Below are 50,994 nucleotides of genomic sequence, written 5' to 3'. Positions count from 1 at the left end.
AACAGCGTCACCTGTAGGCTCAACTAATAAGGACATGAATTGTTACTATCAAATTTATTCATTTTAGAAGACGAAACAAAATTACTCATTTAAATACTTTTATTTCAACACAAATGATTACTAAATATGGATTTCAATACTGCATTATTCCTATATGTATACTTTAATTAATGAGTTTGTTTGTTTGTTTGTTTGTTTGTTTGTTTGTTTGTTTGTTTGTTTGTTTGTTTGTTTGTTTGTTTAGAATTAAGAAAAATACTTAATGCAGATTGGCTGGAGCAAGTCACGTGATACTGGCGCATAAAACATTTTAAATTAAGCTATTAATTGACCAATATGGACATTATATGAAATACTGTATTAAGGACATTCTTTACAAGAATATAATGTTTTATTTATTTTGGGTAGAGAAACAGGTGCTTTTGGTTTAGCAATTATTGAACAGTAGTGGGCAATTTATGTCCTATTCTTAATTCTTAAGTTTCAAATGTCCAGTCGCTCAGAGACAATATGCTATTTTATTTGATGCTATGCCCGCAGGAGTGATCATGCTTTTAAAAGAAAAAAATTGCTTCATAAACGATATTATTTGAAAAAGAAGATGGTCAAATCCAAATAGGTACTTGATTGCAAACAAGGTGAAAGAAGTGTCTTTTAAAATATTGCATAAATTCTACCCGGCATGTCATTATATGTCCCGGTCTAAAAAGGACATTGATATAAAATGTTCTTTTTGTGCAATCCACTCCGAGACTGCTCAACACTTACTGGAAAGAGTTCAGCAACTTTGTCACCAGTAAGATCAAAGAGGACTTAGATGAGATTTCTTTTTTTCTCCGAACGCAGATTTAGGTAAAAAGTTTTTTGTAATCAATTTGTTCATTTTAATGGCTAATTTCTTTCTTCACAAATGGAAACACAGCACACTGAAACTTTCTTTCAAACATTTTACAATGACACCATTTCCTATTTGGAGTTTATCACGTACTGGAAAAATAAAAAGGCTCATAAATCTTTTAATGTTTGTGAAAACATTGGTTTAATTAATAGCGACGGCTCCCCCTGGCATCTATGTTTTGTTTAATGTATGTTGTATTATTTGTTGTTTGTTAAATTTAAAAAAGAAAAAAAAAGACCAAATATGGTCTCCCTGAAAGAAAATTAAATGACAGGTAAATTGCAAATCACCACGTTTGTTCTTCCTCTCGTGGTATATAGGTATATTATCGCAGATTTGATTATACAGTAATCCCTCGCTACTTCAAGCTTAAAACGTTGCGCCTTCTGTCCACCGCAGGATTAAAAAAGAAAAAATGAAAAAAGTATTTTATATAAAAATGTTAATATATATACATGTATAAATGTACAAATCATTGTATGTGTAAATGTACAAATCATTGTTTTCTTATATATATTAGGGCTGTCAAAATTATCATGTTAACGGGCGGTAATTAATTTTTTAAATTAATCACGTTAAAATATTTTACGCAATTAACGCACATTCCCCGCTCAAACAGATTAAAATGACAGCACAGTTTCATGTCCACTTGTTACTTGTGTTTTTTTGGTGTTTTGTCGCCCTCTGCTGGCACTTGGGTGAGACTGATTTCATGGGTTTCAGCACCATTAGCATTGTGTAATTACTGACATCAACAATGGCGAGCTACTAATTTATTTTTGATCAAAAATTTTACTAATTTTATTAAAACGAAAACATTAAGAGGGAGTTTAATATAAAATTTCTATAACTTGTACTAACATTTATCTTTTAAGAACTACAAGTCTTTGTATCCATGGATCGCTTGAACAGAATGTTAATGTTAATGCCATCTTGTTGATTTATTGTTATAATAAACAAATACAGTCCTTACAGTATGTACAGTATATTGAAAGTATATATCAGTCTTGTGTCTTATTCCATTCCGTTCCAACAATAATTTACAGAAAAATATGGCGTATTTTACAGATGGTTTGAATTGCGATTAATTCCGATTAATTAATTTTTAAGGTGTGATTAACGCAATTAAAAAATTTAATCGTTTGACAGCCCTAATATAGTATCATTTATATATCATAATTATTACATTTGCAGTGCTTAAAAAACATTTATATAACATACACAGCACATATTTTTCAATTATACTTTGGGACAAAAAAGGGGAAAAACTTGTCTTATCGCTATCTCTTTCCAATGCTGTTAAATCTGAATAAATACATTGAAGACACACACACACACGCACACACCCCAAAAAATATTTTATTTAAGTAATTATTTAGAACCGTAATCTTTATAATGTGCAGCAAAATATTTCGCTGATTGGCTGAAACAAGTCACGTGGTAAATATTTTGCATATATTTGTGTGTGGTGGGGGGGGGGGTCGTTTTTTAATTGAAATGAGAGGAAGATAACAAATAAAATGGCAATATAACCGCTATTTCGCTACATTAAAGTGCTTGAGCGATTAATGATGATGAGTAATAATAAAGTAGATGAAAATAAAAGCCTAAATACAAGCACTGTAACTCAGTTTCAGTAGGCGTGTCCATTCCGCCTCACCTGTGTTTCGGGTTTTATCCGCTGCGACATAAAGAAGCAGGAAGTAAAAGCAGACGTTCGTGACGTGAACGTCGCTTCATATAGTCTTTCGGGGATTTCTTTGTTTGAAATTTAAAGACTTAAACACAAAACAAGACGATAAATATGACTCGCTCGACACTCAGGTGTGCTTTGTTTCTCCTCTATGTCAGCTACGTTGTGTCCGACAGTCAAGCTTCTCAAAATGGGAGCAGCAACGCCAACGGTAAGAACCGCGTCAACCTTTTTAAATTAAGAAAAACTTCGAAGTATTAAAATTTAGTTACTAGTCTAAATGAGCTTATAATTTGTTCATGATAGACGGAAGTTTTTCTGCGACCAAAACGTGTGTTGACAGTAAACATTCATGTTTTATTTAGAACATTTACAGAGTGTACTTTCTAAAAACTTTACTTAAAAAAAGATTTGAAACAGTATATCTACTTATTAATTGTAGAATAAAGGTACTTTACCACCTCAGAGTTTGTTTCATGGCTTCGAAATACCTGAAATCCTATATTTTGACCCAGAATGCTTTTAAACAAGTCATGTGTAATTATTGGGATAATTTGGAGTTTTAGTGTTTGGTATTTTGCAGTAAATGTAATTTTTATGTTGTTCAACATCAAGTTCTAACACAAAATGATATTTAATTGATTGCCGCTAAGGCTCAACAATGTTAGTTTTGGATAACATAAAGTGAATTTTTTTTATTCGTTTTCCACAGAAAAACATTTTTATAAAATGTTTGCTGTGTTGTTGTCATAAGGTGTCTTGTTCTTCCTGAAATGTAATACCTTTAATAAATAAACTAGCCTGACAACTTAAAATTCCTGGGTGGGGATAGGCTAAGTTTCGAAAGGATTGTGAAACCCAGGAATAAAAAAAACAAACTAGATAGCTTCCGTCATGGAGGTTCAACAGGTGTGTTTACACTAGCGCACACCTTTTGGCAGTTAGATCAAGAAGTCAAAATGTTAATTTAATCAGTCCTAAAGCTATAAAACTTAAAACATGGACAGACAGCGAGAACCAAAAGTGGTATTTGCCATGTGGCTTTTTTTTTTTTTTTTTTTTGCGATGTGGCAAAATGGATTTTGTCTTGTGGCAAAATTGATTTTGCCATGTGGCATTTTTGTGCTAAGTGGCAAAATTGATTTTGACATGTGGCTTTATTTTTTTTTGGTATGTGGCAAAATGGACTTTGGTTTGTGGCATTTTGGGGGGGGTATATGGCATTTTTTCGGGGTGTATATGGCCGTTTTGCTGGCCATGCACGTCTATGCCTTTGACGGCCATGCACGTCCAAATTTTCCATTCATTTTAAATGGCAGAAAAACGTGTGGCTGTGAGTTTGGCCATCCACTTACCATTACAGTGCACTGACGTTCAACAGTCACCCAAATCAGGCTTTGCCATTGACGGCTATGCACATCCAAATTTTCCATTCATTTTAAATGGCAGAAAAACATGTTTGGCTGTGATCTTTGACTATACACTTTACATTGGAGCGCATTGACATTCAACTGGCAACCAAGTCAGGCTATGCCATAGACGGCTATGCACACACCAAAAAAAAAAAACATGCCACATGGCAAAAAAAATGCCCCGTGGCAAAATCCATTTTGCCACATGGCAAAAAAATGCTCTGTGGCAAAATGCATTTTGGCACATGGCCAAAAAATGACACATGGCAAAATCCATTTTGCCACATGGCAAAAAAAAAAAAAAAGGCACGTAGCACAATCAATTTTGCCACATGGCAAATATCACTTTTGGTTCTCGGCCCTGCTGGAAATGTGTATGTCAAATACAGTGCAATGGTACCTTAACTTGGTCAGGTTTTTCCAAAGAATTTTTCATTAACTTTTTGTTGCATTTAAAATTCCAAGCTTCAGGCAAGTTTATCATATTCGTCATTCAACACACACAATGCTATGCTAAGGTGCGTCTCACCGGTCGGTCTGGATCTCTAGCTGGCACGGTGACAGCTGTAAACAGAAATGATGCCATTTTAACAAAGACGTCAGCCTCATGCAGGGTTATGTGATTTGGCCACAAAACAATTTTTTCCCTTTGATTCCTTTCATAACTTGTTTTTTGAACATCTATTTTTTTCATAAGAAACTTGAAAGTAGTTAAACAATTCAGTGACGTATAAAGTAAATATTTGAAAACATTTGCGGCACTGAATTCTCTTCCTCTTGCAAACAACACTTTTCAGTCAATATTTGTGAAGTACTCAAAATTCAAAATATACTGTTTAAATAAAAGACAGCCTAGAGATTTTTTTCATTTCAATAGTGACATTACTGATTCTTTGAAATGTGCATTGTTTTCAATAACTAGTGAATTAAGAGTGACATTATATTAGGGCTAGGCGATCTGGCCAAGAAAAGGATTATGATTTCCCCACCCAGTATCGTTTTATATCGATTCTCGGTTCAATCAATTTGAGTGAGCATGTTTCACCGCTTTTGACGGCAATTTCACTGAGGGGCTGACAGTGATCGTTCGGTAAAATGGATTGGACGTCTATCGCCATCAATGGCAGCCAATAAGTTACAGTGCTGGCTAAAAGTATTAGCACCCCTGCAGTTCTGTCAGATAATGCTCAATTTCTACCAGGAAAATGATTGCAATTACAAATGGTTTGGTAATAATATCTTCATTTATTTGGCTTGCAATGAAAAACACAAAAGAGAATGGGTAAAAAAAATGAAATCATTATCATTTTACACAAAACTCTAAAAATGGGCCGGACAAAAGTATTGGCACCCTCATCCTAATACTTGGTAGGGCAATCTTTAGACAAAATAACTGTGAACAACCGCTTCCGGTATCCATCAATGAGTTTTCTTACAATGCTCTGCTGGAATTTTAGACCATTCTTTGGCCAACTGCTCCAGGTGTTTGAGATTTGAAAGGTGCTTTCTCCAAACTGCCATTTTCAGATCTCTTCACAGATGTTCTATGCTATGGAATACAGGTCTAGACTCCTTGCTGGCCACTTTAGAAGTCTCCAGTGCTTTCTCTCAAACCATTTTCTAGGGCTTTTTAAAATGTGTTTTGGGTCACTGTCCTGCTGGAAGACCCATGACCTCTGAGAGAGAGCCAGCTTTCTCACACTGGGCCCTACATTATGCTGCAAAATGTGTTGGTAGTCTTCATACTTCATAATGCCATGCACACGGTCAAGCAGTCCAGTGCCAGAAGTAGCAAAGCAACCCCAAAACATCAGGGAACCTCCGCAATGTTTGACTGTGGGGACCATGTTCTTTTCTTTGAAGGCCTCGTTTTTTTCCCCTGTAAACTCAGTGTTGATGCCTTTTTGAAAAAAGCTCTACTTTTGTCTCGTCTGACCAGAGAACATTATTCCAAAATGTTTTTGGCTTCCTCAAGTAAGTTTCAGCAAACTCCAGCCTGGCTTTTTTTATGTCTCTAGGTCAGAGGCAGGGTCCTCTTGAGTATACTGTCATAGTCCCTTTTCATTCAGACGCAGACGGGTAGTATGGGTTGAAACTGTTGTACCCTCGGACTGCAGGACAGCTTGAACTTGTTTGGATGTTAGTCGAGTTTCTTTATCCACCAGCCGCACAATCTTTCATTGAAATCTCTCGTCAGTTTTTCTTTTCCGTTAACGTATAGGGAGGTTAGCCACAGTGCCATAAGCATTATTGATGACACTGCGCACAGTAGACACAGGAACATTCAAGTCTTTGGAGATGGGCTTGTAGTCTTGAGATTGCCAATGTTTCCTCACAATTTTGCTTCTCAAGTCCTCAGGCAGTTCTTTGGTCTTCTTTCTTTTCTCCATCCTCAATGTGGTACACAAGAGGACAGAGGTTGAGTCAATTGTAAACCATTTTAACTGGCTGCATGTGTGATTTTGTCATTGCCACCACCTGTTATGTGCCACAGGTAAGTAACAGGTTCTGTTAATGGCCATGTCCACACGTAGCAGGGTATTTGGCAAAAAGAAGATATTTTTCTACGGTTTGACCTGTCATCCACATGCGCACGCAGATTTAAACCAGGGTTCTTAAAAACGACGGGTCATGTAGACACTGATCACCGAAAATTTACGTCACTGGCTGCGACAAATTTTGTCCTCACGTCACACATAAGACCAATTTTTACACTTGGAGTATATTAAATAGGCACTTTTTTGCTTCCATTTTTTCTTCAAACTCTTGCTGTGCTTCTTATTGAATAATGGGTATTTTGGACAATTATTTTATTGTTTTGAATGTACTTAAAAATGAATGAAAGCGGTTGGCTGTGGAAGTTTTTTTGTTTGTTTTGTTTTTCTACACAAACGTGCAGGTGTGGACGCAATTATTTTCCCCTGACGTATTAGGGCAGAACCCTCGTTTTTAAAAAACCCTGCTACGTGTGGACATGGCCAATGACTCAAATTAGAGAAGCATCACATGATTTTTCAAAGGGTGCCAATACTTTTGTCCGGCCCATTTTTGGAGTTTTGTGATGATTAAAAATAATGTCAGTCTGTTTTGTGCTTTTTCATTGCAAGCAAAATAAAAGAAGACATTACTATTAAAGCATTTGTAATTGCAATCATTTTCTGGGAGAAATTGAGGATTATCTGACACAATTGCAGGGGTGCCAATACTTTTGGCCAGCACTGTAACTGGTAGCTTTTATACAATTGCGTCTACTATTGTATGTTAGCATTAAGCTATTCGGCACTTCAAAAATGTGATGGTTTTAAAGCAGTTTATTACACTCCAAGTGAAAATTGTTATGCTCAGCTCAAAAAACTACGAGAATTATACACATTGTGCACTAAAATAAAAAATACATTTCTTTATTTGGGGTGCCTGCGAGCGTAATGCTAATATGGTGTACAGTGGTAGACGCTATTTTATAAAAACAAGCAGTTCAAGAGCAAAACACATAAAAAGAAATCTTGAAATGAATGAAGCTCGGTCATTATGGAAATAAAAATTTAAATTTTGATCGTCAATTTTACCAGCTGTGGATGTTTGTTTTAATTAGCATGCATATGTCTTCCAATATGACATTATGATAAAGGGGTATAGAAAAAATTAAATGTATTGCAAAATATTCTCCATTATGTGTGTTTAGCTTTTCAATTTACATCTACTGGACTACTGGAGTATAACAAACTGCTTGAAAACCATCAGTATTGTATTGTGAGAGACTGCTAGCTATCTGCCAAGCTTTCATCTTTTGCCACCCCACCATGTTTGATTGATAAAATATTTTACAGCTGAAATCTGATATTGACATAAATATTTATCACGTGATCCTCTAGTAAAAGACCGGCTCCCGTTTTGTGATGTTTCACCTATTTACATGTTTGATGTGGACTCTTTTTTTCAGATACTTGTAGCCTGCCCAAGGAGGTTGGGCCGTGCCGTGCTTCATTCCCTAGATTCTACTACAACTCAAGCAACCAGGCATGCCTTGAGTTTGTATATGGTGGCTGCCAAGGCAATGGAAACAACTTTGTGAGCCTAGCAAAATGCGAGTCCACCTGTGGCCAAGTCTCAGGTGAGCCATGACTTTTTTTTCCTCTGATACATTTATATCTTGTTTCCTTAAAAAAAAATCCAAAAATTGGTTCATAACATGTTAAAAATACTTGTAACATATATATATTTTTTCCCCCAAACTGCTTAATATAAACATAAAATGATTGCCGCCAACCTCTCTCAGTCAAAATGGATTGGATTAAGGCTGTCCCAAACGACAAATTTTCTCCCGATTAGTCAGCCGACTATTTTTACGATTAGTCGACTAATCTAATAATAATAAAAAAAATAATAATAAATTAAAAAAAAATTTTTTTTTAATGTTTTTGTTTACTCATTTAGCAATGGAATTTTTGTTGACACTTATCAATTCACAAAAAAACATATTGGAAGACTTAAATTATTTATTAAAGTACAATAAACACATAAAAAATAATAAATCACAAATAAACAATGAGTTCAAATGCTGATAGAATTAACTAGTGTAGCATCCCGATTGAAAAGGTGGTCTCTTAAACTGATGGTTTACAACTTTTATTCCATCCTTGATGTAATCACACCGTAAGAGCTATGGTGCACACAAATAAAACATCACAATTGGAAATAAACAAAAACTTTTCACCTTTTTCCTTTTAACCTTATTTATATATCAATGAATTGCCTTTACCTTAATTTATAACCTTATCATTGACAATCTCTCCCTTGAGTGCAATCACTGTATATACTGTATATATTTATGACCTTTTAACCTTATATAATTTTCTATACCAGAAAATAAACCATAACATGAAATAAACCTTTCAGTTAGCATTAAGGACAATACTAATAGCACTTATAGGCCCATTGTCAATGAAACATTATTATTCAGTAAGGCGACAGCACCCTCTGGTGTACAAAAAAAAAAAAAAAATTACAAACGGTGACGGCGCTTGAGTTGTTTATTCACAGCCAACGTGCAGCCAAGCTTGGCATTAAAGAGACAGGACAGTAGAGTGTACCCTCCGTTGTTTCTTTGAAATAAGTCAATGTTTTGGACACTCTGGTGCGTTTTTTTTTTGGCTTTGTGCCGCTTTCCCCGCTCGCATACAGAGCATCCGACATTCTGAGCTTTCCACGCATATATATTTTTTTTATCCCTTCATTAACCGTCAACGGGATGTTGTGCTTGTCGACGGATTTACGTCATCGATGACGTCGACTATGTCGACTAGTCGGGACAGCTCTAGATTGGATGTCTATCGCCGTGAATGGCAGCCACGTGTGGTTTTCATTGAAAATAAGGACTTTTCATGTTGCCAAAATGGAATGGATGTCTATCACCGCCAATGACAGCCAATGAGTTAATGTGTTGAAAATAAAATAAAAGATGTGGTCACAAAGCAGCAGTTTCATATATATATTTTAATCATTTCACATTTGCAGTGAATAAATATAGTTATTCTGCAAATTTATCATTAATACAATACAAATAAATGATATGTAAAATAAAACCATGAAATGCTATCAACATTGTATAGTGAAGGAATCTGACCTTCTAGCTAGATTGCTGGAATCAAGCTGGCCGCACCCACGATGGTGCAGATCCAACGACTCGGGCCGGCAAGACTCCGGCCAAAAGGCCAAACTCCGCACGTTCATCTTAGTCTTAACACCTTGTACTGACTCCATTTTGAAAGCTGGAAGCACAAGTTGACAATTTATTCAGGTCGACAGCAATCATACAGCACAGAGGGACCCAGGCGAGGATCCAAGGTCACCAACTCACAAGTCAACAAGTCAGTTCCTGAGAAAAAAATGACAATGCTTATTAAACATTCAGTCTTTTGAAGGCTCTCGCGGGGCGGGCCGTGGGCAGGAAAAATGGTGTGTTTAGGATAATTTATCGCAGTTTGAGCTGTATAGTTCGTGCGTCACAGTTGCTGAGTCAGCCTTACTGGGGCAACCGCAGTGGGAGATTTTGCCCATCTCAGCGTTAAAGGAACTCTTGGAGTCTTATCCGTCGTGTTATCAGTTGGATATCGAGCATTCTTCAGTCCCACCATTTATTCTGGACTGTCCGGAAGAACTGACGTGGAGACGTGGGCTTGTAGATGTCTTGCCTATCACCTGGTAGTCGGCCTCAATCTTGCTCAGTCAGCTGCATGACGCACACGTTGGGCTTCCGTGATAAGAAGGCGTCATTAAGGGTGTAACGGTACATGTATTTGTATTGAACCGTTTCGGTTCTGGGTGCTCGGTTCGGAACGGAGGCATACTGAACGAGTTTCGGACGTAATGTAAAGTGCTGTCAAATTTAGCGCGTTAACGGCCGGTAATTAATTTTTTGAATTAATCACGCTAAAATATTTGACGCATTTAACGCAAGCGCGGAATGCCCGCTCATACATCCCATAAGCCCACCGTTAATTACGCCCCACGGACAGCTCGCTAAGGACGTAACATAAAACGGCAGTTTACCTCTACTGCTGCGGTGCTCTTATTTACAGTGGTCAGTGTTTCCCACAGGATTTTAGGAGACTGTGGTGGCAGGGTCTCTGACCCTTGGGGTAGTGTGTGTGTGTGTGTGTGTGTGTATACATTTTCAAGCCTGGTGTATCTCTTTAGGCCATTTTGAGACCACTGTATGTAATATAAATTGCTGTATGCGGTGTCGCCGGATCGCGCCAAATGCAGCAGAATGCAGCAGACAGTAGTCCCGTAGCCTGGTACACCAGACTCAGCGGCAATATGTTCCAATCCGCGGTAAATTCGGTTTTCCATGACCAAAAACACATCGAGTCGCTAAAACCAACAGTCTGTCTCGCGCGAGCCATGTTGAATATGTTGAAATGTCTCTCGCTAGTTTCTTGTCGCTTTACCGACGTCGCGTCAGCCCGTCGCTGATTGGTCCGCTCCGCTGTCTATTTGCTGTGGCTGGCTCCGCCCTGGAATTTTTTTTCTGCTGAATGGTGGCCAGACTCATACTCTCGTAGCCAGGCATGAAAATGGGTCAGGGGTTAAAAAGGTGAGAAGGGTGTGGAGGAAATATGTTCCAGTACACTGTACACCCCAACAAAATATTGAGCTCTGTCGACCCACACTGTGTTTCAGTAGGGCCGTGCAGAGACGGGTGGAGGGGCGGGTGCTCGTAGATCAAAAGGGGCCCATGAACAAGTATTTAATACACCCTAAAACAACATAACTTCAATTTTAACCAGCTTTAGATAATAATTGGCTGCGACTGTGACATACTTTAATTGGGAGGGGGCAACAGTGAATAGAAATCAAAACTGTCATCAACACTTTCTGGCTGTGACTCAGTCAGTCTGCCTCTTTTCTTCCTTCAACCTCTGCATCAAAACTTCCTTCCTCAACTTGTTCATCTGAGAACAAACCACATCAGATGGTCACTGAGCCACCAACAGCACAGTTTTCTCAAAACTATTATTTCATTATTATCCATACTTAACAACTCTAGCACCTAATGATTAATAAAGCAATGACATAAAATCTTATAGAAAAATAACATTGTAATTGTGTTTATAATTGTATTTAATACCCGACTATCCTTGCAAACTTGTTCTTACCAGGTCTGCATCACCCAGCTGATGAGGTATCCACTGCCTTTAGCAGCGTCACCCAACTCCTTTTTTTTATCCCCAATCTCCTTTCCCTACGAGGCATGTCTATGTAATGAAATATAAATATTAAAAAATAAAAAAGACTCCCCGGTGGCTTTTAGTTTTAAAGCTTTCTTAATTTCTTTCTCTCTCAATAACGATGGAGGTAGATTTGTGTTTTTATTATTCAATCAAAAAACAAAGTTACTTCTATCAAAAACAAAGTTGCTTCAATCAAAATACAGTATATACTTTTAATCCCAAAAAAGTCACTTCAATAAAAAAAAATTGTTTTTGATTGCAAAAATAAATTTGAGACAAAAAAAGCATTTGAAAACTATTTTTCTTGATTGAAACAAATTTTTCCATTGAAGTAATGTTGTTTTGCGTTTGGGCCACATTTTGGCTAGGACATTTGTGTCTTTATTATTCAATCAAATAAGTTGCTTCAAACAAGAAAATATATATAAAAAGAAAAACTTTGCACATGTGTCAATCACCGTTTAACAAAGCCTGAGAGGGTTTGAGTAGACTCACTATGAAGCATTTAATAAAGCCAAGCATTTTCTTACTACTTTATTCTTGTTTAAAAAAAATAATTCGGTGGGGTAGTAACATGTTTAAAACTTATCATAATTCTTACATTTTGAAGTTCTTGAAAACCATTTATAAATGATACTTTGGTGAAAAAAGTGAAAAAACATGTCTTATATATATGTATCTTTTTTCCAATGTAAAATCTGAATAAATACATTGAACACGCACAAAAAAAATGGGGGGGGGGGGGGGGCACTACTTCGCGGTTTTCACTTATTGCGGCGGGTTCTGGTCCCCATTAACCGCGAAAAACGAGGGATCCCTGTATTTCTGAAAAGCTTTAAGAAGCAAGAGTCATTCCCACCACTCGTCGGGCCGGTGTTGTGCCGAAAATAACTCAGGTGGACGACGGGAGCGATACGAGGCGCCCCCCTCCATCCGAGAGCATGCCGCTTAATTTGACTCAACAGTGTGTTTCTTCGTTTACATTACCGCTAAATACACAAGCTTGACGCCAATTTAACGGGAGCTATCTTTTTTTCATGGGAGATTTGGCTAGCTCTGGCAGTGTTCAACGCAAGCTGCAACAAATGGCAGTAACTTTTTTATATCGCAAAATGTGAAAACGATTGAAACCATTACTCACCAAATTCAATCTGCTGGCAAATACAGGCAAGTGTGTATGCTGCGCTCTGGTCTGCACCGGTGTGGATAAGGCCTGCTTTTTGTTTTCGCAGCTTTGCAATGCAACCAAAGGCTCTCCGAGCACTCCATGTTAACGTAAGGAGTGCGCGCGTTTGGAATAATGGAACTCAGCTTGGGCCGATGATTGGTTCTCGTCAGCGAAGCATCTAGAAGGATTTGCTGACTGTTCAAGTGTGACTTTTTTAAAAAACCAATTTCTTAAGTGCTCAGTTTACGTACTAAGTTAATCACATGATGATAATAATAATAATAATTAAATAAAACCTCCCGACCCCCCCAATAACGAATGAACACAAAATACCTCACTGAAAAAGCGAGAGTGTAACAAAAATAGCGATCAAATGCGCAGGTGAATGAATGGCGAGCAAACAGCTGGCGAGTAGGTACGCGGCACGTATGCTGTCAAATGCGAACTCTGAGTTGACTGTAAAATGACAAGCGGTCAGATGACTATTGTTAACGCTGCCTTTATTTGGTTAACAAGACTCAGGCACAATACAACACGCGGGGATGTGAGCTCAAACAACGGTCTAATAGTACTACCTTGTATCGGCTTAGCTGCCGTAAAGCAAGTGTCGTTATTGCCGCAAATGTAAACAAAGGGCTGCACAATGGATGCATGACAGACAGCGGCTAGTTTCTGAAGTTGGCACCCTTCCTCGGGTGGCCCATCAGCGGCGGTGACGTCGTCTGCCCGTCCGGTGTTAATCAGAGTACGTCACGTTGGGAGGGGAGGCAGCCAGCTGGCGGACGCGACGATCAGCTGACTGACAGTCTCAAAAAAGATAACAATTAAACGGCCAGGCCGTCGCACCACTCAGAAGTGCAGTGAGCAGCGTGGGTAATGCTTAAATGTAACATGGAATAAAAGAGAAGCGGTTGGCACACTAGGTGGGGAATTCAAATTAAAGATGTGATTAACTCAATTAAAATTTTTAATCGTTTGACAGCCCTTACCTGACCTTTACTTTTCGAGGCTGTGGTCATAAAGTTTATATGAGAAATTTGAAACTGTTCAGTGTTGGAACTGTTCAATTTTGCACATAAGATTTTTTTTTTTTTTTTTTTTAAAGAAAAGGTCTGAGCCAATGTTATTTATTTTTATTTTGCTTTTCAAAATATCTACATTTCAGAATATTGTATTTTCTGTTTTTGAGCAGAATTCTAGCTTTGTATAGGCTAATGTTTCTGTTGTTGAAAACACAAAAGTGTATAATAAACAACTAGCACATTTATATTTTGCATTTTGTTTTCTTACTGTACCGAAAATGTAACGAACCGTGACCTCAAAACCGAGGTACGTACCGAACCGAGATTTTTGTGTATCGTTACACCCCTAGGCATCATGTATCTCTTATGCACTATATTCTGCTTGTTTCCCTTAAACTATGGTGTAAGTGCTATTTACCTTGCAAAAGTATTCGGCCCCCTTGAACCTTGCAACCTTTCGCCACATTTCAGGCTTCAAACATAAAGATATAAAATTTAATTTTTTTGTCAAGAATCAACAACAAGTGGGACATAATCGTGAAGTGGAACAAAATTTATTGGATAATTTAAACTTTTTTAACAAATAAAAAACTGAAAAGTGGGGCGTGCAATATTATTCGGCCCCCTTGCGTTAATACTTTGTAGCGCCACCTTTTGCTCCAATTACAGCTGCAAGTCGCTTGGAGTATGTTTCTATCAGTTTTGCACATGGAAAGACTGACATTCTTGCCCATTCTTCCTTGCAAAACAGCTCGAGCTCAGTGAGGTTGGATGGAGAGTGTTTGTGAACAGCAGTCTTCAGCTCTTTCCACAGATTCTCGATTGGACTCAGGTCTGGACTTTGACTTGGCCATTCTAACACCTGGATACGTTTATTTTTTAACCATTCCATTGTAGATTTGGCTTTGTTTTGGATCATTGTGCTGTTGGAAGATAAATCTCCGTCCCAGTCTCAGGTCTTGTGCAGATACCAACAGGTTTTCTTCCAGAATGTTCCTGTATTTGGCTACATCCATCTTCCCGTCAATTTTCCCTGTCCCTGCTGAAGAAAAGCAGGCCCAAACCATGATGCTGCCACCATCATGTTTGACAGTGGGGATGGTGTGTTCAGGGTGATGAGCTGTGTTGCTTTTACGCCAAACATATCGTTTTGCATTGTGGCCAAAAAGTTCAATTTTGGTTTCATCTGACCAGAGCACCTTCTGCTACATGTTTGGTGTGTCTCCCAGGTGGCTTGTGGCAAACTTTAAACGAGACTTTTTATGGATATCTTTGAGAAATGGCTTTCTTCTTGCCACTCTTCCATAAAGGCCAGATTTGCAGTGGTCTAATGCTCCTTCCATTTCAATATGATTAGCTTGCACAGTGTCTTGAGATGTTTAAAGCTTGGGAAATCTTTTTTGTATCCAAATCCGGCTTTAAGCTTCTCAACAACAGTATCTCGGACCTGCCTGGTGTGTTCCTTGGTTTTCATAATGCTCTCTGCACTTTAAACAGAACTCTGAGACAATCACAGAGCAGGTGCATTTATACGGAGACTTGATTACACACAGGTGGATTCTATTTATCATCATCGGTCATTTAGGACAACATTGGATCATTCAGAGATCCTCACTGAACTTCTGGAGTGAGTTTGCTGCACTGAAAGTAAAGGGGCCAAATAATATTGCATGCCCCACTTTTCAGTTTTTTATTTGTTAAAAAAGTTTAAATTATCCAATAAATGTTGTTCCACTTCACGATTGTGTCCCACTTGTTGTTGATTCTTGACAAAAAAATTAAATTTGATATCTTTATGTTTGAAGCCTGAAATGTGGCGAAAGGTTGCAAGATTCAAGGGGGCCGAATAGTTTTGCAAGGCACTGTATTTCATATTGGGTGTGTCAGAGTAATAGAAACAGTCGATCTGTGAATATGAGAAAAGATGCTATTCCCTGATTGTTATAATAAGTGTGTTAGAATACAGAAACAGACGGTGCCTACGAAAAAAGGTACCATCTCATTCAATAGATAATTAGTTGGTCATGTTACAGTAAAATAGGGCAATTTTGTAGTTTAAAAAAAAAAAAAATTACCCTTATCATTCATTTAATATTTGTAAATAATAAAGAAACAATATTAGTAAAATAACCAGTTTTATTTTGGAACGTTTTACGATTATAAATAACAAAAAAGTTTATTGAAATTCAATGAAACGCTTTGTATTATTTCTTTTAACAAAAGATAGGTTCAAGAATTTCCTGTAAATAATAAAATGCAAAACTTAATACTTGTTTTTTTGTAGCTAAATGTGAGTCATTAATTGATGGGTTTACTAATGATTTTAGATGTTTTTACCCCTCTCAAGCACTTTATTGTTTCATTTAGTAAATAATAAACATATCCTGCTAGCTTGATAATAATCCATTTATTCCTTCTTCAGATATCTTGAACACAAACATACGGAACAAAATATTATATAATATCCGCCTTCCATAAATTTCACCTTCTGGTGGAGATTAAAAAAGTTGAAATAACTCAATTGTATTTTGGCATGTTTTTATTTATTGTAAATAATCAATTGGAAAAAAAAATTGACAATTTTTCAACCCGTTGTCTAAGAAATCTAAGCTTGTTTTCTCTGCTTTTGTCTTCAGGTTCTGCTACGCCAACACCATCCCCAGCTCTGGCTGAATCATTCGAAATGCAGCAACATTCCCAGCCAAGTAAATATTGCGACCACAATAAACGCCACAAATTGCCAGTACTGGAATTAGAACTCGCGCTAGATTTTGTAAAACTTTGGACTAATGTTGTACCTTTTTTTCTTTTCAGGAAAGTCGAATTATGGTGACATCATTGAGGACAAAGGTAACGTGCAGTGATGTTTTTGGCATCCCTTCGAGTCTTTTCGTAGTCATATTTTAGTAATAAATTGATAATAATAAGGTTATAGTAATAATGTAGTAATAATTTTAAAATGCCTTCGTCTCGTTTTCGTCGACGAAAACTCTAATTTCGTCTAGCTTTAGTCTACGCATACTCGATGTTTTCGTCTGTTTTAGTACAGTTTTAGTACAAAAATAAAGGTTTCCAACAGAAATGTATGTTAAAAAAAGTTGGCTGAGAGTTTGACCCTCCCACGCTAAATGCAAATGCTAATGAGAACGGGAATGCTATGCTAACACTCAGAGTTACGTTGAGTGTGTGATAATCACTCAGCACAGACCTTTAAATGCTGCAGCAACGTGGCATATTTTCTCTTGCCAAGATAAGAAAACAAATCTTACCATTTGTTTCAAGACGAGAGGACACCAAACACTGCTACAATGCAGGCTAACTACACATACAATAATGTCTCACATATTGAACATTTGACGGAAGCCATGGCGTTTTCATCTCGTCATCTCTTTATGTTAAAGTCTCCAATAACACGTTTTTAGCTCGTTATCGTCTCGTCATCGGCATGAAAAAATTGTTCGGCAGCGAAATATTTACGGTAGCGTCTTTGTTGACGAAGACAACAATGGTAACGTGAGTGATTATCAGCATTTTTAATGTAACGTGACCTTCTCTCTCTCTCTGTCCTTCAGTTGTCTCCGCTCAGGAATATGCTGGTATGTTAAAAACAGCAAGTTGACTTAATCCCACAGCAGAGTGGTTTTTGACTATTATTTCCCTCGGGCTAATCAGAGCGCTGCGAAGCGGCGCCGATGGTCGGTCCGTGCAAGGCAGCGTTCCGCAGCTGGTACTACGACAGCGATGAGCGCCGATGCAAGATGTTCATCTACGGCGGCTGCAGAGGCAACAAGAACAACTACAATAGTCAAGAGAGCTGCTTGCAAGCGTGTCACGGTATTGCAACGTCATATCCTTAAAAATCACTAAATTTATTAATTTTGATAAAAGTGCCTTTAAAAAATGCTTTGAATTTTAGCTAGTAAGTCTTAGATTCCTTAATTTCCAAATGTCACTTGACACAGTGGTATGAAAAAGTATCTGAAGCTTTTGGAATGTTTCCACGTTTCTGCATAAAATCACCAAATGTGATCTGATCTTTGTCAAAATCTCACTGATGAAAATACAATGTCTGCTTTAACTAAAACCACCCAACCCCAAAGGTTTTCATATTTTAATGAGGATAGTATGCTAACAATTACAGAAGGGGGGGGGGGGGGGAGAATAAGTGAACCATCACATTTAATATTTTGTCCCACCCCCTTTTGCAGCAATAACTTCAACCAGACGTTTCTTGTAGCTGCAGATCAGTCTGGCACATATATCAGGACTAATCTTGGCCCATTCTTCTCTACAAAACTGATATAGTTCAGTCAGATTCCTAGGATGTTTGGCATGAATCGCTGTCTTCAGGTCATGCCACAGCATCTTAATGGGGTTCGAGTCTGGACTTTGACTTGCCTACTCCAGAACTAGAGGCGTGCGAAATTTCCGATTCTTAGATTATTTGCGATTCGGCCGTGGAAGATTCGAGAACGAGTCACAAATATCCAAATTCCAATTATTGAAATATACCAGGTAAAGCGGAAATAAAACACAGTCAGCGCGGTCTTCAGGACACATTGAGGAACGGACCGAAAGTAAATATCATGTTCAACTCATGCCGCTAGATAAAAAAAAAAAAAAAATCATACCTGACTACGGCCGTCAACCGCTACAAACAGCGCCCACTTGCTAGTTGCTACGACAATACAGCAACATACGGCTATGGTAGATATCACATATATCTAGAACTAGATGTGAAATGACAGACGACGGCCGTGTTAGATCATATACCAAGAACTTTCCCGCGCTAGTAAACAGGCGCCATCTTAAAGCAGTAGACTTCTCTAGAAGGCTCTGTTGTAGCGAACCTAATTACTTTTTATTTAAAAAAAAAAAAAAAAAAAACGCAAAATCTTGACTTGAATTTATCTTTAAATGATGAAACAGTTTTAAAGCTTTCACGTCGAAAGTAGACAGAAGGGAAATTATGGAATAACGGGAGCAATTTTAAGAACTTTAACGGTTGATTCACAACATTAAATTAATTGAATGTAGTTTAAAGCTGCCGATACAGAATGGGGACTTGAGTATTTTATGTACTGTTTTTAACGGTTAACTTGATATTGAAATAGTAGTGTGTTTAGCCTGAGAGGATTTTTTTTTTTAACTATTTTGGAACTATTGTACAAAAAATTAAAAGTGGGGGGGTTTGGGGGGGTTGTGGTGCATCAATAATCGATTTATAATCTAATCAGAGCCTCTGAATCGTAATCGAATCGTTAGGTGCCCAAAGATTCCCACCTCTATCCAGAAAGTATATTTTGTTCTTCTGAAACCATTCTGAAGTGGATTTACTTCTGTGTTTTGGATCATCCATCCTCTTTTTAGCTTCAGTTGTCTGACAGACAGCCTCAGCTTTTCCTGCAAAACTTTTGAATTCATTCTTCCATTATTGATTGAAAGTTGTCCAGGCCCTGAAGTAGCAAAACAGCCCCAAATCATGATGCTCGCTCCACCATGCATCACAGTGCGGATGAAGGGTTGATGTTGGTGAGCTCTTCCATTGTTCTTCCACACATTGTTTTGTATTACGACCAAACAATTCAACTTTGGTTTCATGAGTAACTTCTGTGGAGTGTCCAAGCGCTTTTTTGCGAACATTAAATGAGCGACAATGATTTTGTAGACAGCAGTGGCTTCTTCTGTGGAGTCCTTCCATGAACACCTTCCTTGGCCATTGTTTTACATCTAGTTCATGTGTGCACAGAGATGTTGGACTGTGCCAGTGATTTCTGTTAGTCTTTAGCAGACATTCTAGGGTTCTTTTTTACCTCTCTGCGCTGAATTCTTGGCGTCATCTTTGGTGGACGGCCACTCCTTGGGAGAGAATAGTGCCAAACGCTCTCCATTTGTAGACAACTTCTCTGACTGTCGATTGATGAACATCGACTTTTAGAGATGGTTTCGTATCCTTTCCCATTTGTATACAAATAACCAATCCTTGATCGCAGGTCTTCAGACTTCAGACATCTCCTTTGACCGAGCCATAATGCACATTAGACAATGCTCCTCATCAAGACAATTCTAATCAGGTGTGTGTTTTATAGTGGGCAGGGGAGCTTTAAACCACTCATCAGTGATTGGGCACACACCTGACTTCAATTGTTTGGTGAAAATTGGTTTCAATTGCTCTTCAAGTCTCCTTGGGCAAAGGTTTCAGTTGCCCCCCCCCCCCCCCCCCCCCCCCCCCATCATTGTTTGCATGCTATCCTCATCAAAATATGAAAACCTATACTGTAAATGTTTGGGTGGTTTTAGTTAAAGCAGACACTGTTTTCACATCTGTGTGATTCTGACAAGGATCGGGTCACATCTGATGTGATCTTGTGCAGAAATGTGAGAAATTTGATAAGGTTCAGATACTTTTTCATTCCACTGTATCCCAACCAGATTTGAATTTAAAACTGAATTTGAACTATTTTGCTGGTAGGAGTTTAAGGACTGATTTTATGGAGCCACATGAAGCCACTGCTACGATATTTTCCCCGGAATTGGCATTAAATCTTTTTTAATTGGGTTTAAATTCAGTCAATAGAAATGAATTCGTTAAAATGGTATCTGTTGGATTAGTAGAGTACGTATGTGTGTATGTTCTGCAGTGAGGGTTGTTCCTGCCCCCAGAAAGCTTCGACCATCTGATTCATCCTCAGGTACCCTCCCACGTCTTTCAATGTTGACTTCTTAGTCATGTGACCTTTTAACATTTTTCCTCTCTATTTGTTTAAAGTTACAGAAGAAGAATGCATGTCGTCTCCCGACCCGGGTCCTTGCCGCGCTGCCTTCCCCAAATTCTACTACCACGCGGAAAGTGACAGCTGTAAACCATTCATCTACGGGGGTTGCCATGGGAACAGTAACCGATATGAAAGTGCCGAGGATTGTCTGGCCCGTTGCAGCGGCTTCGCTGATGGTAAATACTACTACGAAGTATATAAGCAATACAGTAAAAGTTTTCAGAACCAAGCTCTATTTAGTACAAAGGTCGTTGTTAGGAACAGCATTAGCTAGTATTATATTGTCCTGTTGTTGTTCTTGCAGGTTTCTTCGCAGGTCGGGACAAATCACGGAGTCGTTGGACAGCAGGTAAGTTGTCACGCAGCAGCTCATCATGTTCCAAAGTCCAAACCAAATTTTTCCAGAACGTAGTGGATGTGTTGTTTGGACGGAGTCTCGTGGATTTAAAAAGAAGGCAGTTATTTGGGAAATTTAAACATAAATTTAAACACAAGGGGACCATGGATTGACCCTTGAGGAACGCCACAGGTTGCAGTTTTCGCATGTGAGCAGTAAAGTTCCCACCATTAATCGACTAATCGATGATTAAACTATTTTTTTTAACACTTGATTATTAGGAAAATAAACTATTTTCAGTTGCTATGCACCTTTTCACACCAGCCTGCCGCTGGTGTGAAAATGTGTATAGCAACTGAAACTAGTTTCACACCAGCCTGCCGCTGGTGTGAAACTAGTTTCATAATTCTACGTTTGACCTGAAAATGTAATTCCGATGCCAAAATCTTATGCGAGCTACATTCATTCTCTTGTTCTTCAGGCTTCTTCGTTCTGCTGACCTTGGCGGCCGTTTGCACTGTTTTGGTGTCAGCCCTGGTGGTGACCATGCTGAGACGAGTGCACCTGACCCGCAGGGCCTCCATCGTCAGGTAGGTGGCGCCCACACACCAATAACCAAACCTAAACCTTTTGTAGCGCTAAGGCTTTTCGATTAATCGATTTTGAACCGAATGCGACTTTTCAGGTTAAAAAGATGTTAAAACATTCAAATCAGTATGTTAGATTTTCAAAACCGCACCATTTTGGGTTATCTAAGGCGCCATAGTTTCCTCTGCATTTCTGCTTCCTCCCACAAGAGCGCGCCGTCTTTAACGATAAGGACAACAACTTTTGCCCAGCCAACTTTGGACACAAATTGCATGACGCCATGAGTAAGTCTCATCTCATGATGCACTAGTGCTGCAACGATTAATCGATTAACTCAAGTATTCGATTAGAAAAAAAGATTAGCTTTTGCTGCTTCGAGTATTCGTTTAATTCAAGTGGCATTTTAATGGTTTATTTTGAAAGTTTTCAATTGGTTTTTTATTGATTTGGATGCATACACTGCCCTCTAGTCGTCCTCAGAGTCATTTCACATGGCTGAATCCAGCTGCTCCATGTTAAGACCAACATAAGCCAAGTTTTTGTTTGATGTCATGTTTTTTTTAATCCATTTGTAATTTAGTTTATAGGTATATTTAGCCGTTTTTTGTGGGAAAATGTGTAAACCATTTGTTAATAGCATTGTAAAAAAAAAATGCAGAATTTAAGCCAGCAGACTTTTGCGATGTAAGCTAGTCGATTGTTCTTTTGTTGTACATAGATCCTTATTTATTTTTTATACCGTTTGAGGCTGAGCGCAGGTATTTTAATTTTTAATTTTCCTTATCCAATTACTCGATTATTCAAACTAACTAGTTCATTGATTAATCGACTACTGTTTTTTTTCCCCAGAACGTAGCACGTAACACGCCTTAATGTGTTTCAATCATTGTTTAAATTCACAGCGGTGCATATTTGTGTTTGTTTAGACAAGGTGATTGCCACCTTGCATATTGTTATTATTGAATGACAGTTTTGCATTAGTCGATATTTTATGTAAGACCAGAGCAAAATATGACAGCACATTACCCTGAACCTGATTGACTCGATTGACTGTCGAGCTGGTTTACAGACTGACTGACTGACTACCTTTTCTCATGTTTGATTTTGTTTCAAATGGTATATGCACTTTGTTCTTTCATTATCGCTTTAATTAACAAAAGAGCTGGAGTCTTGATATAAATAAAATGCTCTTAACCCCAACAGGTTGTTTTGAGTCTATTAAGAGTTAAATTCACTGTCAGTTTCATTTGAAATAAAAAAAAAAAAAGTAAAAATAGAAGCAATTATTTGCCATTAGTGCTGCGACAAATAATCGATTAACTCGAGTAATTCGATTTCCAAAAAAGATTCGATATAAATTTTGCTGCTTCGAGTATTTAATTAAAGTGGTGTTGTAATGGTTTGTTTTGAAAGTGTTTGCATTTAGTTTTATTAAGGTGGATACACTGCCCTCTAGTGGTGACAGTAAATTTGACATGACTCATTTTGCATGGCTGAATCCAGCTGCTCCCTGTTAAGTCCAACATAAGCTAAGTTGTTGTTTGAGCTAATGTTTTTTTAATGCATTCGTAATTTATTTCACAAGTATATTTTGCCGTTTTTCGTGGGAATATGTGTTTGAACCATTTGTTAAGAGCATTTTAAAAAAAAAAAGGTAGCATATAAGCTAGCGGACCTTCGCTATGTAAGTTAGCCAATTATTCTTTTGTTGTACTTTGATCGTTTAAGGCTGCACGCACTTTTTTATGTTCCTTATCCGATCACTCGATTATTCAAATTGGTTAGTTCATCGATTAATCGACTTCTAAAATAATCAATAGCTGCAGCCCTATTTGTCTTTTTTTTTTTTTTTGCCAAGAAATCGTAATCGATATCGGAAAATTGGGTTTGAGGGAAAATAATTGGGATTTTCTTGTTAGGCAAAATCAAACAGCCCTAGTTAGCGCTTTGAAACGGATGGGTTTTAATGGCTTTCTTATTTTATTTATAAAATGTTTTTTTGTTTGTTTGTTTTTTTATTGTGTGTGCAGTGACAAAGAGGAGCTTCTTCCAGACGTCCACTCGTCCCTGGAGTCGCTCTCCGTCAAGAATTTACCCACCATGGGCAAAGCTTGATTAAGGGTCACTTCATTTGGTACATCCTCCAATCAGAACCAATGCAAAGCAGGGAATTCAAATCTGAAGTGAAAATGTGAGGATTCCAAGAACTCTTTGGCTGCCATTGACGGCATTGGATTTCCAATCGGTTTTGTCTGCTTTGCTGTATTGGGGGTGTACCTAATAAAGTGGACGGTGAGTTTGACTTCATGTCTACTTCCTGCCTTGATGCTATGCTAAGCTAAACATGTAAGCACACTTTAATGGGTCAATGAAAGGATTTATTTTTTCTTTCTTTTCAATTTTTAAATAATTTTGGTGTTTGTGCTCTCTCCACTCGCAGGTTTTTAAAACTGTTTTATCTGATTGCGTATCAGCATTTTGCAGCTTGAGTCACGTGTTACTATCACGTTCAATCAATTTTCTTGCCGTGGACATTTGTTGAACACTTTGTATCATTTGTTTTGCTCGAACTTGATAAAAACTGACAACAGCACATTCAATGGTTTGTTACGCGACAAGTTTGAATCAAACGCTTGCAATCTAATTGAGGAATTTTTAATAAAATCTAAGGTTTTCGTGGGTAAAAGGTCTCTTTGCACTGATATCACGAGTAGGTCAAACCTGTTACATCATGCCATTTAAAAATAAATAAATAAAAACTTATTTAGAATGGGGGGGGGGGAGCTTTTTAAACTAGGTCAGTACAAGTGACTAATTTGCTTGACCCAGTGCTTAATTTATAAATCAAAAGGTGCCGGAACAAAAGTACATATGACAGCGCAGGGATGACAAGATGGGCACAGGTCCCGGAACATACGCAGAAAATGGTGCTGAATTGAGCTTCTGTCCAAACAGTTGTGCATCCCATCCCTGACCTGTCGCTGGAGGTCCCACATTGTTTTCGGCTCAGTGCGCTCTTTTATCCTTCTGAATCTTCCTGTAAGCGACCTGATGTTGCGGTTCCCGCCTTTTTCTGCGGAAGCTCTACCTGGCAAGCTGATGCCAGGGTACTGGCCTGTTGCTCCGGCTGTTGATGGTCCACCTGGCTGACTGCTGCCGCTGTAGCCGGCCCCCACTCCGGGTGGCGTTGAACCTGACCAGCTGCCACGGAAGCAGCCTCCTGCCCCTGTTGGCTGGCTGTCCGTGAACCTGGCTAGCTGCTGCGGTGCTAGCCTCCTGCTGCACCCGGTCCAGCCCGTTAGCATGATCGACTCAGCTGCCCTCATCGCCGGTTGTTGCTTTTCTGACTCGTTTTGAACCATGTTCCTTGTTTTTGTAAAAAGACTGTAAATGCAACTGTCTTTTTGGCATTTTGAAATACCGTTTGATCCTTGCTACTTGCTCCCCAAATGCCACAAATTTCCAAAGTTTAAAAAAAAAAAAAAAAAAATTAACATCGGGCATGATTTGTTGGAGAGTCTCTGACTCTTTCAAATGGTGTTAAATTTTATAAACAACATGCAATTCATTGGGATTCTGTAAATGAACATGCATATTATCTTATTATTTTATACATTTTTAATTTTCTAAATACGTTTTTATATTATTATTTTCTATACACGAGAGGTGCCGGATCTGCCCAAATAAGTCCCGGAACACAGGGAGCCCAAAATCAAGAGGTGCCGGAACGGACCCGGCACAAATTAACCCCTGGCTTGACCCCATGAAGACATGGCGTCAATGGTGCTAAATCAAGGCCAAAAGTATTGTAATCTCAAAAAGAAAACGATTGGGAGAAGAAAAAAAAAATCTCACCACCAATCCGATTAGTTTGCTTAGTGTCTGTGCATTCGTTTCTATGGGAACCGCTCATGGTTACTTCCTTAAATTCAATTATCGGACACGACGGACAGTCAATTACATGCGCTGACATTTTTCTGTTGTCATTCTTATGTGGAGGCAGCAAAGGGAGAAACATTGTTAAAAAGTAATCGATAAATTACTTATAAAGTAACATAGTTACTTTGATAATATAGTAATCAGTAAAGTAACTAGATTACTTTTTGGAGGCGTAATTAGTCATTAAAGTACTTTTTCAAGTAACCCGTGACAACACTGTCCGCGACCCTCGTGAGGATAAGCGGCATAGAAAATGAATGAATGTTGTTATGAACCCATTAATAAAATGTTTTATAAATTGTGAAATTTAACAAAAAATGGAAAAAATCCTGAATTTGAAAAAGGTTTAAAATGAAATGGGCAGAAAATATACGAAAACAATCATTTAAATAAAAAATGTGAAACATTTTGAAAATATAAAAAGGTTCCACATCTTATGGGATAAATACCTGATACTCGGGATTTATAAAAAAAAAAAAAAAAAAAGTACTCCATTTTCTTCAATTATTCAGTTTTATTCATTTTTTGAATAAAAAAACATTTTACACATTTAATAAAAAACGTTTTAGGATTTCCAATTTTTAGCTTCCTCCCCATTTTCTTTAAATGCTATTTTTATGTTCTTATGTATTTCTCCAATGCGTTATGTATATTTTAGGGCTGTCAAACGATTGAAATTTTTAATCGAGTTAATTACAGCTTAATTAAAAAATTTTAATCGAGTTAATTACAGCTTAAAAATTAATCGTAATTAATCGCAATTAATCGCAATTCAAACCATCTATAAAATATGCCATATTTTTCTGTGAATTATATATTCTGTAAAATAAATTGTTGGAATGGAAAGATAAGACACAAGATTGATATATACATTCAACATACGGTACATTAGGACTGTAGTGGGCATTTCACTCTACTGTCATTTAAATCTGTCTATGCTGTCCTCACGCCGAAGCGTCTACTTTTTCCAAAGCTAGACAGCTAGTGAACGACGCCTTAATAATCAGACTTCTGCCTTTTTCATCTGATTTATTAATAAAATGGCCTCAAACCATTGTCCTCTTTAGACCGTTGTAAAGCTACAAAAAAAAAAAGTACACAAGCATTGTATTAGCAACAACGTTAGCTTACCACGCTATACAGGTTAACTAAACATAAACAAAAAGCGTCTCATACAAAAAATATAACATTTCGCTTATTAACATAATATGTACATTCTTTACAACAACCATACTTACGGACAAATCTTGTCCAAGGATCATATAAGCACAACAGAGACGTCGTGCAGCCATATAGAACTGGCAAGAAAAAAATAAACCATGTCGCAAAGCGACCACAAGAGTTCGCTGTTAGTATAAAAAGCCTTGCTGTAAACCTTACCAAAAGGCAGAATACTGTCTGAATGGGACATGTGCGTTAATTGCGTCAAATATTTTGACGTGATTAATTTTAAAAATTAATTACCGCGCGTTAACGCGTTAATTTTGACAGCCCTAGTATATTTGTTAACTCTTTGGCTGCTATTGATGACACTAGACATCCAATCCATTTGAGGTGGGAGTGCTGGCCACGAATGAATGTTCGCACTTCAAATGGGTTGGACGTCTACTAGTAAACTCATTTGAAGTTGCAGCAGAAGGATGATGGAACGCCACATGATTGGACATAGAGCATTGTCCTTAGCACTGAAAGAGTTAAATGTAAATTCAGGCATCAAGGTGTTATTATATATTTGATCCAATTTAGCATTAAAAAACAAGTACTCTAGATATGGCCCCAAAAAAGTTTTTAAAAAGTCATAGTATTTAACTCCTTGCCTGCCATTGACAACAATAGAGGTCCAATAGCGTACCGCACGAATGCTATTTTTAGACAGTGACGTCGCCATAGTAACGCGGAAGTGGGTCATTATAGACACACCCCCGCATACAGACCATGTTATTTCTGCTTGTTTTCTCCAGTAAACTTTTGGGGGAAAAAGAACATGCCGATCAAACACTGCTGCTATGGAACTTGTAGAAACGACTCTAGATATTACAACATACGAAGGAGGTTTTCTTCATACGTTTCCCGAAACCAAAAACTGGGAGGGAAAAAATGTGAAGAATGGATCAACTTGCACGGACGTCCAAAAGGCCTTCACATTTCATATGCAGTAAACATTTTGTTGGGGGCCATGGTCCTACAGAGGACGAAGAGGTAAGCCATTTTGATATTTTTACTTATTTTTTTAGCGTGGGGTTTTGCCGTGCCGCTTCTGTCTGACAATGAATGACCTGAAAAAAATTAAATGGCATCTGACTGCCACTGTTACATTTTCTGTTGTAAAAAAAACAACTTTAGTAAGGGGGAAGTGTAAATAAATTATAGAATTAACATTTGTTATTAATGAAAAAATTAAAAGGGTTCGTTGGCTGTCACCGAGTAACATTTGTAATCGCTACACAAAAATAGCAATGTAAATTGCCCCCAAGAACGGTCAGAGACGTAAGACAACCAGAGGACATATAAGAAAGACTGGGCATATGGTGGTAAATGATAGATTGTTGAAACAGTGATTGTCAGTAGCGCAAGGTAACGCACACAAGGAAAAGTTGTCGATTAAAAAAAGCTAACTCGGGTTCAGGTCGGCTCTTTTTTTAGCCCTCGACACTCAAGCCATCTCTAACTGTACATTTGTATGTTCTTGTTCTTCCACATCTTTACCAGTGAATTTGGCACCAGGGACATCATTTTCAGACAATTGGTAGGTTTAGCTTAGTAAACATCTCCTTCGTACACTATATCCATTCATTTACTATTTGGGACAAACGGGAGGTTCACCCACCAAGCCACAATCGCTAAAGACATGAATATCAATATTAAAACACAACCATTATACATCATATTTTGTATGCTTTTGTTATGCTTGCATGAGAACATTGTAGCGTTAACCTATTTGAGTGTGCCTTCCCACAGCCTTCACAATATGCCCAAATATGGACTGTTATGTTCCTGTTTTCCAATATGCCATGAATGAATACGATGTGGCAACTGTGGCTAATCAGACTTCGTTCTAGCCACATCCAGTGTTCAAGGTCTCCGCTCAAAGATGTTATTGTATGTAAAAATACCCAGGTTTGTGAGATGTTGAGTTTCGTTTCTCAGTAAGTTTCGTTTCACGGTGGGCTTTGGCACCGCCCTTTCAACAGTATAAATGTCCAGCCTCTATTGTAAATCTTCCTACTTTCTGGGTGATCACAGCTCCTGGCTGGGTCACATCGGTTTGTACCCGAGAGCTCTTGTTCATAAAGGCTTCGAAGAAAAGCAATCCATGGTTGGGGTCGTATTCATTTCTGTAATCGAGCTATCGAGGTAACACCTGTCTTGGAGTTCAAATTTAATTTCCCCGACAGTTATCTTTCAGTGCCAGATGTGCAATCCCTTTCCAGTTCAATGAGTGCCCTTTAAAGAGTTGCGAGAACACTGGTTCTTTAAAAAGACAGTTTTCAACAATCTGAAAAAGTCACAACGGGGTGCAGTCAACAACATCCCCACTCTTCCTCCGCTCCCCTTCTGCCACGTCTTCACTGAGTCCATCCATTCCACTTGTGGGCGTCGGCACGGCGTTGAAGGCGATGAACCCAACGAAGATCAACACCAGCGACACTATGTACAAACCTGAGAACTGAGACAAAGAATATCAAGCTTTCAGGGTCCGGTTTCAAATGAATTCCGGGTCCTCTTGGCTCACGTGGTAGTGGAAGAGAAATATCCCACAGAAGACTGCGAAGATGTCGGCGGTGAGCATGGACAGGTTGACGGCGGTGGCGCTGCTTTCCTTTATAACCACCGGCATCAGACTGTACAAGCCCAACATGCAGCACGCGAAGGCCCCCAACAGCACCGCTGACCCAAAGAAAAATTGATAGATTTTGAAAATTTAACATTGTAAATATTACAACCCCTAGCAAAAATTATGGAATCACCAGTCTAGGTCGAGCACTCACTCTAGACATTTTATCAAGTAGAGCAAACTCGGATAAAAAGCTTGAAAAAAATAATGAATGAAATCATGAACTCTTTAGCATTCAGAAACACTAAAAGAATAAAAAACATTGTGGTGGTCTGTAAATGTTACTTTTATAGAGCAAGTGCAGGGAAATGTATGTGGAGTCCAATGCAGAATCTTGACTCTTGACACCTTGTCTAATGCAGATTGTTGATCCTTGACAAGGTGATGATGCTGGAACTTTGGTTTGGTGCTGTTCCAGTGAGATTTACAAAGATGACTGCCTGAAGAAAACATCAAAATTCCCACAGTCCTTGATGATATGGGGCTGCATGTCAGGCAAAGACCCTGTGGGCGATGGCTGTGGTTAAATCTTCAATAAATGCACAAGTTTACATTGAAATTTTAGACAGCTTTCTTATCCCTTCAATTGAAAATATGTTCACGATTTTCCAAGATGACAATGCATCATGCCACAGAGCTAAAACTGTTAAAGCATTTCTTGGAGAAAGACTTATCTAGTCAATGTCATGTCCTGCAAGTAGCCCAGATCTCAACCCTATTGAAAACCTGTGGTGGAAATTGAAAAAAATGGTCCACAGCAAGGCTCCGACTTACAAGGTTGATCTGGCAACAGCAATCAAAGAGAGTTGGCACCAAATTGATGAAGAATACTCATCAAGACCATGCCTCAGAGACTGCAAGCTTTCATAAAAGCCAGAGGTGGTGCTACTAAATACTAGAGCTGTGTTTTGATTGTTATTTCTATGTTTGTTTCTAATGATTCCATTTTTTTCCCCCTCAGAATGGAGTGATTCCGTCTATATTTCCCTGCACTTGCTCTATAAAAGTAACATTTACTGACCACCACAATGTTTTTTTAATTCATTTCTTATAGTGATTCTGAATGCGAAAGAGTTGCACTTTTGAACTAATTCATTATTTTTTCAAGTTTTTAATCTGAGTTTGTTCTACATGATAAAATGTCTGAGTGAGTGCTCGTCTGTGTAAGTTCATTCGAAATTGATGGAAATATGTATTCGTTTGTGGTCTAAAACTTTAGAATTTTGCAGATGAAAACATTTTGAGTAGCTGTCGACCAAAGCTAGAGGAAATCTATAAGATTTCATCGACTAAAACTAGACGGAGACAAACACATTTTGATTTGACTAAAATATGACTAAGACTAATAAGATGATCGACCGATGATCCGATGGGTAGAAAAATGACTACCGAAAGTTAGTTGCGCCAGCGACTCCATCTTCAAGCCTTATATATGTATATGGCGGAAAACACCCAGGTGACGAAGTTCCGCTCTGAGACCACTAATTTGGCCAAATTTCAAAATTGTCCGATACGCATGTGTGATACATCATCGGAAAGTTTAAAATCTCAATTTTCTGGGGGAAGAAAAATTTTGGACAGGAGGGGATTTAAAAAAAATTTTTTTTAAACAGCAAAACCCTATCTGGAGGTGAGAGCACGCGAGAGCAGAATTACAGACGCCATGACTTTAACGAGATATCACTGCGTACTTACCTTGTTTCGATCCAAAAACTCCATATAGCATGTATCCCCGAGTGTCAAGACACTGTGAATGGCCACAGCTGGATTTTTTGAGGATTTTATGGGTGAAACATGGTAATATAACAAGGGTCGTGATGCAGAAATCGCAGACATCAAGGAGTGGTTGGGATTTTCTTTTTCATATATTTACCCTTTTAAAGTTTTTTTTTGTTTTGTTTTTTTGGATCAATTATTTATCATCTAACATATCGGGGGAAATGCGACTAACAAAAAAATACAATTTAGCGATAGTTGGGTAGATATCCGTGACTTTTTTACAGACGCCATTTTTTTTCATTGTGACGTAATTTGTTTAAAAGTTTAAAATATGGGATTGAATAATTTTTTTGTCTTTTTTTTTTTTTTTTTTAAACAAAATATTAGACATCAATTAATGATTCTAAGCTAAAAATGACAGACATTTTGAATAATAAATATAATTACCTTGTTTTCATGGCTGGGTTGTAACAAAAACGGTTGCGCAACATCTGTAAACGGGGTTTTCCAGGGTAAAACGGGCAAATTAAAATTAGTTCGGGGGCTTAATGCGCCATGAATCTCCTATGGCAGCATATAGACCTATTGTTCTATCAAGCACAACAGTTGTTTTGGCTTAAAATACAGAAGTTTCTTTTAAAGAGGAGTGCAAGAGCAGAAACTTCTTTTTCAGTCTTGTCTGTGTTTTCCGCCATATATCTATGACTAGGGTTCTTCCGATCCGATCCCGATCGTTTTAGTTTGAGTATCTGCCGATCCCGATATTTCCCGATCCGATTGTTTTTTTTTTTTTTGCTCCCGATTCAATTCCAATCATTCCCGATAATTTTTCCCGATCATATACATTTTGGCAATGCATTAAGAAAAAAATGAATAAAACTCGGACGAATATATACATTCACCATACAGTACATAAGTACTGTATTTGTTTATTATGACAATAAATCCTCAAGATGGCATTTACATTATTAACATTCTTTCTGTGAGAGGGATCCACGGATAGAAAGACTTGTAATTCTTAAAGGATAAATGTGACTTTGTATATTATGACTAAATATTGCCATCTAGTGTATTTGTTGAGCTTTCAGTAAATGATACTCCAGCCATTTAACTTCTGCTCAAATGCATGATGGGAATGGCAACCATGACGGTGCGTAGGGGCACCAATTGATATATCTTCTCTGCGTTGGGAAAGAACATAGGGTGTTGAGAAAATGATCAACTACTACCTTTCTTCCCCACATTGCCTCCCACATTATTTATAATTGCTGAGAGAGGTATTGTAAGGCTTTAGCCACATAAAAAATGGCTCCAAAGGCTGTCAAAATTCTCTCTACTCATTATACGCTGCCTTTTAGCGCTATCTATAGGTAAAACGGCGTCTTAATAGATTGAACGCGACAATGCGTAAGTGGGTCGTGCAGCGCATGCGTTAATTATTTAACGTGATTAATTTTTTTTTTTAAATTACCGCCGTTAACGCAATAAATTTGATAGCCCTACTTTAAGCCAAAACTACTCTGGGTGAGTGGAAGACATTTTGTCTGTAACGTTAAATTCAATTAGAAAACGATTTAAATAAAATATATAGATATATTAAAAAAAAAGGCATGTCCGATATTTTTTTTGCCGATTCCGATACTTTGAAAATGATGTGATCGGACCCGATCGATCGGGACATCTTTATCTATGACCAATATTATCTATGATAACGTCACGTGATCCTCACCCACTTGCCAGCTCCACTGGATGGCAGACACTTGGTGGAGCTCCAGAACCAACCTGAAACAAAGCCGCATCCACTGTAGGACATTTACAATGATACGACTATATCTTTGGACTCTTACATTTGCACGCTGCTTATGATGACGCCAAAGAGTCCCAGCATGCCTAAGAACTCCAGGCGGCTTCGGTTCTTGACGGTGTACTCTTGCCATACGTTGGAAATGCCGTACAGGGTGGCACTGAGCAGAACCAGGCCGTCGCCCAGCAACATGTTAGAGGCTGGTTAGGATCACGTCATGTGAAGAACAGTTGAGGTGAATTTTAGTGAGAGAGTTTGGGTGAGTGTGAATTTGTGTTCATGTTAGTGACGGGATCTGTGGTTCACTTGAGTAAACGAATCCATTCCGGTTCGTTCAGTAAAAAGATTCGTTCAAACGAATCGTTCAACGAATCGTTCGCCCCCCTCATATCCCTCCCCGCCCAAATGAATCGTTCGGTTAGTGAACGGGAAGTGACGTTGCCGAACGAATCACCAAAGACCGCTTCGCAGTATAACTGAACGGGAAGTGACATTGCTTGGTCCCTCCCTCTCTTGCACACAGGCTCCTCATTGACCACTCGTCGTAGTTTCAGAAATGAGTGACAGGCGATATCATTCTGCTTTCACAAACAGCCTCCCCTCCCGCTGCTGCAAAAGCGAGGGAGAACTTCCGCGTCGTCTGTCCTAGTTCAATGGGATCAAAGTCATGGCTCGTACTTGCATTTCGATTTAGGACACGGTTAAACATTTTCCTTTTGTGGGGGGAGTGGGGGTTTGGGGTCGGGGGCGCATGGACTTTCTTTAGCATGATCTTGATCACATATACAACGCTGCTGCTACCAGCCAACGCGGCATGCTTGCTGTCACGAAAATAAAAATAAATCGAAAGTTTAATTTCTAAATATGGAACGACCAACACATCATATTTACCTCTCGCTCTGTTGTATTTTAGTTTTTATGCTCATCACTATTATTTTTGGTCACTATTGTTAAAACTAAAGTGTAAATAGCTAGTTGTCAAATGTGCTGCTCTGAAATAAAAATAATACTACATTTGGATATTTGACAGTTTAATTGCAAATCAGTATTAAGATGATCGTATTGAATTTTTGCAGTGGTATTAACAAATTAAATAATCCGGTCAGCTCCCCTGTCGTCCCCTCATCTCAGATCGTCAAATGCTGACGAGAAATAATTGTTTGCTCTTTACGAAGTTGCCTTTCTACTCTCATTAGTCTGTTAAGAAAAATGTAGACATATTGCGACATCTCCCGTGTCCGCGTGCGTTGTTTTTGGGCGCTTGAGTAGCACATGATGGACGGATGGACATAATTTGTCAAACCAACCAACACCCGACACGCTCTGACACGAAAGAAAATAAAACAGTCGGAAAAAATTGGCATGTATATACAGTTTCATTGCAAATCAGTATTATGGTGATCATACTAAATATTCTTTTTTTCTGTGCACATATGAGGTAAATATCGCTGCCATGAAGCCTCCATACAATGACAGTTCTCTCCCCCCGCACTGCCGTCACGCGACCGCAGCTCAGCTTTTGCTTGCCTCGTAGCTACCCGCGAAAGTCTTTTAAACTACTGTAAATTTGATAGTATGTCATTATATGTAGTCCCGAGTCTGTTGAGAAAAGTAGTACACTAAACCATGCTCGCTAGGTTTGTGTGGTGTTTTTGTCTGTTTGAGCAGCATTTGATAGGCTCCACATTAACAAATATGTGACAAAGTCATTTCCTTTCATTTTTTGACTCGTTCATCGCATTACTGCAAAGTCAAGTTAGCAGCAAGCTAGGTCAGGAACCGGAGCCTCCGGAGGACCGAGTCACTGAACGGGAAGTGACATAACTCAGTCTTGCCCTCCTGCCTGCACGCTGGCTGCTTATTGGCTACACGTGGAAGTGAGTGACGGACGCCTTGATTCTGTTTCCACTCCCTCCCCTGCCCGTGATGAGGCTAGCGTCTGATTGGTCGTGTGCGATGTCAGAAGACGCTGCCGCTTGCTCAACGCCCTCCCACGCAGCGAACAAACACCAACTTCATAGAACGAATCAGTGCAGATGGTGATTAGTTCGGTCTCGTTCACCCAAACAATTCGTTCAAAAAGAACGAATCGTTCGCGACCGATACAACACTAGTTCATGTGTGTGTGAGAGAGGTTTTAAGAATGTGAAAATGTTGGTATGTGTAAGAGTTTCTGGGGGGTCAAACCTGGCGGCATGGGCAGGCATTAGGGGGCCGGGCCTGCCCTGAGAGACTGCTGTGCCCGCCCTAGCTCGATTTGACTGTACTGTGTAATTTTTTTAAAAAATCTTCCACAAAAACACACACAAACACGGAGAGGACAAACCCTCTATAGACCCTACTCACATGACGTCACAACCACGCCTCCGCGCCATATTGTCCGTCAACTCGTGTTGACGCATTACCGCTACGTAAATTCCTCCTATTATGGTGTGTTTTTCTGCTCGTTAACATTAATAATCAAAATGGTGAAGGTGTGTGTGGCGGTTGGTTGCAATAACAGAGAAGATAGACGGATAGATAGACGAAGTTCTACCGTATTCCGAGAGACCCGGAGAGGAGAGCGAGATGGACTGCTGCAATTCGACGAGAAAACTGGGCTCCAAACGATCACCACGGATTATGTAGTAGTCATTTTATATCTGGTAAGATGCATTTAATATATATTTAGAGGGTTTTGGGCTGACAACCACAATTAAGATCATTGCGAGGCTAATCGCCAACAACATACAGTCTCAAATTCAAGATGCTTATTTCTTCCACCATCATTACATTTTGAATAATATTTAGCTGGTATCAAGTGAAAGAAGTTGGCCTCGTCTACGGATCATCAGTTGAACAGGTGTGTCCAAACCTTTTGCAAAGGGGGCCAGATTTGGTGTGGTAAAAAAGCGGGGGGCTACCATGCCTGATTTACATAGAACAATATAAACAAATTTTAGCAAGCCCTTCTGTGTGTCACATTTGCTTTATTATTTTTTTTAATTCATAATTTCAGCAATCTCATCTTTGTGGCGTTCTCTTTCAACACTCGGGCTTTTGCGAAATACTGCTGCTGTGAAATGAAACTAGCTTCAAGTTGCTATAATTTCTCGCTGCGTATCTTCCCTGTAATGTTGTACAAGTCAGCGTGTCTTGTTTGGTAATATCGCGTCACATCGAACTCTTTGAAAACAGCGACTGTCTCTTTGCAAATGAGGCAGACACAGTTGTTGCATATTTTATTGAAGAAATAGTCCAATATCCACCTATCCTTGAAGCGTCGGCCATCGCAGTCAACAATTTTTTTTATTGATTGTCGCCATTTTGGAAAAGTAAAGGGTCACACGGGGTAATGTTGCTTAGAGTGCTGCTCTTATTTTTCAAACTTTCGTGAGAATAGGCTGATTTTGTGTGGACAAGATAGTTGTAGTGTACTTCCCATGGGCTCACCACCTGTGGGATGGGCCAAAGGGGTCGGGTGCGTAGGGAGTTGGGGGGCAGCCAAAGGCGGGGGCCTTGGCGGTCCGACCCCCAGCTGCAGAAGCTAACTGTTGGGACATGGAATGTCACCTCTCTGTCAGGGAAGGAGCCCGAGCTGGTGTGCGAGGCAGAGAAGTTCCAACTAGATATAGTCGGACTCTCCTCCACACACAGCTTGGGTTCTGGTACCAATCCTCTCGAGAGGGGTTGGACTCTCTTCCACTCTGTAGTTGCCCACAGTGAGAGGCGCCGAGCAGGTGTGGGCATACTTATTCCCCCCCGGCTTGGCGCCTGTACGTTGGGGTTTACCCCGGTAGACGAGAGGGTAGCTTCCCTCCGCCTTCGGGTGGGGGGACGGGTTCTGACTGTGGTTTGTGCTTATGCACCAAACAGCAGTCTACATGTGTTTTGTGGATTTGGAGAAGGCGTTCGACCGTGTGCCTAGGGGAGTCCTGTGGAAGGTGCGGGGGAGTACGGGGTACCGTGCCCCTTGTTAAGGGCTGTTCGGTCCCTGTATGACCGGTGTCAGAGTCTGGTCCGCATTGCCGGCAGTAAGTCGAATTCGTTCCCAGTGAGGATTGGACTCCGCCAAGGCTGCTCTTTGTCACCGATTCTGTTCATAATTTTTATGGACAGAATTTCTAGGCGCAGCCGAAGCGTTGAGGGTGTCCGGTTTGGTGGCCTCAGCATTGCATCTCTGCTTTTTGCAGATGATGTGGTGCTGTTGGCTTCATCAAGCCGCGACCTCCAACTCTCACTGGGGCGGTTCGCAGCCGAGTGTGAAGCGGTTGGGATGAAGATCAGCACCTCCAAATCCGAGACCGTGGTCCTCAGCCGGAAAAGGGTGGCATGCCCTCTCCAGGTCGGGGATGAGATCCTGCCCCGAGTGGAGGAGTTCAAGTATCCTGGGGTCTTGTTCACGAGTGAGGGTGGGAGGGAGCGGGAGATTGACAGGCGGATTGGTGCAGCGTCTGCAGTGATGCGGACTCTGCACCGGTCCGTTGTGGTGAAGAAGGAGCTGAGCCAAAAGGCGAAGCTCTCGATTTACCGGTCGATCTACGTTCCTACCCTCACCTATGGGCACGAGCTGTGGGTCGTGACCGAAAAAACAAGATCCCGGATACAAGCGGCCGAAATGAGTTTCCTCCGCAGGGTGTCTGGGCTCTCCCTTAGAGATAGGGTGAGAAGCCCGGTCATCCGGGAGGGGCTTAGTGTCGAGCCGCTGCTCCTCCGCGTTGAGAGGAGCCAGAGGAGCCAGTTGAGGTGGCCCTGGAGAGGTGTTCCGGGCATGTCCCACCGGCGAGAGGCCCCGGGGTCTACCCAGGACACGCTGGAGAGACTATGTCGCTCGGCTGGCCTGGGAACGCCTTGGAATCCCGCCGGAGGAGCTGGCTGAAGTGGCTGGGGAGAGGGAAGTCTGGGCTTCCCTGATAAAGCTACTGCCTCCGCGACCAGACCCCGGACTAAGCAGAAGATAATGGATGGATGGAAGATAGTTGTAGATATCAGGGTAGCAGATGTCAGGCAGAGAGGGCGAAGACAGCGGGTCGAAAAATATCGATTTAGGCATCAAATATGGATCTGGCGAATGGATAGACTGAAGCTTTTCCACATAACGCCTTTTATGCAACGCATCCAATGAGTTTACAGCGTCTGAAAGCACCGGGGCTTCCATGAATTGCACTATAAATTGCACGACAAATTGAAACCATTGAGAATACGGATAAACAAAGACGGACAATATGGCGGCCGGATACAGTGACACGTCATTCTCTGACGTTGGTGAGTAGGGTCTATTCATCCTATCTTCATCTGTCGCTATTCAATTCAACCAATCTGAGCAGCGAATGAAGGCAATTTTTAGCCAATCACAGATGAGGGGGGCGGGCTGAGTAGCCGGCCATTGGGTGCTCATGTTTATCAGTGGATATGTTATGTTTACGCTGAAGCACTTTAGTTGAATAAATAAATGCACACAGAACTGCACCATTGTTTTTCGCATACCTGTCAAGTTGTACGGTTCGGCTTGATTTGTAAAAGTGAGCACTGATTTTTAAATGTGTACGCCGTACGTTCAAAATCTGTACGTTTTCGTGCATTACGGGTTTTTTTCTCTGTTTGGATTTTGTCACTGTTTGGGCAACAAGACAAAGTGCGTTACAACGTTGGTTGAATGTCGTGAGAAAAGTCAGAGACACTGAGAGAGAAGAGTGTTGTGACGCTGTAGTAAACGCGATGCTAGGCTAGGTGGCTCCAGTATTTCCTGACTGTAGCCGACAGCCTACAATCTGCTCCTAGATATCAAATTCTCATAGAACTACATGCGAAATGACAGACGGCGGCGTTAATAAACAGCTGCCATTTTTAAGCAGCAGACTTCTCAGAAAGGCTCTGTTGTAGTGAACCTTCCAAGCGAACTTGAGTAATCTTTTTTCTAAAATACTCCTGAATTAGCAAAATCTTGACTTGAATCTATCTTTAAATGATGAAACAGTTTTAAAACTGTCTTTAACATGTCGAAAGTAGACAGAAGGGAATAATGCAAAAACGGTAGCAATTTTAACAACTTTAACAGTTGATTCACAACATTAAACGATTTCCAAACATAGCAAAGGTTACTAATGTTTTTTTGTTTTTAAAATTTTTTATTTATTTTTTAATTAATTATTTTTAAAAAAAACATGAAAGGTAACACCAGTTACTTTGCCAAGTAACTAATTACTTTTACCTTCAGGTAACTGAGTTACTAACTCAATTACGTTTTGGGAGAAGTAATTTGTAACTAATTAACCCTTTAACACCTAAGCCTATTTTGCCCGAATTAGCATGCATTTGATGTTGCCTTTATATTTCAAAGAAAAAATTGTTCACAATGGCCAAGTTGGGTCCCTTTTTTCAGGACACCTTGAACTTCATGTCCAAACCGCTGTTTTCTTCACTGACCAAATATAATCCACATTTTGGACCCAAAAAGACAAAAAAAAAAAAAAAATCCCAAAATATTTTTTCCAAATTTGTAATGTTGATGTCCCATTGACAACCGAACATGCTCGACCAACCGTTTTGAAGCTTGATAATATTTATTCAACGTGTTAGGATAAACATTCAATAGAAAATAATAAGATTGGATAGTTTTATGTTTGATAATTCAACACAAACAGCAGGTATGGTCATAGGCGTTGTTTGCCTTTACACATACAATGGTCAAAACAGGTTATATATACAGTACAAAATAGTGAGAAAAAAAAGAAAGAAAGGGTTTGGAGGATCTCTCTTTGTGAAGTTAGCTATTGTACCCATCACCTTATCAAAAGTTTATACGTACATGCAGTCAAGCTTCTCGAACACACATCAACGTATATAAAAGCTGAAAAAAAGTATTTTCAAACATTTTGACGAGTAGTTCAGTTCAATTCAAATTTTTCTGGCATGCGACCCAGTAAAGTTTTTTTGTTTTTTTTTGCACACTCAATAAAGCTTCTTCTTGAACAGGTCACGGAGCTACTCGCCGAGACGTCGACTCATCCGAGGAAAACAACGACAAATACGGCTCATCTTCTTCCTTGAGTTAATGAAATAATGCATTAGCTTGCGCTAAATTTAGTTTTGGATTCATGCTGCACGTTTCAAAGTCGCTCTCTCAATCCAACCGGCTGTTGCTTGCTTCGCATGCTTCCTTTTAGTTGGCGCCTCGCTCGGAAATTTATTAAAAATGTTCACATTTGGTTCGTCCTTGACATCACAACTGCTCTTTTGTCGGTCTTTTGTGCTGCTTTGGGTTTTGAAAAAGGACAAGAAATGATGGAAATATGGAGATAGATATTGTACATGGTCCATGCAGCGTTTTAATGCATATTTATGACTGCAATAAACTATAAAACTCAAATGACATTATCTCCCGTTTTTCTTTGTCGATTGACTTCAAATAAAAACTGTTGTGGACATCAACTTCCGCACTTTCAAATGAGACCAACCAGCGGCACGTGGGTGATGTAATTACAGCGTGACAAAGCTTCAAAGACGACATGCGTAAACGTGTCGCTGCCGACACGTTTGGTGTTAAAGGGTTACCGTAATTTCCGGACTATAAGCCGCTACTTTTTTCGTTCATTTTGAATCCTGCGGCTTATAGTCCAGTGCGGCTTATGTGTTGATTTATTTGTGTTGATAGGCAACCCATGCCTCCTAGCATGCATTGCAGCACTACAGCTGTAAGTAACAATCGTTATTTAGCCTGCATTGTAGCACTAACAATCAAAATTCATGTTCTTTTATTTAATTATTTATTCATTTACTGTTCCAGTGGTTTCAATAATTGCTTGTTATGGTATTTGGCAACACTTTATTTGACAGCGGCGTCATAACACTGTCATAAGACCATCCTAATTATGACATGACACTATCATGGGCATTACTGAATGCTTATGACAGATGTCATTAGGTGTCATCCAGCAAATTATGTTACCAACTCCATTTATGTCCAGCTCGGATCTTTTACATCCATTCAAAAGTGAGATCATTTCCCGAATAAAACTGAATGATAACTGTTATAAGCATTCGTTAATGCTCATGACAGTGTCATGTCATAATTATGTCTAATTGTCTAATGACAGTCTTATGGCGCCACTATCAAATAGTGTTACCAAATACCGCAACTAGCAATTATTTAAACAAACAGGAACATTAACTGAATAAATAATTAGCAAAGAACATGAATTTTGATTGTTATTTATATCTGTTGCTACAATGCATGCTAGGAGGCATAATGGACAACAACAGTGTTGACAGCATGTGGCATGAAAGGTTGACCGTCTCCCCCAAGGAAGCAGTGATGGCCAAATGAAGCTTCTTGAAGCTATGAAGCTTTGCAGCCAATTAGTTAAAAGCTTCATGGTGGTTTATTTGGTCTTCTGATGCCGCTGTCTAATGAAGTGTTACCGGCTAATATCTTTTGGTGTAAATATCCCATAATACAGTGAGGACAGCTGCGGCTTATAGTCCGGTGCGGTTTATCTATGAACAAATGCCGTTTTCGTGTCACATTTAGTGGGTGGCGGCTTATAGTCAGGTGCGCCTTATAGTGCGAAAATTACGGTAATTACTTTTTAAAAGTAAGATTAACAACAGTGGTCATAAAGATGAAGTCTAGAATGAAAAGTGACAAAAGCGGAGATTTCATTCTGCCAATTTGTTGCCGAACACAGTTTGCCTGCAACTATTGCTGATCACTTCTCAGAATTAGCAAAAGAAATGTTCCCTGACTCAAAGATTGCATCAGTAAGTTAATTTTATCAACTGACCTTTTTAATTTATAATTGGACACACTAACGAACTACCTTAAGGTCAAACTGAATTGTGAGCTGAAGTGCCATGAAGTGCAGTCATCAAGACATGATAGAAATTGCCAAAAGTGCTACATACAATTATAACAAAGGTCACTGTTACATTTCAGTAATCATGATGTAGCTGAAGCTATTGATATACAACGTTGTAAGATTCGTCACCAATTTGTAAGGGCATACGTTACTATTTGTATGATTGCCAACGGCCTCGGGTTGACAGGTATGTTTTCGTTTGTTTTATAGATTTTACAATGAACTACCACTTGTGACTTCCGTGACAGAAAAAATTTCAGTGCTCTGATGTAGTAATGTATGTGTAATGACGCCACTGTTCAGGCTAAATTTATGTTGGAGAAGTGTGCCCCCACTAAAAAATGTAATGCCCCCCCCCCCTGCGTAATTTCTTTCTGCAGCCGGGTCTGAAGGGGGTTAGAGGTTTTCAATGGGTTTAGAGGTTTTCAATGTGTATGTTTGACGGTAGAATTGTCCGATAATGAGTTTTTAACCGATATTGTCCAACTCCAAAAATCCAATACCGATATCAAACCGATACATGTTGTCGTGCATTTAATGTGTTATTGCTAATTATATTGTGATACCTCACTGGATGCTTTAATAATGATAAATGTAACAACTTTAAGGTTTTCTAAATATACATTCTGTGAAAAAAATAACAGAAGTTATAGAAAATAAACACTTTAACGTAATCCTTACCAGATCCCTGATCTCGGCCAGCTAGTAGGTCGGCCCCCACCATGGCGCCCACCCCTAGCAAGCAGACGGAAACCGCAACATAGTGTATGGGGCGGTACCGTGCCTTTAGCAGCCACCGGGACAGAACCATCACCACCGGGATCACGAAGCAGTCCAAAAGCTGTCAGAATACAAAAATGACAAACGTATAGGAGCCGCGTGACACGACTGGCGGAGCTCCCACCTGCACACTTGTCAGCGTGGTGTACTGGTAGGCCTTGACCACGGCGTAGTTTGCCTCCACGTCCACAAGGCCCAGGAGGAAGTACTGCAGCCAGCGTCTGCGACCAATTTGGTACACACTCCCTGAACCTCTCCATTCATTCAAAAAGAGGGACAGACCTAAGAACCCCTCTTTGCAATTGTGCACGAATACGTCATCTTGAACGAATTGTTGCTAATTGACTAGCGACCAATGAACAGTCAATGTCAAAATGGTCAAAGAATGGATGGGTTTCCGTAATTTCAAAACACATACAAACAACATTGCCGGGCTATACTATGTCAACCAATAGATTGGTCACCATCATGTCATGGTACATATAGTACATCAAATGACTAATTCATCATTTCAGAGCACATGTAGACAAACAAACGATCGGTCGCCATCATGAAATGGCACATATACAGTGGGGCAAAAAAGTATTTAGTCAACCACTAATTGTGCAAGTTCTCCCACTTGAAAATATTAGAGAGGCCTGTAATTGTCAACATGGGTAAACCTCAACCATGAGAGACAGAATGTGTGTGTGTGTGGGGGGGGGTGAAAATCACATTGTTTGATTTTTAAAGAATTTATTTGCAAATCCTGGTGGAAAATAAGTATTTGGTCAATACCAAAAGTTCATCTCAGTACTTTGTTATGTACCCTTTGTTGGCAATAACGGAGGCCAAACGTTTTCTGTAACTCTTCACAAGCTTTTCACTCACTGTTGCTGGTATTTTGGCCCATTCCTCCATGCAGATCTCCTATAGAGCAGTGATGTTTTGGGGCTGCCGTTGGGCAACACGGACTTTCAACTCTCTCCCCAGATTTTCGACGGGGTTGAGATCTGGAGACTGGCTAGGCCACTCCAGGATCTTGAAATTCCTCTTACGAAGCCACTCCTTTGTTGGCCTGGCTGTGTGTTTGGGATTATTGTCATGCTGAAAGACCCAGCCACGTCTCATCTTCAATGCCCTTGGTGATGGAAGGAGATTTTCACTCAAAATCTCTCGATACATGGCCCCATTCATTCTTTCCTTTACACAGATCAGTCGTCCTGGTCCCTTTGCAGAAAAACAGCCCCAAAGCATGATGTTTCCACCCCCATGCTTCACAGTGGGTATGGTGTTCTTCGGATGCAATTCAGTATTCTTTCTCCTCCAGACACGAGAACCTGTGTTTCTACCAAAAAGTTCTATTTTGGTTTCATCTGACCATAACACATTCTCCCAGTCCTCTTCTGGATCATCCAAATGCTCTCTAGCAAACCGCAGACGGGTCTGGACGTGTACTGGCTTCAGCAGGGGGACACATCTGGCAGTGCTGGATTCGAGTCCCTGGGGGCGCATTGTGTTACTAATAGTAGCCTTTGTTAGTGTAGTCCCAGCTCTCTGTAGGTCATTCACTAGGTCCCCCCGTGTGGTTCTGGGATTTTTGCTCACAGTTCTTGTTATCATTTTGACGCCACGGGGTGAGATCTTGCATGGAGCCCCAGATCCAGGGGAGATTATCAGTGGTCTTGTATGTCTTCCATTTTCTAATAATTGCTCCCACAGTTGATTTCTTTACACCAAGCATTTTACCTATTGCAGATCCAGTCTTCCCAGCCTGGTGCAGGTCTACAATTTGGTCAATGATGTCCTTCGACAGCTCTTTGGTCTTGGCTATAGTGAAGTTTGGAGTGTGACTGACTGAGATTGTGGACAGGTGTCTTTTATACCGATAATTAGTTAAAACACATGCCATTAATACAGGTAACGAGTGGAGCCCCGTTAAACTTCATTAGAAGAAGTTAGACCTCTTTGACAGCCAGAAATCTTGCTTGTTTGTTGGTGACCAAATACTTATTTTCCACTCTAATTTGGAAAAAAATCTTAAAAAATCAAACAATTTGATTTTGGTTTTTTTCCACATTCTACCTCTCATGGTTGAGGTTTAGTCATGCTGACAATTACAGGCCTCTCTAATCTTTTTAAGTAGGAGAACTTGCACAATTGGTGGTTGACTAAATACTTGTTTGCCCCACTGTAGCAAAACACTAGGGAATTTTTACAATTAACACGACCTCAACATACTGCTGGACAACTGAAAGCGACGAACTATCTCTCTTTCCCTCTCACTCTAAAAAATAACTTGCGCACAGAAGCGGGACCGCCGTGTGTCTGCCTGTCTCATACACAAATTTATTTCCGAGTCTTTTGAAAAGGAGTAAATCTCTCGCTCAGTAACCGGTAGCATCCATCCTAACGTTGTGCGTATGTCCCTCAAAGTCCGGGCACCAGACGTGTCTTGAATTTCATTCCGCTACGGGCGACTGTCATAAAGTTATTAGGGAAACTCATCGTATTTAAACATTTATGACTCTTAATCGAATCGTCACGTGTCGAATCGCGATGCATCTAATCTATTTTTTTTAGCACTCCCTTAAGCCTGAGTTATGCTCCCGCGTTGCGGTGACGGCGCAGCGACTACGGCGTTATTTGACATTCGATGGTTCTCCGGCCAGATGACGCGTTGCTCTGTAATTCCCCGCCAAGCCACTAGAGGGGTGTGGTGTTATGTTTGTACAGTTTTGGGGCATGCGTGTTGACTTCCTCTAGTCTAGTTTAACGCAGAAAAGAATAAACAATGTAAGATGGAACGCTTGAATGTAGATCTTTAGCTCATCAACATTGAATAAATATTGATCATACAAATGTTGAGGCGCAGGCGACGCAGATGACGGTTTTGAGGCGGTCTGTCCAACTTTTGATACCGCATAGAAAGTTCTAGCCTCGGGTGGAAACCAGCTAGCTGTAGCAGCTAGCTTCAAACTGGCGTCGAGCACTGCGTCCAGCGTTTTGTCCGAGGTCTGCAAAGCTCTCCAGCCCTATTTGTTTGCTGTGTCCTACAACCAGCCAGGGGGAAGCCATAGCAGATTTCTGGCGTCTATGGAATTTCCCAAACTACGTTGGAAGCATTGATGTTAACGTTATCATAATAGCACCGAGGCACTCTCAATCATTGATGATGTATCGTATGTGAACTGTCTGTTGTTGAAAATTAAACATCAATGCAACTCTTTTGACACCAAACCTGTGCTTTACTTTACACTTTAATTATACACTTGAAGTGGAACACGTAAATAAGTCACAGATTCGCAGCAAACATATGTACACAATCAATCACCAAAAATACGACATAAAGTGATAAAAAGCAGGCAGTTTTTGGCCGACTGGGTCACCGCTTCGTGTGGCCATTCGATTGCGAACACACACATACTGTACTTGTCTCGGTGGTTTTTCAATTTAAAAAAAAAAAAATTCAATTGCTGGCTGACCTCCAGCCCTGTATTTTCAGCAATCTCCTCCCACGAATTGCTTGCCATTTGGCAATCTTCATAATGTCTTGAAGAGACATTGTAGAAGTTGTCGTACTTGCTCTTCGTTGATACTGGGGATGTCCCGATCCAGGTTTTTGCACTTCCGATCCGATACCGATATTGTTTTGACCTTCCGATCCGATACCGACCGATTCCGACCTATCTGAGCATGCGTTAAAGTTAAAAGTTATTTAGCCTCCTTATTTAGTTGCCAGACTCATGCTGAAAAAGGTTTTAGTACTCTTGATAACAACTAGCCTGCTGAATTAGGTGAGTTTGAATAACACACAACGGTTGGTAACAAGAAACTGACCTGTTCATTCAGTGACAAACACAAAGCATTATGAATAACAAACAGAAATGGCATAGTCAGTCAGTAAAACGTGCAAATAATAATGTAAACTGTCTTAAAAAAGCAAAACACACCAACAACCTCAGTGGAAAATCCCACAAATCCCCCAAGCTATTAGATACTTTTAATGTTTCGTGCATTAGTTACAAAAATTGTATAAAAAGCCTCTCAGGTTTAAATAAACAACTATGTCAGTATCAAGTTAACATTTCAAAACAGTAAATAAAATACTAACGTCCACATTCTGTATCAGCAGCTTTAAACTACATTCAATTCATTTAATTTTGAGAATCAACTGTTAAAGTTGTTTAAACTGCTCCCGTTATCCCATAATTTCCCTTCTGTCTACTTTTGACATGTGAAAGTTTTAAACTGTTTCAAAGATAGATTCAAGTCAAGATTTTGCCGATTTAGGAGTATTTTAGATAAAAAGTTAATTAGGTTCACTTGGAAGGTTCACAACAGCCTACTAGGGAAGTCTTCTGCTTTAAGATGGCGGCTGTTTACTAACGCATCTGGTTTTCAATACTTCAATGTTGCTAACACAGTCGAGTCTGTCGTGCAGCATCTAGTTCTATATACATATGATATCTATTATCTCCGGTAAAACGATGTTGACGTAGTTTGTTGCGGCTGTCAGCAGCAGTCAGGTATTCTTGTGTTTTTTATCCAGCGGCATGAGTTGAGCTAAAGCCGTGAGTTGAGCATTGGCATTACACGGGTCTATGACAAGCATTATGTTTACTTTCGGGACGCAATGCGGTCAGTTTCTCATTGCGTCCTTAAGACTGCGCCGTGTATTAGTTCCGCTTTACTTGACATATTTCAATAATCGGAATTTGGATGTTTGTGTATTGTTCTCGAACCTTCCACGGCCGAATCGCTCAAGAATGTAATGACGGCTGGGCATGTTGTACCGTGGTTCTAAGTGTTGGATGGTGCGTCTTTGCTCACGAGAGATAATAGCTCGTCATCCAGAATGAATTCTTCGGCAATGACTCTTTGTTATTCCCTGGGCTTTGGGACTGTCGAGTGCAAGTTTGTCACGCATAGCAAAAGTTTCTGCCAGTGTTAGTTGCGTAGGACCTTTCTTTTTGTCTTCGGTTTTCTTAACATACTCCTCATAGTGTTTGCGGTGGTATTTCGCTAAATGCTTGATTAGGTTGGTTGTATTATAACTTCTTACACTTTACCACTACGCTTGACTTTATTGTGGCATATGTTGCTCTCTGCCTCTTCGTCTTTGTCGTCCTTTAAGGTGAAATGATCCCACACAGCTGACATTTTTAACGATAAAGTCTGTCGGTAAATTGGGAGACGGTAATGTAAATGTAGTGTGTTGAAGGTGTGCCGTAAAATGTGGACTGGATTTTAGAGAAACCGAAACAAAAACTGGAATGGACCATGTAAAACCCAGACTAGACTTAAAAACTGGATCGGAAGTCTGGATCGGAATTTTTTCGTGTTCCGATCCGCTACTGATGCACATTTTTTTGCCCACTTCAGTCCGATCCGATCCAAATATCGGATCGGGACATCTTTAGTTGATACTCTCGTCGGCTTGGTCCATTTTTGCGTGTAGAAAAATCATGTTTGAGAATGGCGGTGATTTCGCGCTGAACCGGAAACAACAGTCTGAGCGGACCAATCATAGTCCATTTCCACCACGTCACATGTGTTGTGTCAGAAAAAACATCTGAAAATGGCAGTTTGGACAAGGCACCCTTCAAATCTCAGAAGACCTAGAGCAGTTGGCCAAAGAAGAATGTTCTAAAATTCCAGCAGAGCATTGTAAGAATCTCATTGATGGATACCGGAGGCTGTTGTTCACAGTTATTTTGTCTGGGTTGTGCTACCAAGTATTAGGCTGAGGGTGCCAATACTTTTGTATGGCCCATTTTTGGAGTTCTGTTTAAAATAAAAAAATAAAATAAAAAAGTCATTCTGTTTTGTGTTTTTCATTGCAAGCAAAATCAATGAAGATATTACTTCCAAAGCATTTGTGATTGCAATCATTTGCTTGGAGAAATTGAACATTATCTGACAGAATTACAGGGGTGCCAATACTTTTGGCCAGCAGTGTACGTGTAGACAAGGCCTAAGTCAAACAAATGATTGGTTGCCATCATGTCAGGGCAGATGTGGACCAACAAGTGATTGGTTGCCACAATGCCATGGCACATGAAGACCACAAAGGATTGGTCATCATGTCTGGCTTCATGGAGATCAACAATGGATTGGTCGACTTAAAAGAAAATAAATCTAGTCAACGCACATTCATAGACAAACAAATGAATTTTCACCAGAATATTTCACTTTTAAGTGCAAAACAGTTGCATTGAATGTATATTGTGTGTCACCTGTCCTGCAGAGCATGACGGGCGTGTAGCTAACACCGAGAAGCGCGTAGTGCAGGACACTTTGGAGTAAGGGCGCCTCCACGCTAAAACCAGAGCTCAAGTACTGCGATGACACGGCCGTACCGCACACCAGTGCCGCCAGAACCTGACCCAGTGCCAAGGTCCGAGCGAGACGCCTGCCGCCAGAACCAGGAGGTCAGAGGTCACCGAAGCAGACAGGTCTTGACCGGCCCACTCACCATGTCAACGCCCGCCGGCCGCCGGCCAGCAGGGCGCACGCTCGAAAGCGTCCCGGCCGGGGATCCGCGTCCGGAGACATCTAGGAAGCATCCGCTCCCTGCCAGCAATTGTTCGTCCACGGCTCATTTTGTGTCTTGGCCCACTGAATGATTAACTCAAGAGGGCAATAGTCTCACTTTTCCTTATCTACAAAGTGTGTGACATGTCACGGCGTCCCTTCATAAATAAGTCACTGAGTGTGCTAACTCCAAGTGATTTCATGTTATGTCAATTGTGGAAGTCCAGCAAAACGGTCCCAGTCTTACATCAATTAAAACAAGTACAGTGATCCCTCGCGACTTCGAGGTCCACATTTCGCAGATTCAGTGTATCGCGGAGATTTAAAAAGTATTTACAGTGGGGCAAATAAGTATTTAGTCAACCACTAATTGTGCAAGTTCTCCCACTTGAAAACATTAGAGAGGCCTGTAATTGTCGACATGGGTAAACCTCAACCATTAGAGAAAGAATGTGGAAAAAAAAAACAGAAAATCACATTGTTTGATTTTTAAAGAATTTATTTGCAAATCAAGTGGTGGAAAATAAGTATTTGGTCAATACCAAAAGTTCATCTCAATACTTTGTTATGTACCCTTTGTTGGCAATAACGGAGGCCAAACGTTTTCTGTAACTCTTCACAAGTTTTTCAAACACTGTTGCTGGTATTTTGGCCCATTCCTCCATGCAGATCTCCTCTAGAGCAGTGATGTTTTGGGGCTGTCGTTGGGCAACACAGACTTTCAACTCCCTCCACAGATTTTCTTTGGGGTTGAGATCTGGAGACTGGCTAGGCAACTCCAGGACCTTGAAATGTTTCTTACGAAGCCACTCCTTTGTTGCCCTGGCTGTGTGTTTGGGGTCATTGTCCTGCTGAAAGACCCAGCCACGTCTCATCTTCAATGCCCTTGCTGATGGAAGGAGATTTTCACTCAAAATCTCTCGATACATGGCCCCATTCATTCTTTCCTTTACACAGATCAGTCGTCCGGGTCCCTTTGCAGAAAAACAGCCTCAAAGCATGATGATTCCACCCCCATACTTCACAGTGGGTATGGTGTTCTTCGGACAGGAGAACCTGTGTTTCTACCAAAAAGTTCTGTTTTGGTTTCATCCGACCATAACACAATCTCCCAGTCCTATTCTGGATCATCCAAATGCTCTCTAGCGAACCACAGACGGGCCTGGACGTGTACTTTCTTCAGCAGGGGGACATGTCTGGCAGTGCAGGATTTGAGTCCCTGGCGGCGCATTGTGTTACTGATAGTAGCCTTTGTTACTGTGGTCCCAGCTCTGTAGATCATTCATTAGGTCCCCCCGTGTGGTTCTGGGATTTTTGCTCACCGTTCTTGTTATCATTTTGACGCCACGGTGTGAGATCTTGCATGGAGCCCCAGATTGAGGGAGATTATCAGTGGTCTTGTATATCTTCCATTTTCTAATAATTGCTCCCACAGTTCATTTCTTTACACCAAGCGTTTTACCTATTGCAGATTCAGCCTTCCCATCCTGGTGCAGGTCTACAATTTTGTCTCTGGTGTCCTTCGACAGCTCTTTGGTCTTGGCCATAGTGGAGTTTGGAGTGTGACTGACTGAGATTGTGGACAGGTGTCTTTTATACCAATAATGAGTTAAAACTGTACCATTAATACAAGTAACGAGTGGAGCCTCGTTAGACCTCGTTAGAAGAAGTTAGACCTCTTTGACAGCCAGAAATCTTGCTCGTTTGTAGGTGACCAAATACTTATTTTCCACTCTAATTTGGAAATAAATTATTTAAAAATCAAACAATGTGATTTTCAGTTTTTTTCCCCACATTCTGTCACTCATGGTTGAGGTTTACCCATGTTGACAATTACAGGCCTCTCTAATCTTTTCAAGTAGGAGAACTTGCACAATTGGTGGTTGACTAAATACTTATTTGCCCCACTGTATGTGCTACAGGTAAGTAACAGGTGC

General features: G+C 39.9%; 2 protein-coding genes across 2 annotated transcripts; one reads left to right on the top strand and one right to left on the bottom strand.

Annotated features, from left to right (window-relative positions):
- Window positions 1–2,571: 2,571 nt before the first annotated feature.
- LOC130911229 (kunitz-type protease inhibitor 2-like) lies at window positions 2,572–24,313 on the top strand. Its single transcript, XM_057829062.1, has 11 exons — window positions 2,572–2,802; window positions 7,944–8,114; window positions 16,563–16,631; window positions 16,741–16,776; window positions 17,499–17,522; window positions 17,599–17,760; window positions 20,568–20,618; window positions 20,696–20,878; window positions 21,007–21,051; window positions 21,521–21,629; window positions 23,658–24,313. The coding sequence occupies exons 1-11, from the start codon at window positions 2,703–2,705 to the stop codon at window positions 23,740–23,742; spliced, it is 1,035 nt and encodes a 344-aa protein (XP_057685045.1). The 5' UTR covers window positions 2,572–2,702; the 3' UTR covers window positions 23,743–24,313.
- A 4,584-nt stretch (window positions 24,314–28,897) lies between these two features.
- LOC130911275 (solute carrier family 35 member F2-like) lies at window positions 28,898–49,078 on the bottom strand. The gene is made up of 8 exons (XM_057829121.1): window positions 48,999–49,078; window positions 48,760–48,935; window positions 42,666–42,793; window positions 42,443–42,602; window positions 32,968–33,124; window positions 32,850–32,902; window positions 29,300–29,454; window positions 28,898–29,233 (listed from the first exon to the last, which is right to left on the bottom strand). Exons 1-8 carry the CDS (start codon window positions 49,076–49,078, stop codon window positions 29,072–29,074), a joined length of 1,071 nt encoding a protein of 356 aa, XP_057685104.1. The 3' UTR covers window positions 28,898–29,071.
- Window positions 49,079–50,994: the final 1,916 nt, after the last annotated feature.

Source organism: Corythoichthys intestinalis, unplaced genomic scaffold (genome assembly GCF_030265065.1).
Source record: "Corythoichthys intestinalis isolate RoL2023-P3 unplaced genomic scaffold, ASM3026506v1 HiC_scaffold_23, whole genome shotgun sequence".
Taxonomy (NCBI): Eukaryota; Metazoa; Chordata; class Actinopteri; order Syngnathiformes; family Syngnathidae; genus Corythoichthys; species Corythoichthys intestinalis.
This window is presented reverse-complemented; position numbering and strand designations above follow the sequence as displayed.

Coding starts and splice junctions, on each gene's coding strand:
- LOC130911275 (XM_057829121.1), bottom strand. CDS start 49,078: ATGTCTCCGGACGCGGATCCCCGGCCGGGACGCTTTCGAGCGTGCGCC. Junction 42,603..42,665: donor CCACGCTGACAAGTGTGCAG/GTGGGAGCTCCG, acceptor GTATTCTGACAG/CTTTTGGACTGCTTCGTGAT. Junction 32,903..32,967: donor ATCATAAGCAGCGTGCAAAT/GTAAGAGTCCAA, acceptor GCTTTGTTTCAG/GTTGGTTCTGGAGCTCCACC.
- LOC130911229 (XM_057829062.1), top strand. CDS start 2,703: ATGACTCGCTCGACACTCAGGTGTGCTTTGTTTCTCCTCTATGTCAGC. Junction 8,115..16,562: donor CACCTGTGGCCAAGTCTCAG/GTGAGCCATGAC, acceptor TTTTGTCTTCAG/GTTCTGCTACGCCAACACCA. Junction 17,761..20,567: donor CTGCTTGCAAGCGTGTCACG/GTATTGCAACGT, acceptor TATGTTCTGCAG/TGAGGGTTGTTCCTGCCCCC.